At 41.9% G+C, this 57218-nt stretch overlaps 4 protein-coding genes across 4 annotated transcripts; 2 read left to right on the top strand and 2 right to left on the bottom strand.

Moving 5' to 3' along the window:
- Nucleotides 1–987: 987 nt before the first annotated feature.
- Nucleotides 988–14723, bottom strand: nid1a (nidogen 1a). The gene is made up of 20 exons (XM_035172584.2): nt 14412–14723; nt 12141–12431; nt 11836–12062; nt 11409–11713; nt 11148–11288; nt 10114–10365; nt 9641–9841; nt 9250–9483; nt 8940–9077; nt 8270–8398; nt 7781–7924; nt 6360–6479; nt 5670–5897; nt 5383–5555; nt 4199–4325; nt 3914–4085; nt 3258–3415; nt 3056–3179; nt 2197–2309; nt 988–1571 (listed from the first exon to the last, which is right to left on the bottom strand). The coding sequence occupies exons 1-20, from the start codon at nt 14613–14615 to the stop codon at nt 1444–1446; spliced, it is 3609 nt and encodes a 1202-aa protein (XP_035028475.1). The 5' UTR covers nt 14616–14723; the 3' UTR covers nt 988–1443.
- A 6197-nt stretch (nt 14724–20920) lies between these two features.
- Nucleotides 20921–26376, top strand: gpr137ba (G protein-coupled receptor 137Ba). Its single transcript, XM_035172179.2, has 7 exons — nt 20921–21584; nt 23361–23410; nt 23594–23816; nt 24674–24820; nt 25180–25308; nt 25665–25786; nt 25877–26376. Exons 1-7 carry the CDS (start codon nt 21207–21209, stop codon nt 25989–25991), a joined length of 1164 nt encoding a protein of 387 aa, XP_035028070.1. The 5' UTR covers nt 20921–21206; the 3' UTR covers nt 25992–26376.
- A 1079-nt stretch (nt 26377–27455) lies between these two features.
- egln1a (egl-9 family hypoxia-inducible factor 1a) lies at nt 27456–47402 on the bottom strand. The gene is made up of 5 exons (XM_035172180.2): nt 46330–47402; nt 34119–34238; nt 28278–28414; nt 28120–28187; nt 27456–28021 (listed from the first exon to the last, which is right to left on the bottom strand). Exons 1-5 carry the CDS (start codon nt 47092–47094, stop codon nt 27966–27968), a joined length of 1146 nt encoding a protein of 381 aa, XP_035028071.1. The 5' UTR covers nt 47095–47402; the 3' UTR covers nt 27456–27965.
- Nucleotides 47403–49262: 1860 nt separating this feature from the next.
- On the top strand, nt 49263–56280 carry tsnax (translin-associated factor X). The gene is made up of 6 exons (XM_035173245.2): nt 49263–49589; nt 50670–50759; nt 50878–50992; nt 51529–51659; nt 55127–55236; nt 55879–56280. Exons 1-6 carry the CDS (start codon nt 49574–49576, stop codon nt 56254–56256), a joined length of 840 nt encoding a protein of 279 aa, XP_035029136.1. The 5' UTR covers nt 49263–49573; the 3' UTR covers nt 56257–56280.
- The last annotated feature ends 938 nt before the right edge of the window (nt 56281–57218 follow it).

The raw sequence follows: 57218 nt of genomic DNA, 5'->3' as shown, positions 1-57218 counted from the left end.
TCCAACAGGCGCGCTGAGCCGGTGACCCGCCCACTTACCCACACTCAGCCTCCCATTGGATAACACGCAGATTACTCACCTGTCAATCAAAACCTGTGGCTCAGGGGACTGGTGGTGCATTTGAGGTCATTCTGTAAGTCCACCCACCAGTACGCCCAAGCCAATTGAATTGGCAGTTGGCCTTTTAAAACCATCAGAGTTGACCCAAGTTTTGTGCAGTAAAGGCATTAAGAGTAGCACAAAATATGATAGTTGCAATAATTTAAAAGGTCATATTAAATCAAATACAAGTTAAGATACAATAAATTAACTGAATCTATCTATCCATCCATCCATCCATCCAGGTTTTAACATTTCATCCATAAACCACCACAGACTAGATACATGGAAATCCACAAATCACTGTGTGAGTCCTGACCTCATCTTCTTTAAATAGCAAATGTTGACTCCTTGTCATTAAGCTGTAAATTTAAATTGCGAAACTCCAAATGTTAACTAATACATTTACTTCATACTTTAGTTTGGAGAAGGAATTTCAGTGGTTTGTATGTAAAGATCCTTTATATTTGTAAAAGAAATTTTTTGAGTAATCAATTAGTTGATGGTTTGATGAATTGTTTTTACAGTTGATTATTTGTTTGGGTAATTTTCCTTAAGTTCAAGTCTTTAGATTTTGGATTGTCAGAAAAAAAGTAATTTAATAACATTATTAGTGGCAGTGAAAAGCAATTTTTTGGGACGGTTTGTTTACTTTTTAAAAAAGGTTTTGTCATTAAGGTTAACAAATCTAACCTTATAAATATATAGACATTCTATATTTTTACACACAAATCTACTTCGGATTGGTTTTATAATCAACTAGTATGTACCACAAAATAATCCCTTTCACAACTTCTGCTGCACGGCACATATGAATTTGTAATACACCCTACTGAACACAAGGTGCCGCTACTGTCACACTAAAACCACAGACACAGCAGACCCACATGTTAGAAAAATGTTTATTCTTTTGTTGCCCAGCATGTAAACACATCCCACCAGTTTGTAACAGACTCTTACAGTCATATTCCACATGAATACGTCCATGAGACAACCTATGGGATCAGCCAAACATGAGATGATGTCATGCATTGCTGTTAGATGTATTTCACATTAAATTATGTATCCCTTGAGCTTTATTCTCAGTTTATGTGCACTCAAAGAAATAAGTCAACATAATAATGTTTATATTTACAATTCTGAAAGGCAAAATGTGATTTTATAAAGGCATATGGGAAATGTAAAAAACTGTAGATAAGCATAACACTGAGAAATAAAAAGGCACAGTAATTTCACCTCTGGTTTTCAGTGGCATTTTCAGCAGCTATAGTTTAGTAATGCTGAGTGGCTCCTATTTTGCTGTCAAACATCCAAACAATGTCATCTCTGGGCCACCTCACGTCATTACTCGCTGTCGCTCTCCGCGCAGTTCACGCCCACTGCGTTGCTGGGACACTTGCAGGAGCGGCCGTTGGGGGTCGCTAAACAGAGGTGAGTGCAGCCCCCGTTGTTCACAGCACAGTAGTTTTGTCCTGGCGGAAGGAGAGAATACACAAACACTTATCAACGTCAGTGCGTTTGTATAAATCATAAGCCACCGCAGCGAGGAACAGCAGGAAAGCCTCTTCACTATTTGCAGATACATGCATACTCCGAAGAGACACATAGCAAACTCCAGATGTTGGAGGCCCCGCTCCCTCGGCTCCACATTCTCTGGCTTTATACATGCAGCCTTATCGAGAGGGGAGGATGAGGCCTGGTGCTGCACAGCAACATCACTCATCCTTCCAGTAAATAATGAATACTATAGCTGCAGAATTCCTCCTGCTACATCCTCGTCGAGAATCGGAACCTGGGATTTCTCTGGTTTTTAAAACCAAACTCAAAATACTTCATGGAGGGCACAGGGGTCATGACACCGGGCTGCTGGGCCGTGAAGAGCAAATGGACTGGATTATAAATGTGACTCAAAGGTACCCCCCCCTATGTGAGCACAGGTCATCTATTTCTAAGAATGGCTCTGTACTTGGTGTCAGATGTAATACAAAGACTACTACAGACATGAAAACATGTTTTTGAACATGAATGAAACATTTCAAAACATTAACACACAGCACACGAGGTCTTTATGGTGAACATATGCAACTGGTTTACTACCTGAAGGACACTGGGCATAGGCTGTGGTGATCCCATATAACTTGGTCCGTTTCTGAGGCTGGAACTCGTCTGATTCCGTGCCTGTATAGCGATCTACCGCAACCACGGCATCCCTGTTGTAAACACAATCATCACAAGAGTTTAGAAATCTGGGACAAACCCAGCTTGAGAAAAGTCAGCAGCCTGCCTTCCTGTGTTTTGTATAAAGTCTGTCAAGAATGAGTAAGGGTTAGGGTGGGTTTCTCGGCCATAGCTGGCATAGTTTGCCGTTTGCTGTTGCAGTGTGTCCCTCCCCCACCACCATCACCTCTCAACCTCCTCAAACAAGGCTACAGCCCTGGCGAGATCACAGGGAGGCCCCGGGTAGGTCACCAAAAGACGCTGAGGCTGAGAAATTGCAAGCAGCTGCCACTTTTTAAGATGCCTCCTCGCTCCACGTACACACACACACAAACAGATGCCCCAACCCACCCCCCCGCCGTCTTGTAGTGGCTAACATACAGAATCATGGGAAGAAAGCGCCACAGTTTCAGGGTGGGAGTGTCCGAGTCTGGGAGAACATCAAGGCCCCATGCTTGAAGTGTGGGGAGCTTTTCGACCTCTGACCCACCCTCTCCTTCCTCTACCTTGACAGATTTGGACTCTTACATTGCACAGTGAATCATGGATTAAGGCTGAATTAACTCCTTGATGCTACATTATCTTTGGCTCGCATTTATAAACATCAAACTCCTGCGTGTAGTAATATAAATGTTGTTTAGAGTAACGTAGTAACATTAGATATGTGTCTGAATCCTGACATTTGTGTGTAAAAACCTGCTCTTAATAAACTAGTTTATGATAATATAATAAGTCAAACCTCCTCCAGTCAGTGTAGTAGATGTTCTTCCCATAAGAAGTAATTCCGAAGGGGTACTGAATCCCCTCCATAACCTTTCTGCGGTCACCCCGGCCAGGATGCATGCACTCCATTTTATGTGTGCCTGCAGGCGAGAGATTACACTTAGTGCAGATCACAAGCAGACATCATTTCACACGTGAGTCATCTGTCTGAAGTCTACCTGCGTCTGCCCAACAAAGCTGAGAGCTCTGAGAGTCATACGTCAGGCCGTTCGGCAGGCCCAGGTCGTCTTTAACCAGCACCCTCCTGTTGGATCCGTCCATGTAAGAGGTCTCGATCTTGGGAGCGTCGCGGTTCCAGTCGGACCAGTACAGATTACTGATGCAAGAACACATGTGGAATCAGTTCACCGTCAAACTGAACAATAAACAACTATGAGACAGAAATATAAATATCTGACAGTTTTTTGCTAAACGTGAATATAATCATAAAAGTAATTCTTGTGCTATTATATGTTACTCTTGAACAGGAGCCAATCAAACTTGTCATTAATGTAATTTGATCCTGAATGGATGAGAGAGAATGGATGCACAGACATTAACTGGAAAGTCCCTGCAAACAAAAAAATCTTGGAAGCAGCCACAAAAGGCTAAAAGTAAAAATAGTAATAAATAAATAAAAAATAATAAATCTGTTGAGACCATTGTCTAATTTTGTGTTATGGGTTTGGGATTATTTTTTTGTTATTGTCTGGGCTTCACAGAATTTTGCAAAGTGTCCTTTTTGGGATACTTTGCTTTTATCAGTACAACTAAACTTTAAAAAGTTTCTATGATTTATAAAAAGAAGTTGATAAAGTGTAAAAGTTCTACAGACCCATTGGGAGGGTCAGTGATAATAGCTCGGGGGTTGACGAGATCAGAATCTATAATGACTCGACGCTGGGTCCCGTCCAGAGAGGCGACCTCAATGCGATCCTTCACCGAATCTGTCCAGAACATGGTTCGTCCCAAGTGATCGATGGCGATACCCTCTGGACTGTGTAAATCTGTCGAGAGGTTACATGCTGTTCATGGTATTCTTTACGTAAACAGTCCCAGGTTGTAAATGGCAGAAAATGAAAAGAGCCAGTAGATTGAAGGAACAGTGAACAGACGCTACCTGATCTAATGACAGCGACGGGGTCTCCCCCCTGGATGTTGGCCTTGCTGATTGAGGGAGATGTGATTTCTGTCCAGTAGACCATTTTCTCCACACAGTCATAGGCCACTCCGATGATTACCTTCTCCTGTGGAGGGGTCAACAAGCAATCTTTGAAGTGGACTTTGTTCAAACAAGAGTTGTTTTTTAGAGACATGGAGCAGATGTGTTTTCTGACATGAACATCCAGACATAAATCCAAACAAACAGAGCCACATACCAGCTGGTTTGGAAATCAGCGTAACAAGAAATGCAGCTCGCAATTCCAAAGATGTCGGACTGATGTTAGTAATTAGTGTGAATGTCACCATGTGCCTCCAATAAAGTTCAAGCCTTGAATGCATGGAGCAGATGGGGGGGAAATCGCATAGCTAGACTACAAATGTTAGTACCAGACAGGGACAGATAAACACACAACAGACTGCTACTTTTTGGATTGTTTTCGCCAATGTTATCTGAATGACACAGTCTTTTTACACCTGGCAGCTGATTGTGTGGACATGCTAGGATCTTACAAGCATTTGAATGTCATGAACCATCATTAATACAGCAAAGTATGTCATGGCACATACTTTAACCAAGGACCTTTTCATAAACACAAAAGATGATTAAACTCTGTCAGGAAGATGTTTTTAGTGAGAGGAAATATGAATTGCCGACCAGTTAAACAATTTACAAATTCTGGCAAATGGCTCAAACCATCAAAAATCTTCAAATAAAATGAATCACACAAAACCACTCAAACTGCTTGTAGAGTATCTTCTCTAAAAGAGATTAATATTAAAATAATAGAGCTCATACTTCCGCTGAGGCCCAACAGTCTCCTTATGAAACCACATTTATATTCACTAGACCCAGATTTTTATTTGGATCTTCACCAAATTGCACACACTCATAAACATCAGTCCCCTAAACATGTCTGACGTTTTTCATCAAGATTCATGAATTATTCTCTGGGAAATTAATGGAAATGTTAAAGAAAGTATAAACAATTTCTGTATCAACTCCCTGATCTGGATCTGCCAAAAAAAATTCTTCCTGGCCCTATACAGCATCCTCCCACCAAGTTTCGTGGTAATCTGTCAAGTAGGTTTTGTTTAAGTCTGCTTTCTAACATAAACACCTTGGCATAGTTGAAAACTTACAGGGAGATGGAGGACAGCCTTAGCACCATCCTTTTTCATGTCATAACCTTCCAGGGGGACGTACTCTATCCTGCCGCTCTGGGCAAACAGCAGGTGGGTTCCTGAGGGCAGGGGGTGGACGTCGGGTCGAGTGGTGGGTCCGATAGGTGGTGGCCCACCATCATGGTCGATACCTACAAGAAACAAACAGGAATGTATGTTAAATCATCTGTCATGCTCTTTGTCTCCTCTCTCCTGCCGTGGTCTCTCGTTGTGAAGTGTTAGATACATGTGTGTGATTTACTCACACATTGGTCTGCTGCCAGGTCCAGACCGAGACCCAGGGATCTCTTGTCCATTCCGGTCCACGCACCAGCAGTATCCTGTGCTGCCGTGGCACTGCATTGGTTCGTAGGCACCGTTCTCGTCACATGTGGGGATGTACTGTCCGGGCGCAGGACGGGGCCCCCGTGGACCTAACTCTGTCACACTTAGGAGATTGTCTCTGTGGCTCTCGCACCGTGTTTTTGTCCTCCCTGAGGAGATCAAATCCAAAAAAGAAAAGCTCTAAGCTGATCATAATACTCTGAGTGGATAGCACTAACCCATTCATAAGCTCATTTATGTTTCCCTTTGTCTTTGGCTTTAAATTCAGCGACATATAAATCCCCCATGTCTTATACCTTTAGGTGCAACAAATTCCTTTTACTATGCAGAAGAAAATGAAAAACAGGTTCCAGCTGGCACTGTGGCTGAGGAGCTCATTTCCAAGTGAAATAGCACTGCAGTGAACAATGCTGTGAATGAAAATGATCAGTTTTCCATTTTGTATTATTATGTATGCAACTACATTATGGAGAACTATTACTACTACCTGTCTGAACTCCCACGACAGATACTCTAAATTCAGCTCAGACTGAACGTTACAAAAACTCAATGTGAAACAATGTAGGATGTCAGGTTTACTTGTCAGAGAGCGTCTGCACAATGACACTTACCTGGAAAGCAGGACAAGCCGTCGCCATAGTAACCCGGCCTGCACTGGCAGGTAAATGATCCCTGGGTGTTTTGACACACCGCCTCCTGGTGGCACCTGCCTGGCTGGCACTCGTCTATGTCTTCAGGCAGGAGAAAAGAGGGTGAGTGAGGACAGAGAAGACTCACGACAGGCTAAAACAATTTCTGAATGTCCAATCTGCTGTGTCCTTTTATAGTCAGGGTTCTACAGTGTGGTCCGAGCCCTCGGAGTGCAGAACACCGAGCCAAGAATGGAAACTATGAATGAGTGCTACTGAGGCTACACACTCCCTCCACATAAGAAATGCTCATCTGCTTCTTATGGTTCACTGTTCAACCACTGCAGATGTGTTATGCAACCGATCTCACCTCCTCCCCCAGTCCCGAGCAGATGTTTTAATCATTTTAGCCTCAAACTCCACATGTTGGATTTGACTACTTGTGTTCAAGGACTACACAACTCACTTTCCATTTTACACACTTGACCAGCAATAGTTCATGTTACCACCAACCACGTGAATTTGGATCAAAGGCACCCACTGGTTTCAGCAGATTTTTTGTTTTTGTTGAACATTTCATCGTCACATGATGAGGCCGTTGCAAGGAGAGTCTGATTTTAAAACTTCTCCTTGTAAGTGAAACAAAGGATGCTCTGTCACCCGAGATCTGAGGATGAATTTACAACAGCATTCTGTCTGACTGCCCACAGCTACAAAAATCACATCATTTGCACAACCTCCTTGTCAGATCATGTTTTCTCTATGATGATTAATCTGAAAACACGAATGCTGAGCTTTTTTGGCTGCCATCTCTCAAATCTCGAATTTCACATTCTCTTTGCACACACCAACATGAAGCCTGGAGTGTGCCACTGGAATATTTATATATTTTACAACGTTCAACGTTCAAAGTTCAACGTTCGTGAAGTAATATACATTTGTATTAAGTCATAGGGGACCTCTATTAAAATTCAGTCATTAAAGTATCGCGGGAAAACTGTTTCTAATTACTTTTTAAATGAATTGGTGTATTAACTGGTTGTAAGTAGCAATGTAAAAGTCTATCATTGCTCCAGATGAAGAGTGAAGAAATGTTGTGATGTGATGTACTATCTAAGGTTTTAAGTGAGAAAAAAGTTTAACTTTATGCCGCTATGAAGATAGTAGATCTAAAAGTTATTAATAACAGATGGACTATAATAGGCAAAACCACTGATATAGTCCTTTAAATCAATGATGATGAACACCACGGCTATGTTTATGAATTCATTATGATATACCACAAGTTCTGTATTGTAATTTGATGCAATCATGGATATTATTGTTGTTACCTTCTCATGAGGCCCCCTATTCCCCTATTTGTCACTTAAAGACTGAGAGTAGCATGTGTCTCTGTGCAGTACCTTGGCAGATTCTACCGTCTCCTATGAACCCCGGCAGACAGGAGCAGATGTAGGACGAGCCTCCGGTGTAGCTGCACTGAGCGCGCTCAGGAATGTCACAGGTATGGGTTCCTTCTTCGCAGGCATCAACGGGTCGCCTAACCTCTGAGGGGGAGGAGGGGAAGTGAGAAAATTGCTTATCTTGTAACTTTTTGTGTCACTTTTTCCAAGATGCTCTGTGCTGTCCTGATGTGGTCTGACATTTAAATTTTTTAAAACCTAATGACACTTTCTACAAGGTAATCTGTTAAATGATGTTACTGCACCACAGCTAGTTCAAAGATGTGTATGTGTAATTAGTAAGTATATATAAATGAGGTTTGTCTTGCTCACCCTGGTCTTCCTTATGTTTTAATACCTTTAATTACAGTTTGTGTCTGTGCACCTCAAACACCAGGAGAGATTTCTGAAATATGCACTTGTACTCTGCAGCACACAAACACCACTTACCAACACAGGTCTGCCCATCGCTGCCGAACTGATATCCGTCTTCACATTCACAGCGGAAGGTCCCGGGCTGGTTGTTGCAGATGGCGTGGAAGCCACAGATCTGAGGGTCCTCTCTGCACTCATCAATATCTGATAAAGAGAAAAGAGCCAATTATCATGTGCTAATAACGTCCACATTAGGCCCATGTTTGAGTTGGGAGCTCTGAAGTCTGGACTTGTCAGATCAGTGTCCTTCACTATCAGATGTAGGCAGATCAGAGAGCTGAATCAGATTTCCTAATTACGAGTGTTTCAAGATTGCATCTGTCTGAAATACATCCTTCCTTGTCCTGCTATATGTGCCGCGGAGCTTCCTGTCTGGTCTTGAACGCAATAGCTCTTTGCTCCTATAGAACACGGGCTGAGGGCCACACTGGATATGTGAACCTAGTCTGGGAATATGGGACACTTTGATTTCCATGTGGGAGTCCCTCTGCTCATTGGCAAGATTGTGCAGTTCCCCAGGAAGGAAGGCTTTACACAGTCTGGGTTAATTAAACCATGTCTCTGAACAGATGTGGAAACAGTATGATTTACTTGAAAGCAGAGAATACATTAGTGGAGAGATTCAAGAGGCTTGTACATCCACTTAATTGCCCAAAATATGTATTTTGTCATATGTCATCCTTACCATAACATGTGCGTCCATCACCATTGAATCCAGCCGCACACTGGCAGGTGACCTGATTTCCGTCTCCAGGTCGGCAAACAGCGTTGGTGTCACAGCCGTGTCGCCCTGTGAAACACGGATTCTCTTCTGGCTGCCCTCCTGAGAATTGAAGAAGTAGGACAGTGTTGTTACGACGCAATTAACAATTTATAAACAACACCCCCAACTTTTAGTAAAACTGTCTTTTGGTCAGGATGTTATATGTTTTACTCCAGGAAGGAAGGGAGCTCAGACCAAAACAGGAAGACAAAAAAAATCTCCATGACCTCACCATTGACATCCCCGACCTTGTTGCTCATGGCGAACCGGATGAGCTCGTTATTAGCGTCGTACATGACAAAGACCTGGTCCACGCTCAGCATCTGGGTCGGTTTCATGTCTCTGGCAGACTCGTCGTGCTGGCAGCTCTGGAAGGTGATGGTCTGACGCCACTGGTACGTCCTGGTTTCAGTGGATCCATCTGGCAAGCTCACTACATAGTCCCGAGTGGAGGATGAGGTGATCACTGGAGGGTAAGATTGACAGGTAAAAGATCAAGGAGTTATCACCTAACAAGAGTTCTACTTTCAAAAGCTGAAAATGCTTGGACGCTGAAATATTGAGGTTCAACAGCTACAGAGATTTACATTGAGTGAACGTTTTCTGTTTGAGCTGTAACTCACAGTTGTTGCTGTACTGGTAGATCTCTGAGTAGCGCTCCATCTGCACACTGGCTCCGAGAGGCACCTCAGGGACCCGGCCCTCCAGGGTGGTGCTCACCGCCAGGTGGTCATGCTCATCGATGCCTCTGAACTCCTGCTTGATGGTCAGCTTCTCATTCCCTGGCAGAAAGGTCACCTCAGCCTGCCGTGTGAACTCCCCCCCTTCAGAGGACAGAGAAGAGGTTAACTTTAAGACCCCGGCCCGGGATGAACTTTGGCTTGCCGCCATCTGTCTGAGCTGATGTAATGTGAGGGGAATTCAGCTGGAATTCAGTTGAAACTGCAGCTGTACAGCAAACTGCGCTTGTAACAGCTCTGTGGGAAGAGATTTATTCTTCCTGAATCTTCATTCTTGTTTTTTAAGCCGGTGAAACCCGAGAAAATCATTACATTATAACTGTCTGCTTGTGCAGTGGTAGAACTTTTCCCCTCACCGATAATACTGAAGCCGTTCTTGAAGCCAGGCTGCTCCAGAGCAAAGGCCCATCCAATCACACCACCAAGGGCCGACAAGGGTTGCAGCGAGGGCCCAAGAGTCTGTGGGATGTCACTGATGGCGACGTAGGATCGACCATCGTTTACAACAACGTACGAGTGGAGATCGTTGCCGCTGAACTCCAGTGGAGAAGGAGAGTTGCCCACGTACACTCTTCCGTTCACTTTACCGTTCATCCTCTGGGGCTTTCCTACAAAAACAAACCAAAACCAACAATGTTAGTCACAGAGAAAAGCAACCAAAAACCTCATGGCTGCACTCAAGAGATTTGACCCATCTGCTCAGATTAAATTCATGAGTTGTGAGGACACTTGAGCAACAGGAAGTGACTAAGACAAACAGCAGGACAGATGCTAAAAGACTTCTCCAACATCTGTCAGCTATTAAGAATTAATAAATTAAACTGTCTCTGGATAATGAAGTCTTTAAACTGTTTTGTTTTTTTAAAGCTAACCCGGACAGAAGTATTTTAACACTGGTGTACTGTGTTCAACAAGTAGGCTCCTAGTTCATGATATTAAAATGTTACATTTTAGAAACCAATTTAACAAAGATAATTTCCTACACCACAGTGTTTCAAAGAATCGCCACAAGTGAATTTTTTTTAAAGTCAGCTAGCAAGGAAGGCTAAACTTCTAATACTGTGACATTTTTGCTACGTTGCAATGTTTTATATTTCTTCAATTTATTTCACCTTTAAATTAGCACAGGGTGATAACCACTTTCACTAATGGATATAACATTGCATTAATGGGCTTAGATACTAATGCTGCCTAATGTTCTAAAATCTAAGTCTGTCCTTTTTATAAATAAAATATATAGATTAGATATTATGTATCATTAAGCTGTGTTAAGTCTGTCATATACACACATTTCAAGCATTTTAACTAAACACATTACTCTCCGGATAAAGAATGACGAAGACAGTTAAAAAAATTTAAAATTAAGTGATTCGATAAAACATAGACGTACCCTCTGCCACACACTGTATCCCGTTGCCATAGAAGCCAGGCCTGCAGTGGCAGCAGTATCCATTAGAGTAGTCCTTGCAGTCAGCAAACTGGGAACACTTATTCCTGTTGTTCGCACATTTCCCAAGGTTATATGAGAACACTGAAAAAAGAAGCGAAAAGCCAGAACATATGATTAACTATAGATTTTGAACTAATAGTGTTCAGAGGAGCATTTTTTAAATTCTGTGTCAATATATAGAGAGCAAAAATAAAGCCTCACCATCTACATTTATATCTGTGTCGTCCACCACCACCACTTCTGGGTTCTGAGGCTGATGTGGCTGATACTGAACAGGGTGGATTTCGACCTGTCCTCCCTCCGGTTCATAGGGAGGGTACTCTACTTGCTGTCCATTGGTATACACAGTCCTCCTTGCATCAGTGTCCTGCTCATGGCGATTGGGGGCCGCATGGGCTGGGGCCTCAGTGGGCAGGCCAGTGACCTCACCTGGAGCCACATTGGTAAAATAGGGTGACGTACCGATCTCGTACACCCACACACCCCGCAGGCCAGAGTTGGTTTTCCTGAAAGAGTGAAAATTGTGGGTTGAAAACGCTCTTACATTCACTGTTCCTGAAACATTACCAAGCCTGTACAACTGGCAGGCAACCTGCGTTCCTGTGCTGACGGACACTAGTTGACTTACTCTGGTAAAGCCCTTACAGATGCCTCGTCATCAGTGGTGGTGCGGTAGTATGGTCCCTGGCTGTTGAACAGGAAACCCCGGACCAAACCCTTGCTAAAACCGGTATGCATGATCACACTGCTGTCTCCTGCAGGCGTGGAGGTAGACTGTATCCCATCCCGTGTATACAGGAAAATAGCATACGAGGCGGTCTCCAGGGAGGCTATAACCAGCTGGAAGGTGTTTCTCTGTGAAATAAAACATGAAGAGAGGTTATAAATAACCAGTTTCTCCTTGGATCACTTCAATAATCATGTGATGCTCACTTTCTTGTCTCTGCTTTGAGGTTCCTGGGTGGCGACATCGACCCAAGTGATCACCACGGCTTTGGTGGGATTGACTTCATCGTCCTCAGGGAAGGCTCTGTTGATGTGCTCGGCTGCCCGACGCAGGGCGTCAGGAGTGGAGTCTTGGCGGAAGAAAACTTTCCCCACACCGTCACTCGTGTCCAGGTCCCCTTGCAGAGCCGCAATCATGCCAAACTTTGGGGGCATTTTGCCAAGATATGTCGACTCACTTGTCGGTTGTGCTGTGGCAACAAAACCATTGGTGTTGATCTGGAATTAAGAGCTCAGGTTGGTAACGGGGACAGGAGAGGCTGATTCTAACACTGTATGACCCAACAGAGCCAGTCCAGTCTGACCCACTTTGATCTTTATTTCAAACTCATTAGAGTAATGACCCAAGTCCGCTGCCATGTCCCACAAAAGTGCTAATGAACAAACAAGATGCCATTTAACGCAGATTGTTCACACTTAAGGTTTAATGTGAACACATGCAAGGCTTGTAAAAAAAGAAAGCTGCGTTCTGGTCAAAAACACATACACACACACACATGCGCACACACGCTGCACTTGGGTCTCCTCCACTTCCTGGCCAGGGGAAAACAAGAGCACTATTCCTGGCCCGTATTCCAGCGTTTCCTGTCCTTGCCCCTGACGAGCAGCCCCAGAGAACCCAGAGATTGAACACTAATGTTCATTACAGAAGCTTCCTGCCAAAATGGCAGAAAGAGCTGGGAAAATGATCAGCGATTCTGATCTCACTGACAGAGAGATCATTAATGTTGGTGAAAGTGCCAGGGCCCAGTGGAATATGAATCACACTCAGGAGGAGACAGTAAAACCTCCTGATGATGAGAAAGAAAAAATGTCTGGTGTGAAAAGCATTGCTGTTCCCCCACAGGGCACAGACAGCTCCGGGTACTGTCATGTGAGAGAAGCCAAAATCTTTAGGCTATCTTGACTCTTGTAGAGAAAAATGTTGTGGTGGCTCATAACTTGGAGGCAGCAGTGGGAAAACCCCTGTAGACTCATTATTATTACAAGGAATTAAATATTTACTCTCAACCTCAGACTCATGTTAAATCATGACTTCTTGCGTCTGTAATTCTCCACGAGTAGATCAACTCCTTGGATGAAACTGCGTATGATGGTGCTCAGTGAATGACAAATTATAACTCACTGATTAAAATAAATTTAAATTGTCTTTTGACAGACTTTTCATTACATTTCATTAGACGGATCACATCTTGAGAAATTAAAGCTCTCGTCCTTTCCTAAAGATTACTGCTTCCTTCAGCTATTAGATTAGATATAGATAGAACTTTATTGATCCACACATCGGAAATTCAGCAGCAGGCAGGTCAGAATCAGGTAGACAAAAGAATAAGGAATATGAAAAGGACAATAGAATAAAAATAAGAATTTTAAGTAAACAATGGGTATGTACATTCTGTACACACAGGATTATTATTATTATAGACTATCTTACTTTATGAAAGTACTCATAAGACATGCAAGAATTCGGTAACTGTTGATTTCCTGCCTTTCAAGAAAAAAGCCCTTTGTACATAATTACTCTCAGATAGCATGTTATCCAAATGCAGCACAATTAAAACACAGTTGCAGCACTTTTCTTTGAGAGAATCACGGAGAATAAAGGGCTGTTTGTCTGTCCAACACAATGGTGCAGCTTTCAGCAACTTTTCCCAAGTTACTTACAAGCTCCACGTGGTAACAGGAAACAACAAATAATACACATAAGATGGACTTATTATGTTCCAGGTCAACGTTTGTATAGTTACAGTATTTTACGCAAATGCTGCAGGATGTGCACATTGTATTTGAGTCAAATGCGCATCTTTCACACTGTTATGTGACACAGACTTGTTGCTATACGTTTTGGAATGGTTTGCAAACTAAGATGCCTGCAGTACTTTGGTCTCTGTGTCAACAGTAAAACGATAACCTCAGGGGAAGCTGCAAGAATGCGCACACTACACACCACATTCATCCAGATAGAGCAGCGTCTACGATAAGTAAATCAATATTTACGAATATTCCAGATCAACAGAGACAATCATCGCCTGCCCCAGATACATTTTGCAATTTTCAGGTATTGTTTAACGTCGTAACAGCTTCCACGGAATGCGCAATTACGCAAGACGGATGGACTGACCGCCCTGACCAGCAAATCCCATGCGTGAGTTTGTATTGATATACTATGATAGTTTCACAAGTAACTGGTTAACTTACAAAGATGCTGTCGAAAGAGCCATCATAAAATAACACTGGCGTTTGCAGTTCAACTCTGTGCGTCTGGTCAGTCCCCGGCTCCAGTAGCTGGTCCCTTGCGCTCGGACCGTAGGGGAACAGCTCTCCCCTGGTTATGCTCTGCGCCGAGGCCACGAATCCCAGAAAACTCGCACAGACGAGCCATCCTCGCTCCTGCCAACCCATTGTTCCGTGTTTTCAGCGTCGGGCGAGCGGTCCTGCTGCTTGTCCGGCCCAGGATACAGGAGAGTGACGCACTGGATCCAGCGAGGAAAGTTCAGTCAGAGTTTGAGAGATGTGGGGCGGAGTTGAGAGGGGGCGCTGAGAAATGCTTTCGTAAAACCACCAGAGGAGAGAGAAATGAGAGGTGGGCTTCACTTAGCTTTTCTCCTCGTGTTTGCCCTAAAACAGTTCCCTGAAGTGATGTGGTTTTGACTGGAGGCTGACGTACCTGGGGTCAACTTGACACAAGACATCTGAAGTGAATGCGTTTGGCCCACTTTGCCAAACAAAAACACCGCCTGCCAGGAGTTATCAGGGATAGCCGAGGACAAAAGTATCCACTGAGAAGCACAGAAGTTGATTTCACATCATATCCCTTGATTTTAATTCTTCAAGCTCATTGTTGCCAATACAGTAGAAAGCAGCCAGTTTTGTTTGGACGATAATACAGGGGCCAAGGGGTGGGAGGTCCGAGGGCCTTTAGGGGGACAACACTGGAGCTGTATTGGCTGGTTTGGATACAGGCCAAGGGGCCATCAGAGCACAGACATCACAGCATGGACCAGTTACCGGCAACAGAGCCCCATGGCCGGTTTGATCGAAACATTAAAAGGACAATATCACAGAGCACTGTACCATACACTAATCATTTGAGGCATGCCGCTGTGGCTATCAGACTCCACTCCAGCTGGGATAATGAGGGGCATGCTGGTAATATGCTTCAACTCGGAGCTGTTTGTGCCCTGCTAACGGATGGTCAGTCACCCGTCCAACATTTTGGTTCAGTTATCAACTGTTGGCCACTTTTCCATGACATTTTAATATGGGTGTTCATGGTCCCCATTAAACATAATGATTTATGTTGACTTCTGGCCCTTTGGGTAATGCTCTCAGCCTAAAATGTCTTCTTGACCAATACTTGGGTCCATAATAGTGTTTTTCGAAAATTTAAATAATAATAATATCTTTAGCACTTATCTAAACAAGATTACAAAGTGCTTCACAACGACAGATAAAAGGTAAGAAACTTTATAGAATATAGTTGCGATAAAAAGTGTTTAACATTGGTGAGTATGAGAGGAAGCGAATCAGCGACAGGGAACACGACGATACCGTACTTAATAATACCGGAACAGTTGACCAGATACAGAGCTATCTAAAAATCCACAAATGAGATGACGACAAAATCAATCAAAGAGAATTGGCAAAGGTCAGCGCGCTCAACCCTGACCAGCACAACATTGTAACATTCATTGAGAACTTCCAGTTCAATGAAATCTCTTGTCTTGCTTTGGAAAGGCTGGACAGGAGCCTTTTGGGACCTGATGACAGAGAATGATATGATGCCACTGAGTCTCTGTGAAATCCGCCTCGTGACCCAGCAATTATTGATGGCGTTGGAAGCGCTGAAGAACATTGGCATCATTCACACGGACTTGAAACCGGACAACGTAATGCTGGTCTACCAAAGGGATCAGCCGTTCAGGATCAAGCTCATTGACTTTGGACTGGCTTGTCCAGTGAGCAATGTGAGGGCTGGAATGACCATACAGCCTCCTGAAAAGGAACTGAGTGAAAGTTGCAGCGAGAAACAATCCACTTGTGGTGGCAATGAAGCTCGTGAAGAGGCAGTGACCTCTGACTGCTACTACTACGCAGATGTGGAGGATTCAGGAGATGAAGTTTACAACATTGGAGCTGAGATTTAAAGCCAAGTGTTTACATGTGTTTACATGTTGATGAAGATTTCTCGTTTTTTTCAAACAACGATGCTACAGCCACCATCAGACCTGTTGATGGTGAGGATCTCAAGACTGGCCATGATGACACTCGCCGAAAGAAATTTTTTCAGTTTGATACACATCATCAGCCATCATGTGTATCTAGAATCAGTTTGTAAAAACCAATCAAAGAGTTGAGCTCAGCCACAGACAAATATTCATTTTCCCAAGATAAAACTTTTTATGCAGCTTCACCTGAACTGAGCTCCAACAATCAGTCAGTGACCTCCACACACAGTCACACAATCGAGCCAGTTTATAATTCAAGACCTAAAAAATAAATATTTTTTACCAGACCGCACACGTGTGCAAATTTGACATGTTTAGTCCTTCAAAAATACATCAAAAGACATAACATTTAAGGGAACAATTGTGTCCTCGCACTACCGGTGCTCCGACCAAAACAATATAGGAAAGAAATTTGGGGTTGTGACTTGTGATGAAGGGTCAAAAGCAGATATATTCATTTTAAACTTATCTTCAAACAAATAGGTTGAGAACCACTGCCCTGAAGCATGAACCTTTTCTATAGTCGACACACAAAGAGCAAAGCTATGGCACCCCCTTTAGGTCAAATCTTAGTTTTTTTCATATGAGACTGGGATTTACAGGACACATTTATGCTTCCAAGTGGACAAGTCTTTTTCATTGTAATGATTCTATGTCTTTTTCTTCAGCATCATCCACGGGGCAAACTTTCCATTTTCAGCCCATTGACTGGTACAAGTCTCAGATGAGTTTTTCTCCAACAGTGGTGTGACGTAATGAACATTTCAGCATCCACTGGGCCTTGAATTTGCTGCTACATGTTCTGATAAAACTCACAAGATAAACAGCCACAATACATTTCTTATCTATCTGTTATAAACAGGAATGTTGGACACTGTCAAAGTCCACATTTCTCAGTCTGCTGTTAACTGCTAATGTTCTAAAGGGTTTCATGTCAGGACAGAGAATACTTCACATTCTATATCAGTCACCGCATCATCTTCTTCATGGTAGATTTTGAACCACACTAGTGTTAAACTAATAATATTAGACTCATACTGGAACAATCAAACTTATTTGTAAAGGAGGTTGGTTTTATACAGGTTAGTGCAGTTTAAACAGCTACACAAAATGTCTATTCAGACAAAACTCATTAAAATATAAAAGCAAAAAAAGAAAGTAATTAGAAAATGAAATATAAGAAGAAAAAGTGCATGAAAACATATAGTAAAAGTTTCACAGTAGAAGTAATAGTAACACAGTGAAACAGAATCAAATTCACAATGAGGATGTCTATATAAACAAAATTTAATCAAAAGCCAAGCTAAACAAATAGGTTTTAAACTCTCCGGCTGCTCTCAGTTCCTCAGGCAGAATATTTCAGCGGTTCAGAGCATAGAAGCTAAAAGCTGCCTCACCAACGGTTTTAGTCCTGAAGTTTTTAGTCAGAACAGACGAACTACTAGTAAAACCAGTAAAAATATCTTAAATTCAATATGAAAACTGACAGGAAACCAGATGCAGGGACTTGAGAAGAGAAGTAATGTGGTCTCTTTGGGCCTATTTGCTCCTGGTCAGCACTCTGACTGCAGAGATGTGAATCAGCTGTAACTGTCACTGACATCTCAGTGTTGTTCCTCACCCTGCAAGGCCACAGTTTATCATCCTCTAATGGCTGCTTCCACTGTGCCTCTACACACTGACATGGATCTACAGTGCCACCTTCTGGTCATTGTGCACATTGTGCTTTCTGAAAATAGCCTCCACAAAATAAGGCTTTCAGAGATAAACATTTAGTTGAAAGACACATATGTACATTTATACCATAGATGCATATGTATTTTTCTATTTTATCATTTGACAAAATATGCCATATTAATCGCACAGAAAACACATTTCTCAACTACAGAGCTTTTCAACAGGTCTCCTGTGTATTAACCTAGAATTTGTTGTCTTTGTATGTATACGCTATGTATACATATGTACTTTACACTGTATTTAATACTGTATTGATACATCGTGGAACTATGGAGATGTGGAGATGTGGAGATCTGAGGCATGCAAACTCACAATCTCTTAAGACTCACTTTTATTGTATGGTATTGGATTCTTATTTGCTGGTGTGGTCAAAACTAAGAGTAGTATTATATCTTGTTTCATTTTATATTTAGGATTTTATTACAAGCTATGATTTGAAAAGTGCCATATAAATAGTTATCATTATTATTATTATTATTATTATTATTATTATTAGTAGTAGTAGTAGTAGTGGCAGTATTTTTAGATATTGATATACAGATACATAGTGGGTGATGGGATATTTACTGTGGGGTGCACTCGCTATGACGTGTGTTTTGCTGGAGTGTGTGTTGAGTCTATTTTCTCTGACTGCGTTGCCTGGGAACCGGCAGGCTGTGATCTGACGTGTGTATGGAAGGAAACAAAAGCCTGATGACCAGGCTGAAGTGCTTCGTATTTCATCATCACTCTATTATTCTATTTAATTCACTAACAAAACCATAGACTTAAGGGGATTTAAAGGGATGAGGGAACTCGGGGAACATTGACAGTTTTACACATTTTGTGTCACAATAATTAATTTATTCTAAATCTAAAGCTTCTAAACTTGTAAAACGTGTTGAGTTTGTTGCCTTTTGGTCCAGTCTTCAGTTTTATTATGCTTTTAGTATGCATGCTTGTGCTTGAATTCAGCATCTGAGGTGCATTCAAGTTTTGAGGTCAAAACTAGGTTTGGGGAATTAAAATTGTGTATATGGAACCTTTAAATACAAAATGAGAAAGATAGGCACATTGAAAAGACTCTTATCTCTATGATATTGTGGATATGGAAACTGATCTAACAGCAGAGAGGGAAGTAGTGTAGCTTCCTGTTTGGTGCGGTGCCTGTGTGACAGCTTCGCTGTGTGAGAAAAGATTAACGCATGACATTGGTCAGAGGTGAAGCTTCAGTGACCTCCATGCTTGGCCTTCCTCGTGTTCACATGCCCCAGTCCTGTGAAACAAAAACCCACCAACCATAACAAACTGCATAGAGGTTTTTGTGTGTGTGTGTGTGTGGGTTTGTTATGTTTTGGATCATATAGAAGAAACTCTGCTCTGAACAGTAGTGATTTTACTCATGTTAACTAGTCACAGGAGGTGCTACTCAATGAAAACAACTGTATAATGTGCTCTATGGCTTTGGAGGAGATTTTTTAATTCTGAGAAAATGACCCTGAAATGTTATCACAATCTTTTTTACTTAGTCATGCGACTTTTCAATGGAAAGCCAGCATAGCAAAATTGGGCTCTGACTGAAAGTTGAAAGACGTGGGTGTTTCCCCAGCTCATAAATGTGACCCATAAACTCAAGGCACGTCAGCCTCTGTTACATCAGTTTAACCTTTTTAAAACCTGTCCCTTGCAAAAGCCATGTTAACCAAGCCTCTGGGTTCTACACCCTCAGGGGCCCATAAGACCCCAGGGTCACTTTGTGGTAATTACACAGAGTTCATTTGATCATATGATAAACTGAAATAGTTGGATCCTTAAGATGGTTTCTGCATTTACACCAGATTCTGAGGCCCTGTCTTCAGAGGGGTTCTGTGTCAAAAGCAAAATTTAGCACAACAGTATCTAATTTTAATACAATATTAAAATCAATAAGAATGAAGCTACAACTGCAAATATTTGTGTTTTACATTTTCTTTTTTTGGAAGACATCTTTAGAGGAATTTGCTTTTATTTGAAACAAGGACATTGTGATTACAGATAAAACAACTACTGCTTACACATATTTAATATTAAAAAAGACACAATCACAGAACTTCTATCTTCATGCTGAAAAGTATAATGTAAACTAGCCTAATGTTGCATATAGTATTTCTATTTTTATCTGATTTATTCTAGATTCTGTTTCTATTTTTATTTTCTTGAAACATTTTACCTTCCACTGCTACACCTTTGTGCTGCTGAGTCAATTTTAAATCAGGATAAAGGAGGATAGATAAAGAAATTGTATCTTATCTTATCTCATCTCGTCTTATCTCATCTCACCTCACCTCTTGTTATCTTATCTTATCTCACCTCTTCTTATCTTATCTCAGCTTAACTATAACATGGTTGTCTTAAAACAACCAAGCTACTTCCAACTATATTACTACCACCATCTTTTGTTGTGTAGTGCAGGATGTGCAAAATTACTTTTATCTTAATATTTCATAGTAACTATTGACTGTCCCTTTTTTATGAAGAATAGTTTATTGAACTGTCTCCATGCAGTGGCTTTGGCTGTGTGCCACCTATATGTACAGATTGCTTATATGAACCTGCCAGTGTTGAATGAAGAAGATGATGATGAAGATGAATCTGCGTGTGATGCGTTTAATGCACCTCAGTAAAGTGAAAGTAAACACACGTGTCTCTGGGGACCGGGGCTGCGGTGGGAAGCCCCATGACGGGGTCAAAGGTACGGGAGCGTGCGTCAGCTGATGCGTAGCGTCACGTAGTGGGAGCTGGTGGGGCCGGAGGAGGAGGGGGGAGCGGGAGGAGGCTGGTCCTCTCTCTGAGCTCCAGGCTGCAGCTTCCTGCATCTTCCTGCCCGCTGCTGCTGCTGCTGCTGCGGACAAACTGCTCGTTCTCATCACCGATCATGCGCCTCGCTCTCCGTCTGGCTCGGGCAGCAGGAAGTTAGCCTCCTTTCCCCCTGACAGCCCCGTCCCCGAGGCGGGCTCTGTGAAGCCCACACCGGCAGAGGAGGCCCCTCCGCGCCGCTGCGCTCCTGTACATGGAGGCCCGGGTGGTGGAGGAGCAGGAGCCGATGGACGAGCCCCTGCCTCTGCCCACCCTGAGCCCCGCCGTGCCTCCCTTCGTCACCCTGGGCCTGACGGTGGTCTACACGATCTTCTACTCGCTCCTCTTCATCTTCGTGTACGTGCAGCTGTGGCTGGTGCTGCGCTACCGACACAAGCGCCTCAGCTACCAGACGGTGTTCCTGTTCCTGTGCCTGCTGTGGTCGGCGCTGCGCACCGTGCTCTTCTCCTTCTACTTCAGGAACTTTGTCACGGCCAACACGCTGGGACCCTTCCCCTTCTGGCTGCTCTACTGCTTCCCCGTGTGCCTGCAGTTCTTCACTCTCAGCCTCATGAACCTTTACTTTGCTCAGGTGAGTTGTCAGACACTGCTGCCATGTAGTGGAGCTGCAGCTGCTCCTGGGTAACGTGAGGAAAGAGTTCAGACCAGGGAGATCTTTATTTCAAGTTTCTCCTCCTCGTGTGGGAGTTTGACCTTCACTGTGCAGAAGGATCCACTGTAAAGTCACAGTGAAACGATATTTATTTAAAATCGTTTCCTCATTCTTCCCTAATATTGTGTGGAGGTTTAAAACAAACAAATCATACTTTCATATTACAGAAGAATTATATAAGAACGATCAATCATCTGCCCTATAGTTAAATACTGCACACACAATGTATGAAGAATATCATTGGGACTCGGGGGAATAGGTAAGTTAAATAAAATAAAAACAAGGGTAAGGATTAATATAAATAATAGATGTGTATCTGTCAAAGTAGTAAATATGATGAAGAACTAAAAACATGTTTTTTTTTGCTTGTTTTGTTTCTGTTGTTTTTCCTGAATAACCTAAGCTTCAGACCCCATAGGGTTGCCAGTTCAATTCAAACACAAATACAAGACATGTCAGGAGCGAACCTTTAAACACACACACAGCCCTCACGTGAACGAGGGGCTGGAACTTATAGGCACGTGTGCATCAGTGGACAAAATGTAAACTAGATTGTTTTGAGAAAGAGGAAATGAAACTATAGCTTTACGGTTCACTTTCCACGAAACTAGCACTGGGTCTATATTTGAATATATTATGGCAAAGTAAGTTTTTATTATTTTCATTACAAATTAAATCTTTGGATATGTTTATTTATTTATTTTTTTTACCAATTTAGCGATTCATGGGTTCACCAATAATTAGGGAAAAATGTCCATCACAAGTTTTTCTTTAGAGAGTTTTAGTCACACACACACACACACACACACACACACACACACACACACACACACACCAACACAGCAGAATGTCCTCACATGATCATTTCACAACATTTCAGCTCTAAATAAAAATATTCATCCTGAAAATTAAAATGTGTGAAATTTGATTACCAATGCCCCCCCCCCCTGAATAATCCTACCATCACACTGAATGAAAAATATCGACTCTCGTAAAGTTTCAATTAAAATTGCAGCACGGACAAAGAATAACATTTTTCATCCCGATTTTACTCTAGCTACTTTGGCTAATCACTAGCTGGTATTATGTAGCAAGTATGTTGTATAAATAGTGATTAATTCCAAGCTTTATCAAACGATTATTCACTGGTAAATAATCTAGCAATTATCCAGAGTGTTTGAAGATGCTGTTTGACCTCAACTCCTCCAACGTTCAACCCAAAGTTACGCCCCCCCGTTCACTCCACTTTACACCTAATGTGAACATCATCTGATGATAAGGGCTCTCGAAGTTCTGTCTGGTAAATAGTTCCTGTTGTTATCAGTGGAACAGACTCTCATACAGATCGGCTGCACAGTGTGGCGCAGTGAATCAGCCCCTCATCTGCTTACATAATCCAAATATCACATAATTGTTTCTCTGGCCTCTACCTACAGCTTATTTTTAGCTTGATCCTCTGGTGCTGATTTGTGTCGCCGCTGATCGTCGGAACAAAGTGTGTAACAGGTGGCTGTGTGCTGTACAACTGTTGTGTAGCTATAGAGTTCAAACTGCTGTTTCCTACTGCGAGGTTCCTGTTTTAAAAGAATTTCTTTATTTCCTGTTGAGCGAGAATAAAGAAGTGAAAATGAGCTCCAGGAAAAGCATGATTCATTTACATGATGTAGGTTTTTTTCTTTTTGTTTTGTTTCACAGGTTGTTTTCAAGGCAAAGTCGAAATATTCACCAGAGCTTTTAAGATACAGGTAAGAACAGGAGAGGTGGATCATGTACTAGTTTTCATTTTCCATCCAACACAATTCAATTCTATTTTTTTGCACAAAAAAAAAACATGTACTGCCATGGCTGAAGTAATAAAAACTATAGTAAATTCAGTATACAGAAGTTTTTCATGTAAATAATATTTTTCTGTCTTTCCTGACCTGCAGGCTGCCGCTGTACCTGGTCTTCCTGTCCATCAGCCTGGTGTTTCTAGTGGTGAATCTAGTGTGTGCCCTGCTGGTGAGGATGTCCTCCACAGAGGCCCACACCATCGTGCTCGTGAGGGTCACAATCAACGACACGCTCTTCGTCCTGTGCGCCATCTCGCTCTCCCTGTGTCTTTACAAAATCGCCAAGATGTCGCTGGCCAACATTTACCTAGAATCCAAGGTGAGAGGCCCTGACACAGACGTTATGAACATGGAGTTGAAACAGAAGATTGGCTTTGATGCTCATTTTCTTACTGGCATCAAAAGGCTTTATGTGCTGCATGTTGCACCCTCCAGTGAAGATGCACTTCTCCCCATGATTTATGCTTTGTACATAGTGATTGTTCCCTAGCAACAGTGTTGTCTGTGTGCATGACTGGGTTCCCCAAGCTTACAGTACAGTTCACCATCTCTAATTAAGGTTATTGTGCACAGTGCAGTAAAGCGACAGGTACTGAGGTAACAAGTCTTGTCTTGCATGAAACTCAAAGATACATTTTGCAAATGTTTCATTCAGAGTTTGTTCATTTTCATGTCTTCACAGCGATGACAACCAGTGGCCAGAGGCATGATGTTTTATGTGGTCCGTCGCATCCTTGTAAACACAACATCTCAAAAAACCCTTGAGGGAGATTCTTTAAATTTGGTACAAATGTTCAGTTGCCTTGTGAACACAATATCTTAGGATCAACTCCAGGGAATCCTTAGAAACGTTCACTTAGACTCAAGGATTAAATGATTATGTTTGGGTGGTTCAAGGTCAAAGTCAGGGTCAAAGTGGCCACCCAAAACATCTCAGGTCTGTCTTTACGGAATTTCTTCAATTTTGACCAGTTGTCACTTGGACTCTAAGATCAACTGATTAGATTCAGTGGTCAAAGGTCAAAGTGACCTCATATTATTGTGAATGCAACATGTCAGGAACACCTGGACGGTCTGAACCTGCACTGGATGGCGAAAGCATTAAAGCCCAGGGTAGCGATTCCAGTTTTATTCTTGGACATTCAGTTGATTAATGAAACTCCTGTAACTGTACAGGGGACGTCGGTGTGCCAGGTGACGGTCATTGGAGCCATCGTCATCCTCCTGTACTCGTCCAGGGCCTGCTACAACCTGGTCGTCCTGGGACTCTCCAACAAGAGCATCACCTCCTTTGACTACGACTGGTACAACGTTTCAGACCAGGTAAACCAGCGAAGAGGTCTGATGCCTTAGAGGAACAGTTTCATACCTGTAAATATGAAACTACAGCTGCATATGCTGGCTGTAGCTTAGTGGAAATGGCGCCATTATCTATTTTGTTGATAATTATAAGAAGTGATAATTGAGAGCAGTGGTCGACGGGTCAGACCAGCTGACTCTACCCACTAACACTTTGCTCGCATTTTAGGAAGACACAAACTGAGTTGTATTTTTTGTATTTTTATGAAATTATTTGTCTTGTAATTATTGCCGTTAAAATTAGAGTTTTACATGCTTGGTTAAAATAGTGATCTTTTGAAATGCTGTACAGTTTAGTAATCTGGCATGTGATTTTCTTTCAGGCAGATTTACAGTCGACTCTGGGCGACACCGGCTACATCGTCTTTGGAGTGATCTTGTTTGTGTGGGAGCTGCTGCCCACCTCTCTCGTCGTTTTCTTCTTCAGAGTTCGACATCCTAACCTAGACAGGGTGAGCCAGCGATTACACTGAGCCTGCGGTTCCCAGCCTGGGGCTCACAAGATAAATCTAAGGGGTGGTGTAAAGACTGGTAGAAGATAAGACACACGGTAGTTCAGCTTCACCACCGTGAAATAATGGACAGTTTTGTCATTTCAAGAGAAATCCGTCTCTGGTGGTTACAGAAATATGTAAAATGTGACAAGGACTTGTTTTTATTTTAAGGCAAACCGGTTGGGAACCACGACCCTAAGCCATAAGGAAATGCTGATGAAATACTTTTCTATAATGCAAACAGTTAGCGTTATATAACCGTCTCTATGATGTCTGATGTTTCAAGTTGTGTTTGTGTCTGGCTTGTCCTGCAGAGCGGCTCTGGGCTTCCTGGTCACGTCTTCTCCTCCAGGGCTTATTTCTTCGATAACCCTCGACGTTACGACAGCGATGATGATCTGGCGTGGAGCGTCATGCCTCAGAACATCCAAGCCAGGTAAATAAATCCCCCCCGTCTGCTCCCTAAAACACTCGATATGAAAATATATATATGAATAATTTTCATGGATGTTTTTTTATTGTTCAGTCTGGCTGCGGACAGTTACGAGTGGGGGAGCCAAAGCAGCAGCATCAGCGCCTACATCGCAGGAGAGGACAGTTACCACCTCCCTGCTCCTCCAGAGGAGCTCAGCCATTACTGACTGGAGTTCACACCGACTCCTGACCTTTCTCTCTCTTTGTATATTTTTGCACAATCTCTCTTAATGACCGAGGCACATGGGGCTGGACGCTGCCCTCGACTTCATACATTCTATTTTGTCTAGAGAAGAAGAACTAACAGACTTATATGAAGGTCCACTGACAAGCGTTAATTTTGCACACTCCTTATACAAAGTCTGATCTAATTCTGACTGCTCTTAAACATTTTACAATGTATAGTTTGTATTGAATACTGCTTAATATATTTCCTGGCCTTTGTAATATGAACTGTATTACGATTTTATGTCACGTTTCTTTTTTCATACAGATTGTTTATATAGAGAAGATATTCATGTAATTCATATTAAAAACATTTAAATGTGAAAATGTACTTTACTGTTAACATTTCACCCGGACTAATGATACAAAAGTTGTTAATGTTTAACAATGAATCGACATATTTTCATCTTCATATATATATACACATACATACTTACTCATTAACGCACATATATACATATTGTGTCTACATGTACATACACATGGAAATGGAAATATGGAAATGCATAGAAACATGTATGACGTTATGTATATATAATAACTAAAAGCATTAATCGTAACGATAGCTTTAACTGTGGTTCAGAGTTGGACATAAGAAGCTCAAACCTCCTTCTGATAAAGGAACATTTAATATAAGAAAAAGACGACAGGGTGAATTCATTTCTCAGGTCTCACCATTTTATTGATGAGTTTTCATTCTAAGAGCACTAATCACATGTGCCATGGACATTCACAGCAGATAATCCTTTAGAGTTTAGCAAGGAGACGGTTGTTTGGTTACAAAACAGGAACATCCTCACTGTGTGTTTGAGTTTAGTGATTGTCTAGGAAAAGATCTGTATACGTTTAAAAAAAACTGATAAGAAATTTTAAATGAATTTAGAAATTGAATCAAAGACTGAAAACGAAAACTCTGGTAAATTACTTAAAACTGTTTATACAATAACCTTATGGTCATAGTGTCATTTAGCATCTGATCTGACTACTATTAAAATGTCATTTATCATTAATCATTATTGAATAGTCCAGCTAATTAATTGTAAGTATGATGATCACAAATGTGTGTTGATAAGATAATACTAGTTGGGGAAATTTCTTTGATTACGCTTACATATGTTTTTCTGAATGTAAAGTATCTCATTTTCACCATTATTTACCCATAGAGCCACAAAATTACAGACAACAGGTGCACGACAGTAGGTTTCCTGCAGATGGCAGCATAGAGCTGTGTAAAGTGCAAACAGAGGGCAGGTGAGGCCGTAGGCAACAGAGTCCTTTACCCCCAAGTCAGACAGATCAATGTGTGATTATTGACAAATGTGGATAAGAAGGAACAGTCGGACGACAAATGACACGGTTTGCATCAACTGTGCGGCAAATGAATGAACTCAAACTAAGACAAATGATGTTCTGTCAATAAAAGGGTGTTTTTAATTCAGATCATTCCTCGTATTATTGCAAACTCAAGCATATTTTGCCATACAGTATCTTGCAACAGCTGATTCCATGTGAAAAGCATAACACGTTAAGCATATGCAGAACACTGTACCTTTAAGGAATTAACTGCAAAAACGTATATGCAAAAAAGGATGTAGATCCTCTCTGAGCTCCAGTTTGAAGTGATGCTCTGAAAATGTCAGCTATATGACGTAAGCGTTCTCCACCGCACAGGTGAAAAAGACAAAAAGATCCCTTTCAGTACAATGTCATGACATTCAAGGTCTACTGGGTTGCCCAAGTTTACTGAAAATGAACAGAAATCACTGTGTGTTGGTTTTGACGTCTCCACGACCACAGATCTTCCATCCACTCAAGCAAAAAGTCTGCAGTCTTTGTAAAACACACACACATGCTCTCTACAGGCCACTTTCTTAGGATAGAGCACTTAATGGTTTGTGGGGAACGCAAGGATCCCATTAGCTGGGATCTGATGATTTGTCGAGTTCAACCTTTACTCCTTTTTCACCTGCACCTGCACACAAACAAAGCACAAACACAAGGGATGAAGTAAAAGCTGAAAGGGCTGCAACATCAGAAACGGGATCATGTAGTTTGTGGATCAAACTTCACCTGTTAAGTACTTTTCTTTAGCTCTGGCGCGCTCGTCCGCATCAAAATACCACACTGTGATGGCATACCTGCGGAGACAGAAACGGAGAAGTGGTGAGCTGGTGCAAAACATTCTGTATCGTCTGAGCGTGTGCAGTGGACAGACTTTGGACGCTGACCTGGTGGCGAAGGCTGGCTGAACCTCGTGAGGGTTCCGTCTGTCGGACCAGAACAGCAGCAGACGGTCGAATTTGGGCTCTATGTCGGCAAATTGGGCCTTTCCTTCTGGGAAGATTCGAAGAAGGCCTCCGTGTTCCTGGAAGAGCAGAACAAGAAGAAGGAGCGACCCCATTATGTACACAAGTCAGGACAAAGCAATCGCAGGAAGGTAAAGAGAGCGAGGAAGTGAAGCCTCCGCAGTGATCATGTTTGTGGATTTGATTCCTGATCATGTTCATCCACATTCAGAAAACACACACGAAAAGGAGATAAAATACCCTGAAATCTGCATACATCATTGATATAATACCAATATGTGAGGCTTGTTAAATGATCAACGTAGGACGACAATGTCAAAGGAAAAGGGTTGTCCAACTTCAGGGGCTAAGAGGAAAGCTCAGGATAGGAAGCAGCAGTGGGGGACGGCCTTCCTGTGGAGGGATAGGAAGAATAACCCACAGGAAAACTGCTCCGACTGGATAAAGGACCTGGAGAGTGAAAAAGCAGATTGCTGCAAGCGTGCCACTTTAACTTTCACACAGCTGATATGATAGGCCCCTCTCTTCACACGCAAACCAGCCGAGCAGAGAGGTTCACACCCTTCGTTGGAAAAGTAAGGCTATAAGCATTTATACTACTCTGAATGAGGGGGAATGCCGGTTGTGTGACAAAGCTAAATAAAGCACAATAGGGTCAAAGAAGACAGGGGAACTTTTTTTCTCCCCCAACACGTAAGCAGCTCAAGGACCACAGACGTTAACAATTGTTAAACTGCACGTAAAGCCAGAATTCAGCCGCCAGGCCGGAAAGCTATGTTGCATGGATTAGAGTGACCACACGTTGACTCTCGCCTGCAAGACATGACCTTCTGACCCACATCACGCTGAAGTGGACTGATGATGAACACCTACAACCCAAAGATATAATCTATGTAAAAACTCTGAATGGGTAACAAGCGGCCAAATAATGCTATAAACTAAAATAGACACTGACCTTGGACATTTGAATGTTTATTTTTTTACTTTTGAAAAAAAAAGAAAATCTATGTTAAGTCACTAGAATTACACTCTATTGCAGTTTTTTTGGTAGCTGTTAAATATTTATGTTATACAATGGATCAGATGATTTTAGTGTGAAAGCTGCTGTTTGGGATCGGAGCACAAACCGTTATCATCCCACTCTGCAGCTTTACTCAGCTTGTATTAGTGTCTTTTAGCTCATTGTTTTGATCGTCTGGCCTGCTCACCTTCACATGGCCAAAAAGGTTGATATTACAGGTTAATGTAATTTCAAGCAAAAATTCTAAACCCTTTTAAATTCCCATCCTCCACTTTGGGTCCAGATGTAAAAATATATTTTTTTCTGTACTTCTAAATTTAATATCTTTGGGTTTTCTGCCCTTGGTAAGACAAAACAATACAATGCTTTGACCAAAATGTTAGACTAGATCAGTAGAGAGCATACCTCTGCCAAGCACCAACAGTCGCCTTAAATTTATTCAAGCTGCACCAAGTTGATATCAGTTCCTTGGATTATATATAAACACCTTATCTTGCAATGTTAAAGAAAGTGATAAAGATTTCCTGGATCCCCCCCTCCGATCCAGATCCGCACCAAACCAATCCTTCAAGATTTGTGGTAATCGTGCAGTAGTATCTTAGTAATTTTGCTTACTAACAAACTAATAAACAAACAGACAGGGTTGAAAAACATTTCAATTTGTTCCAACTTGTTTGTGATTAGCTAGTTAACCCAGTGCCGGAACACCAATGCAGAACGCTCTCATGTGGACTCTGAATAACAGGCAGACAGAGAGGGCCAGTTAAGAGATCAACAGGGCTGGTTAAAATGTTATTAGATTCTTATGATGGTCGCACCAACCCTCAAATGTTTCCAATGGTCAGTACACCCCTGTTAAAACACAATTATTATTTTTTGGAAAAGTAGGATGCTATGACACATGGACAGAGCGCCTGCTTTTTCTTCCAACCATGCATTTCTAATGGGTTTTAATGTAAAAATGGTGGCTGCAGCAGAGAAAAGCATGTGCAGCCATATTCCCTCAGCATACATGAAGATTTGCATTTGAGCCCTTAACTGCCTGTTTACCTGTCAAACAGCCATTATTCTACATCTCTCAGGCTCATCCAGCAGCTGAGCTCGCTCACATGTACATGACCTCTGGAATCTGATTGACAGGAATCTGTCATAGTGACGGAGAACTCTGATCCCTCTGATCAATCACGACAATGTTTGCAGTAAATCAGGCTCCACACTGGTGCAGAGTTATATATGGGTTAACTGTTACACGTGTCGAAGTCAGACAGTTTAAGAAGACATGTCTGGAATAGTGACAATTACTAATCATGAATGAAACAAATAGTGGGGTGTATACGTGTGTTTGTCTCAGTACAGTATGTACTGTACAGCATTTGATAAACTGGGAACCTCTTGCCCCTCACTCATTGCATGCTGGGATACAACCCCCTTCACGGCAACCCAGAACAAGATATGCAGTTTGGAAAATAGAAGTATGGCTATTACACAGTAAAAAGGTTAATGCACTGCACTTTTGCCTCTTAACATTCAGTAGTTTATAAAAAGCAGAAGTTACAGCGTACCCCTCTTATCATAGACATTTCATCACTGAATAGCATTTCTTTATTTTGACGTGTACATTCAACTCTTCAACATGTGTTGCACAGAATCTGCACTTATAACATAGAGCATAGGATTTCCAGTGGCTGATTAATTTCCTTCCACTGCTTTCTGCTTGCCTGTATATTTATCCTCCCACTAGTGCAGCTAGTTTCACGTGCGTGCATGGTGAACACTTCAAGATAACCAAAATACATGGTATACCACGCTAGGACACTTGAGGATATCATAAAACTTCAGTATCTCACATTTTTACATTTTAAATATTTAAAATGTTAAATACAGTAAACTATATCTACCTACTTTGTAATCTGAGCTCAAATATTTATTATACAATTTTGAGTTACAATATACATAAAGCTGACGTTACACCTACACGCTGATGATTTTGTACAGAAGTGAAGCCGCTGACGACACATGTTAAAAATCGGGGATAAATGATTGAAACAACTGAACCTGAACATTCCAAAGCAATGTCATTCTCTCATGAAACCCCGGTATCTAGGCAACCGCATTCTATAACGAACCGCTCATCACAACCCTAACAATTCAGCCAATCAGAGACCTGATTATAATTATTCACATGTCCAACGGGATTCCAGAACATGGCTCATTTGAATAATTGAAGCTTGTGCGTGAACATAACAATAGGAATCAAGCAGCAGCTTCGATGATTAACACAGGGGCAGCCACCTGATGTGGAAATATTTTTATATACACATAAACGAGCAAAAGCTATGACTGTGCTGAGTGAGTGCTAGTGTCACACAGGACACAGCCATTATGATATAAAACACTGCTATGTAGGTGTGTCACTGGTTATCAGAGGGTGTGGTGTGGTAACAACACTTAGATTAGTATGTTTTCATAGCAACACAAGACAACCAATATTCCTTGTAATAGGCCAAGTCATTTGTTCCCAAGTTGCAGGTACAAAAAAAGAAACCAAGTGTTTACTGGTTATATAAAAGATAGAGGGAAACTGTCTTGAAACCATGGCAACTGCCTCAACAGAGAGGAGCAACAGTCACAGTCTGAAACAAACCAGGGACATAATGGAAGTGTAAGTACATCATTTAGCAAAGGTGTTGCAGTTAGTTCACACTTTAAGTGCTTTTAAATAAAAGGTATTAACAACCCAAGACAGGTCCCCAATCCCTGTATATTCAGTTTGCCTTGTCACCTGCTTTAAGACAGCTAAAAATAGTGATCCTCTCTTTATTAGTGGCTAAAGCCAGAGGACAGACTCCAGTAAAAACTAGGATCCAGAGCCCGAAAAAAAGTTTCCTTTATTTACATAAACTCCATATAGCGTACAGGTCTGGAGTGAAAGTTTAGAAGATAGTCGCTTGTCCACAAGAAGCATGAATGCTGTACGCTTTTTCCACTGTTGTGAGCAGTGTTACGTTACTTCCTGGTGTCCACCATCCTGTTCACCCCTCTCAATTAAAAGGTGAGTTTCTGACATTAACTGCTAAATACTGTAAGCACATGTGCTGTAGACTGTATATAAAGATGGAGGACGCATCTCCAACTCCTCCCATTTTACAGAAATGAAACCTTAATATCTTGGATAAGGAGGCTGCCATCTTGCGCATTTGGAGCCAGACTCTGCACAGTAGCGATCAGGGGATGGCGCCGAGGTAGCGAGGTCCTGTCGATACAGATGCTCGACCAATCGTGAGTCAGTCTCATCTGTCAATCATGATGTTTCAATACCCATTTCTATAGGACCAAATAACTAATTAAAACTAAAATTACTGTCCACTTTAACACATGTGTGATAAGAACTACAGTAAATAACAGAAACCATCCAAATTTATTTGATCCCATCCACTAACATGGTGGAGGTAGGATTTATGACCTATACCAGCACCAGCCACCAGGCTACGACCGAGACGTTTTGGTTTCACCTTTGGGGAGCTGTCATGTCGTCCACGTTTATATACAGTCTATGGTCTGTGCATGTTGTAACAAAGATGTGGAGGGACAGGTGGAAAAACTAATTATGGAAGTAGATTTGAGCTCTCGAAGTTACGTCAACTTACTGTGGGCATACAAACTGAATTTATAGGTTGATATAGCAACAATGGCCAATCAGGAAGGAGCACCCAGGGTTTAAGCGGCAGGGCAGCAGCTGTGTTTTAGTAATTAGGTGCCTACATATACTGAACACTTCATATACACATTGTAAGATGATTGCGTTCACCAGCACATTCCCTCATGCATTCCTCTTACATACAGCTGTGATGTTACATGAGATGTTGTGGCAGCAACACTGCCCATCTCTGGCTGCTCTCATTAACTGCACATGCATGTGTAGCAGGGACACAGAGCAACATGAGCATCCAAAAATAAACAATCAAAGTTGTCACGTTATGGATAATATAATTTAATGAGATGCTTTGGTTTAATACATTCCTGTTTTGAATCTTGGTGGAGACATGGTTATACTTAGTATTTTACCAGTTAAACAGAAGTTGTGATTATACTCTGATGTCCTTTAAACATATATTACTGACAGTGAAGGAAAAGCACAGAGACCTTTTCAAAGGGAAGATATTTGATGTTTATGAATATTCCTGCAGTAAAACACAACCTAAAGAAGGTTTAGATCCGAACAGTAATTATTCATCACAGCTGCTTCGTAATAAAGTACCAGAGCAGTTCCATAAATTGAATTCTCTGTCTTCTGTCTGCCTGTAAAATCTGCTTCTTGCAGGAGGAACAATGGATTTGTGGAAGGCAGCAGGGGGGCACTCTTCACCCTGATTGGGTGTGGCTAGATTAGCAGGATCTCTGCGTTTAAATGGGATTATGAATGGAGAGAGTGGACAGCACATACTGACACGTAACCTCTACTCCTGACTGCGCGGGTGTGGAGTAGAGCAGGATGGAGGGAGAGACGAATCTGCCACAGTGACAACAACCAGACTGATCGGTCGTATAATTGTGACAGGAAGTCCAACTGATATAAAGATCAGTTATGTAGCTTTTCGCAAATAATAATCTTCTGATATTTCAGAGATAATTTCCCATCATAGTTGATTCAGTGTTTGAGACAAAAAAAGAAATAAAAGCATAACCCACTGGAGTTTAAATCTTTCACTTCATATTATTTCCCGCAGACATCAGTTACATACCTTGGCACTCCAGTCTTTATTAAGGTAATATATGCACGTGACGCATCGTCCATCGCCATTAGGGTTATCCACATGCCGCACGTATCCTGTCCCATTTCCAGGATAACACGCCACCATTGCCTGAAGACAGAAGATGAGAAAGCGTGATTAGTAAAAACAGACATGTGGTGACGAAACATATGCATCCTATGCCAAGATCTCATATGTGTCTGTGAACAACAGAGAACAAAAAGAGGAAAGTTGAGATGACATTAAAAGAAGCAGGAGAAGAAGCTCAACTAGCTTGTTGCTGGCCTTTGATGAGGATAGAGTGGGCTTGGCACAGCCACGTTGTATTGTCTCTCCTTCACCTGCAACCAGACAGAAGCCCTGGCTGCTCACAACCCAGCTGCGTCATTATAAACTTTAAACCAGCGAGAAAATAAACCGGAGATATCGTGCTGCCTGTCAACTTCCCTTTGCCTTTTCCTGCTCTATTAAAACTCGCATGATCTGTCTGGGTGTTGGCGGTGAACCCCTATGAGCTTTTGTAAACGTCTTGGTGTAAACAGCGTGCAGATGCTCTCATACAACTCAGAAAGTCCCACAGGAATAAGTGGTGACTCCCACACTGTTGGGAGGACTGTGACAGAAACACTTGTCTTCTCATCATAAATGAGACTTCCCTGGAAAACAGAGGAAATTAAAGTAAATGCATGTCTCTATGTTACATTGCCTGCCATGTCAGTGTGCATATAGTGTAACAGATATCAGACCATAAGCACTGGAACTTATAAACAGCACTTGTACGACACCAGGCGACTGCGTGTGCTTTCTGACTTGAAAGAGGAGCTGAGGTGAGTGGGTAACGTGCACAAACAGAGGGCAGATTGAGCCCTCATGCACCGTGTCGAAGCAGTGATATGACAAAAGGCAAGTTCCTCCACATTCTTTCATGCAACATAAACCATAGCAACATTATTCTAAAAACTCACAGCAGACCAAACTCCCTCACTTTGTCATGTGCAGAGCAAATTAACGCCTCTTTCAGCATCTTGAATTGTGAAAAGCGATCGTTTGTGCAGACAAATGATAGACTACGTTAGATTTCAAATATTTGGATTTCATGGATTTGAATTGCGGCTGCTTGCGTTAGTCCACATTGATCTGACATCTTTTGAGTGATGCAGGCTATCACTGGAATGCACAGTATCAGGGCCTTCAAAGCTGAAAAACAACAAAACTCAATGAAACATGAAGATGAAGGGTAAGGAGGTCTTGCTCTGGCTGCACAAGCTGAAAAACTACTTTTTTTTATATAAAAAAACAAGGGTGGGTCTCAGAAGAAGCGGCTGCTGGGAATCAAAGCGGGTGAGAGGCATGCAAATTGACAAAGGACTTCCTGTTAGTAAGGTGCAATACACTACGCTGTGTGTGTGTGTGCGCATGTAAAAAGAGAGAGAAGGAGAGAAAGAGAGGGGCATAGACAGAGAAAGCACAAGGGTGGGGCTAGAGCAGCAGAGAAGAGTGAACTGCTGTAAACTTTGACTCCTGGCCTCCCTCCAGAGGGAGCAGTATTTTAATGGTTGTGCTACGTGCAGAGCGTGAGGAAGGTTGGCTGATCCTCGGCTATGTCACCCCTCCCACCCTCGACTGCACGGCTCATGCTGCAAAGGCTGGAGATGGGTAAACAGTCACTGCTAGGGAAAAGTGTGTTGGTGTGGATTCAGATGTGTGCGGGTGGTTTGTGTGTGTGTGCGTGTGCGGGGGCTCACTGAAGGTGTGAGGGCCTCAGCACTCGGCAAAAACCCAGACACAGCAGTTTTGCCTTTCACTTCCTTCAAAAGGGACAGCTGTAGAAACTCTATCAGGGTTCATGTACTGCAGGAAAGGTCAATTATGCACCTTTGAGCGTGCCAGGTTAAAAGTTTAATATATGAATATTACACTTGAAAAGTATGAAATTTGCAGTAAAATCCAAACTGACAGCATCCACAAGAAATCGATAGAAAAACATAAAACTTGGATGAAGAGCAGCTTTGACATACTGTTTAAGTCATGTCTCCCTTTCACGAGATCTGGTCATGAGAACCCAGCAAGCTTGAGCAAGGCAGGGGAGACGCAGCTTTCCATTAAATAGTCAGAACCGCAGACGGCTGGAAGCTAAAACCTTGATGCAAATGCAGCAGTGGTGCAGACATTACCAGAATATGGCAGAATACACTGGCACAATGTGGAGGAAAATCACAGATTCTCCACATTTAAAGATATTTATTACTACTTTGTATGCTCATGTATGCAAATCCTCAATACTCGCCTTTTTCTAAGTGCAACAGTCATATAGTTCTGACAGAACTAAACGTTAAATATAACCTGGTCTAAACTGTCTACCAGTATCGGTAACTCTTGATTATTTCTCCATGCCCACATGACTCCTCTTCACCGCAGGAGGATTTTCTTTCCTTGACATCTTCACCTCTGACCTTTATCCCCATTTGAGCTTGCTTTCTTCTCAGCCACTTATTTTCCCGCGTTCCTCCGTGGCCCTCATTAGGAGGTTGACCTCGCTCGCTGTGTCGTCTGTTTACATTCCACAGGCGCGGCGTCAGAGGCTGACGGGCATTTACAGACGGAGAGCGAACAAGAGACCGAGTAGAGGTCATAGAAGCAGCTCGCAGAGGCCGTCAGTAAGGCCACATTAGAGGCTAATAGTCTCACATAAGTGGAGCATGAAAATATGAAAATAATTCACGTTATAAACACTGCAACAAACACAGTCTGCAGCCACTGGCAACCCTCTGTGTCAATAACCAAAAGCTAAATATAATTATACAATTATTCAGTAAATGAAACATGTAAACAATCACGTATAATTTCATTGAAACCACTATGACATGATCTCTAATTAACTAGTTGTGTTTTCACTGTACTTCCAGTCACTTAAGTGGTGTGTCTCTATGCCAACACACACTAGTGCTCCAATTCAGGACATGTTTTAAAAGGTTCCTCAACTTCCTCAATCCACTTTCTCAGCATGTGCCAGTCCAACACAACTATTTTCATGAATGTCAGTGCTGTGTTTGTACTGTTTTCATTTGTTTCCTCATTGCACACACAGGTCAATGCAGGTGACAATTACTTCACAATGTCCCTGTCTCGGATGGGCCTACTGTGACATTCATTCAAATGACCCATGGTCTCTGTGATAGTCTTAAACATGATTATTGTTCTCCATCTACAATAATTCAGAGTCAACATTTGACTTAATCCCTTTATATCTGAGGTGGAGATTACAGACAGAGGATCCCTGTGTGTGTGCGTGGGACGGAACAATCTGTTTCACACAAGTGATACAGTTTTCTTTTCTTCCTTATAATGTCTCAGACATCAGCAAATCAAGCCTGAAACGAGAACGTCACTCAGTGTAGAGGATATAATAAATCAAACTTGAACTGACTGGGGTGTGACCAGCACAGTCAAGATTAGCATTATTTATGTCAGCTAGATTTGCTGGTTTACTGTAAACTAAAAGACACACCTTTGCTCTGATAAAATCTGTATTTGGGTTTTGTATTTGGACTTCAGTTCAAAGATGTGACTGTTCAAGTATTTCCACAGAAGTGAAACCAAATGTAAACCAAAAGCTTAAATTTGATTCAGTCTGATAAAAGTTGCTTGGGAGGGTATTCATACAGCAGAGATATGACAGTGATTTCTACATAAACCTTGTTGTACCATGGTACGTGCAAAGAGGTTCAGCTGCTGGCAGTGAACATACTAATTTCAGCTAAATCAGAAATGCCATGGGTTTGCCATTTTATGGCTTTATTTTAATAACCTAGTGTGTAAGAATAAAAAAGTATTCAGTAAAAGATATATTCATATGTTAGAACAAAACATGTTACAATGGGAAAATCAATTATGATATCGAAAGGATTTATAAAACTGAGACGATGAGTATAGAAGTGAAGAAACAGCTCTATGCAGCTCTAAAGAAATCAAGAAATTATTCATCAATATAAAAGGTCCTTAATAATGCTGCACTGTGAGGGATGCCACTAAATCGCTTGTTGGTGTGACCAGTTGAGAAAAGTGGTTTGCACCAGTGCAACCCTGACAGCTCTGTTGCTGCTCATGAACACCTTCTTAATATTCATATTTGAATCAAATTTGATTTTATAATATCATCTTTATTCTGTAGAGTGTTCTGTTCAATTACAGAGGAAAAGTTGAATGATGAGAAGTCACTACACTCACACCTCCCACTTTTCTAAAGTAGACGATTCTCAGGAGAGGTGGATATTTTAAACCAGACAGCTTCCATAACGTCTGATGGAAAGTCATGGCTGATAAGAAATCTTCCCCGTACAGTACTTAATATGGTACTCCATTAGTTAAGCTGTAAATGGTAAATGGACTGAATATATATGCAGCTTTTAACCTGAAATGTTAAAAAACGGTCAGAAGTTCCAAACATATTTTCAAATCGATTGTTTTGTTCAACCGCCTGTACGATTTAAAACTAGATGCATCCCAGCACAGCTTCAGAGAACTTTCACTCTGCTGATCGCTTGAAAGGAAACTCCGTTCACTGTGATGCTATCAGGTCACCTCATGGTTCACGCACTGATGTGAGCCATGAATCGGGGTGGAGCGAGAATGAAAGGCTGCGAGGGGTCTTCTCACTTCACAGAAGTGATGCTTATCCAAACACCAGCACAAACAGTTGGGATGGAGACCTTGTAGCACAGGGGAGTGTGGGAACCAAGAGAGTTTGGGCCCCGGCCCGGGATTGCTCACTGTTTTATCTGTCAGACAGTGGTTCTGCTCAAGATGAAATCCCTGTTTAAAGTAATGACCTAGTTTACTCTTTTCTTCTTTACTGTAGGCCGTGAACAATAGAGGGACGTATGCAGCAGCTGTTCTACCCCTCACCCTCAACATGTTACCGCAAAAAATGCAGCAACACTTTCTGCTCTGATTATGCAAACACTGACAGCGGATTGGGCTCAGTCACCAGCCTTGTAGATTTCAGCACACTCTGCTGGTGTCTCTCAATGACAAACACAAGATAGACACACAGGCTGAACTCTGTGAGCTGCTTAGAGATTCATCTGGAATAAACTCAAATGCTGAGACCCCCTCACATAACAGGCCTGCAGCTTCTACTGACTGAAGTCATACAATCACATGGAATAACTCAACAGAATCTGAGCATCAGTTCATCTTGAAAACTGTCCTGCTAGGACGTGTTTTACCCATCGATACCTCGAGCTAGGAATTGATATCTACAGTGCTGTGTGAATTTTGTGCAGTAACTTCTTAGTGACTGCCCAGTCTGACTGAATGGCTCCATCGGTGGCTGTGTGAGAGCCAAGTGAGCTCATTCTGTAATTGGATCAGTCACTGATACTTTCTCCATGCCAGTGGAAGTAGACTGAGCACAGCACGAAATATGAGACAAAAAGTGAATATATAAAGAGCATTTTTCAGACAAAGGGTTGGGTGCGAAAGATATTAGGCACTGCTTTGAACACCCTAAAGACAGAGGGTCAAAGCTCTATAAACAATTATCAGCTCATGTTCTGTACAGAGGTTTGGAGTATGGTACTGGAAGACAGTCCTTATTAGTGAGGTTAGTTATAGAAAATATTTTTGAGTTTCTTTCAAAAACATTTTGCATTGAACTCACAATAAAAATTATCCTAATTACTATTTACTTAATAAAAATAGTTGTTTGCAGTTAGTTAGACTAGTGCCGTTCTAAACCTGCCTGTTTAGAATGGACTGTTTGGCCTGTGGTGATGCTGGTTGCAGCTTTCTTTCCGAAACTGTTAAAGGGACCTGCAGTAATTGAGGTGGAAGTAAGTAAAGACCGAGTGCAGAATCCTGAAGCTGCACCGCCGCTGCTGCACTTAGAGCTATTCACCTGTTTATTCAAACTGGGATGACACCACGCGAGCAGTATGGAGGAATTTTAAGATTTTTTTTCTGTTGTTTTTTGACATTTGAAAAATTGATCACCAGTTACTTCAACTGTATTAGATTTGGCTGCAACATTGTTTACCCTTGAAACTCCAAAAGTGTTTTGTGGACTCAAACACTCAACCCACCCCTTCATCGGCATAGTGGTGAGTATATAATGAGTGAATTTTCATTTTGTACCATCCCTTTAATGATTCTTTGCCATTAGGTGTGCCGCAGGCAAATGCTTCTTGCAACATCTGAGTTTGGGGTTGAGAACAGAACTTTAGTGGTTGTTAACTGTAGACTCTCTCTGTACTGTTTGACATGATTCTTGTGTAGATCCTAAAACAGGTTGGTGGTGTTTTAATCTGTTGTGGAGAACGGTCGTAGCATAATTTTCAAATTTTGATTGGTCCATGTCAGACTTTTTATACCCAAACCACATGTATGTGACAGAAGTAGGTCATCTTTTAGGTACGAGCTCCACATTTGGTCTTCTCCTGTTCAGAATGACCTTATTCTGTATCCTGCTCACGCTCCTTCCTTGGTAGTTTGTGGTGCCGGTTTTAATTTTCCTGCGTCAATGTTGAGCGAAAGAGCAAATATATAAAGGGTTGTACAAATGATGAAAAATATTGCCATGATGGAAAAAAAAATTGTGATAACAAAATAAACGAAAGAGAACAAAATAAGAATATGGCAAACTATCTTTCCTTTCCATGTTATATAGTCACATCACACAGCCCTAATTCAGAATGTCCCATCCAATTTTTGGTCTCCATTTATCCCTCTGGTATGTCACAACTATCTCATACGCTACCACGAATGCCGGGTGAGCTTGTGCTCGGACTAAATCCACAACTATTACATTTATTGTTGACTGTATTAAGGTAAAACAATAAGCAGGAAAAAGGAGGTATGCAAGCTGCTGCCATCTCTGGCATGCGGGTACTGTAGACGGAAGGAACGAGCAGCTCATGCAACCTATAGCATAATGCACAGCCGGCTCCAACGCTCAGAGGGCCACCACCACATGACTTCCTCCAGCCTGCTTACTCTATTGAGCTTTAAGATTTAGGTCAAGGGTCAGCTTCCTTATGAAAGCACACATTTGCAGTTAGTCTGTGAGATTACAAATGATGCAACAAATAACTCAACATTCAACGATAAACAAATTCAGCTGCTCAGTATTGACCTCAACACTGGCAAAGAGAAGGGGATGGATTTTGTCCAGATTCTTTCTAGTTGAGTTCAAACTGCTTCTTAGCGTCTGTCAACAGTTTTCATTGAAAATGAGCAGCTTGGCTATAGTTGAATGACAGGTCAATATACTTGTATACTTACAGACAATAGGGATTTTGTGATAACAGTAGGAAACCAGTGCAGGATAGTTGGGTGGTAATAAAGGATTTCCAGTGTGTGATGAAGACGTTTGGTGTACACGAAACAAAATACAAGTTGATTTTCATTATTGCCATATATATTTATATAAATATCTGGTACGCGATAAAAGCTGATGGCTTAATAAGAGCCATTGAGTATTTGTGTGATTCATAATCCGATAAGTCGATTAATCGTTTCAATAATCGATAGATTAATCGACTATCAGAATAGTCGTTAGTTGCAGCCCTACCGCATACGTATATCTATCGTTGAGCAAAAATGAGCTTTCACTTGTGTTAAAATAAACCATACTTAAAATACGGAAAATGCCACAAAACACATACTGTATCATTGTGTTTTCTAAATTGACATTTATCCTTGCATGAATGTGCATTTGTTTTTTTACCCTGGACAGACATGCAGTTGTTATCTAAATGTGTGTAGTGCCTTGTTGTGTACAGTTTGTCTTGTTAGACAAACTGTAATAGTCCAGTCCCTGTGGGACCAAACAATACTGTATTTAAATCTAGTTTTTAAATTCCATACTGAGCAACAAAGTGGCATGCTACACAGAGTCATGCTTTTTCATGTATGTACACATGCTAGCTTTGTATACAAGCAGTTGTAATGTAGCCTTGGCTCAGTGTCAACATGCTGGACATACTAACATTCAGAGGGGAAGAGTGGGTGAATGACAGGACAATCATGTTGCTGCTACAAACATCTTTACATGTTCCATGCTAATGTTATAATGGCATCAACCTTGAACAGCTACTTTTCCTTCCAGGGAAAGGCTCTCCCACGCACAACCTTACTATCACAATTGACAAGTCTGTGGTAGCCCCCACCCAGACCGCAAGGAACCTGGGTGTGACACTCGACAGTCAACTCTCCCTTACCGCCAACATTGCTGCAACAACCTGCTCGTGTATATACATGCTGCACAACATCAGGAGAATATGTCCCCTTCTTACCTAGAAGGCAGCACAAGTTCTGGTCCAGGCTCTTGCCATCTCACGCCTAGACTACTGCAACTCTCTCCTGGCAGGTCTACCTGCTAGTGCCATCCGACCTCTGCAGCTTATCAGGAATGCAGCAGCTCGACTGGTCTTCATCCTACATACATTCTCTCACACTACACCGCTCCCTTCACTGGTTACCAGTGGCTGCCCTTATCCGCTTCAAGACACTAGTACTTGCTTACCGTGCTACAAACGGATCTGGCCCAGTCTGCACTCAGGACATGGTTAAACCTTACACTACAACCCGTCCACTCCGGTCTGCATCTGCCAATCGTCTTGCTGCTCCCTCACTGCGAGCTAAACACTCAACAAAATCCCGACTGTTTGCTGTCCTGGCTCCTGAATGGTGGAACAAGCTCACCATTGACATCCGGACAGCAGAAAGTCTACACATCTTCCGCTGCAGGCTAAAGACACACCTCTTCCGACTACACCTTGGTTAGAAGATGATGTCTAATAAACCAGTCAACTCTGGTGTTTATATATAAACACCAGAGTTGACTGGTTTATTGGTTAGAAGATGATGTCTAATAAACCAGTCAACTCTGGTGTTTATATATAAAAAGGTTTTTAAAAAGTTAGTTGTACTTATATATTGCACCTACATATAGCACTTGTAGTTTGGCTTTTTTTAAGCTAATTGTACTTGCTGAGTACAATGACTATTGCTGTTCTAGGTTTGTACCCTCATGGTTGAATGCACTTATTGTAAGTTGCTTTTGATAAAAGCGTCAGCAAAATGATATGAAATGTAATGCATCAGAGAGCATTCACCATGCTGGAGCTGCACAGAAACAAACACGACCTGCTGCCTGCAACTTCCCATAATGTTATCAAGTCGAACGGGGGAAATGGAAACAATGAGATTAAATAACTATTTGGGCAAAATCTTCTTCCTCTATCTTTCCTGAGGCTTACATTGTGTTTAGTCCCTTTGAGCCAATGATACTGGCGGCCTTCCATATGCCGATTCTCGCTGGTCACAGACCAGCCGCGTGTTTGCCAAGGCAACTAGGGCAGTGGGTGAGGAAGTCAAGCCCTCCACAGCGTTTGACTCAGTGGCCAGCTGCGAGGATCAACAGCCCAACCTGAAATAGTGTGCTTTCAACAGAATGTTACACATCTACCAGGAACCAGCAAATGGGGGAAAAAGTAATGACAGGAGTGGGCTAAAAGAAAACAGCATAGAGCAGTCAGAGCTCTGTGCCTGCACAGAAAACCAATCATCTGAAGGCCACGGGCTTCAATCCAGTGTGTGCTCTTTCACTGCTAAATCCTTTAAATGTCAAGCACCATGATAGCAGAACATGATAAGGTACAGTGACAAATATAAAGCAGTGACTAACCAAGTGTTCAGGACCATGTTAATCCAGTTCTGGTACTGTTTGATTCAAATGTCACAAGGTCAAAACCATGTCCATCTACGAAAACTGCATATCCCTCCAGTTTTGAACATCTTTACAGGCCAAAGTGATAAACCGAATAAAATTAATGTGAAAACAAAAACTGCAAGCATGCTTATAAAAAAGTGCACAGACACACTAATAAGAAACATTCCTATAAAACTACAAACTTTAGATATCAGATTATAAACATTAACAGTCCTGCAATAAATACGACTATCACACCTTTAAAATGGTTTAAATATTAGAAGCAGATCAACATATCTCTATAACAGCCCAAACAGTAACTGAACATTAGTCTACATTCATTGATTTCTACAAGTTGGACAAAACATTGCAACCAAACACGTCTCCAATGACCAAGAAGTAGATTTAACACTTCTCTTCTTTTTAAACTGATCTTTAGTCTATGGGAAGATAGGATTTATGTTTAATTTATTAGGCTGTTATATTAGAGTGCAAATGACTGTTATATTAAACTGGTCTGCATTTTACAAAGACCACAGGAAGAGGTGTTGAGTCAAACTTCTTTTCACTGAAACAGTGGCGCTCTACGTCAGAGTATTTCCACCAGAAGAGGAGGACAAGAGAGAGAGAGAGGGGAGACTGAGGGCAGCTCATGCACTCCTGGGTCAGTCTCGTGCCACACGGTCATATTGACCAGATCTAGTTAAGAAGAGTCGCAGGTCACACGCAACCCTGGCTGCTTTGTGTTTTTAATGCCACGCAGCAGCAAAACAATAACTGTCCGAAATAACTGACGAGGTGACCGGGTGACTTTTGTACATTTGTCACTCATTGTCTGAGTAACCTGCCTGAAAACAAGACACATCTAAGAACTTAGGAAACACGTCTCAGTGAAACAGAAACGACGGACAGTTTCCTCTCCCACACTTTCAACTTCGACACATTCTGGTCCTCCTCTCAACATAAGAAAGATCAGTCTAAGCAATCGTGCATCTGTTTAAAAGGGCTTTTCTCTGCAGAGGGGCAGGAGACGCAGTCAGCTACGCGTCAGCATCCCTGCAGATGATTCAGCAGCACCGACGGAGGTAATGATGCCCGGTCTGCTCTCCTTTATCCCACTATTTACCATTTAGTTACAGTTCTGTCACACACATTCACAGTATAATCAATGAATGTGTCCTGTAATATACCCGTGTTTAAATACATGCACTTTTTTGTCCACACATTTAATTGCTTAAAACCTTTTGGTGACAGATTTTTATCTTGTCTTAACAAAAGTCGTTTTTAAATCAAATCAAATTATTTCGTGAGCACATTTATAAACAACCAGAGTTGACCAAAGTGCTGTACTATAAAATCACATAGAATAAGAGCAGCTAAAAACAATATCAAAGTATAGTGAGAGCCACTAAGCTCAAGATGAGTCCACAAATCAAACCCTCTGGCAAACAATAGGCTCCACAGGCTAAAAACTAATAAAGGCTTAGTCAAAACTCAACGTCGACATACATGCATGTCCTGAAGCATACGTTCTTTTATGTTATCTTTATTATTTTATGTCTTGTTTCGTTCAGTGTTGTTTTATCTCCATGTGTATTGAAAAGCACGTTGTAACCTTGTTTTGATAAGAGCTACGAAATAAAGTTGTGTTCTTCTTAATATTTATAAAATCTACCTAGTTGGAGTTTCTCAGTTGTGGGGATTTTGTTCTAAAAAAATAAACTGACTCTTGTAGCCCAACAGCACTTGCTGTTTGAACTGTGGAACATCTCACCTATTGAGACCAGACAGGCAACATGCCAAGTGTTGAAAAGGTTTCTGAGGTGCTGACTCATCTTTTTGAGCTATGACTCATGTAGGCCAGGACGGATGACAATTACTATAAAACCTCCATCTTTGCTTTACAGCTTCATACCTTGCTCTCACCGGGTTTCTGACACATGGACGTGTGCAGAAGAGAGTTGGTGCTGGTAGCTTCATCGGTTTCTCCTGCGGTCGGTGTCATTTGAGTTTGTTGTGCTGATGCATTGACCAGAACATTAAAACGTGTGTAGCTCTGGTGTATATGTGCACAGAAAATATTACGTGTTGAGGAAATAATCCACTTTTCTGACTCGGGGGCATTAGCCACGCTTTAACCTGGAGTTAGAGAGGACTTACTGGCCTCTAACAACCTGGAGTCAGGTCTATTGGCTAGATAATTGAAAGTAATGGTGCCATGGTGACACGCGAGTGTGATCAGACTGATGGTGACATTTCTGCAAAACTTAAAGACAAATAAAACCTAATAAAAAAACCGTGAGACTCACCCTGGGTTTAGATGTCTGACTGCTGGTTGTGTGTGTGTTTTAAAGAACTAAATACTGAGGCAGGTATAAAGCAGCCGGCTCCACGGAGACAATCAAAGTCGACCACTTGACTGCCAAGCATGAGAAACACTCTGGGGTTTGACTGCTGGTTTGTGTGATTTCCACCTGCTGCCATACTTACTTTCGTCCTTCCATTTATTGTGTAGTTTCCCAGTTTGCCGTTACAATGTCTGATCAGGTCGTCCATGCGACTCATGAGAAAGCGGATCTTCTCACAGCCGGCTTCCCTCCCCTCTATCCACGTGATTTTGTCCCCCCGGATGTCTTTGGTCGAGTCGCTTTTTTGACTCACCAACTGTCCGTCTGTGAACCTGCCCGTTTTGTGCAGAGCCTTGACATTGTCCAAAATGCCCAGACCGGTCTCTGCGCCTAAAAAGTTGTCCACCACGCAGATGCCGTGCTTGTTCATACACGGGACTATGTACTCCAAGGCGAGTTTCTGCGGGGATGAGCTGGTTTGTCCGTTAGGTGTGGCGGTGTTGTTTGAAACGTCTTCCGCCGGCTTGTCTCCGACCCCGGGCGCCCCTGTGTTCGCGCTCTCTGGTAAAGACGCGCTGTCCGCCGGCTCGGGGCTTTTCTCCTCTGGGGGTTTCTCCGGTGCCTCGTTGTCCACCACCGGCGGCGGCGGTGGCGGTGGCGGAGGCGGAGGCGGAGGCGGCAGCGGCGGCGGCGGCTGAGGCGCCTGCTGCTCGGGCTTCTGACTGGGAAGCTGCGCCTTCTCCGTCTCCTTGCAAATGAGCTTGTGCTTCTTCCAGTGCTGTTTCTGGTGCTCCTTGCTGCAGTAGAAGGAGCTCCGGCAGCGGGCACACTTCAGGAGGTTCTCCATTTTCCCACAAAGTTCACAGTACTGCCGGTCCCGCTCCAGGTCGCTCTGCTGCTTCTCCATGTTTGCAGCCACGAACGGGTGCGCGGCGCCTTTAAGTCCGATCCTTCACACGCGCCCTGCTAACCGACAACTTTGGAATCGACCCGCTGCCTCTGCCACGCTACGCCGAGCGAAACAGGAAAAGTAGCACTCATAGCCTCGCCATTTTACCACCAGTAACCCCTCTGTCATCTTGGATCAGTGAAGCGACACAACAGCGGGAGCCCCGGGCCGAACATTGGGGGCTTGGTCGCGGTCTTCGGGAGGCATCTCTGCTGGCTAGCGGTCACTGTGAGCGCGGAGCATGGCGCCGCTCCGTGTGCGAGCAGCCTATCCGTGGGCCTGCCCGCCCTGACGTCACAAGCCAAGCGCCGCCCCCGCCCCGCGCTGCCTTCGCCGAACGTGGAACAAACGAGCTTCCGTGAAATGTCACCAAAACACGTGGAGGGTGGTAATCAATGTCATGTCAGGGCAACGGGGGAGCGTTTATCTTTATTGGATTTTATATATTTTATATCTCTAGTCTTGTTTTTTAAGTTTTACTCTTGCACTGTTTTTTTAAATACACTAACATCTGCTGTACCATCATTTTTACGGGCTATGTTAGTCTAATACACAACTTTGTATAGCTTCAGTTATTTATCTTTTATATCTAATCGGCTTCAATACTCTGCCTCGGTCACTTGTGTCTTTCAATCTTCTTATACTTACAATATTTGTATTGTCAATATCTCCATTAGCACACTTCTTTACAGTCACAGCTTTGTTGTAGTTCTGGTAGCGAGACGTTCCTCTCATTGCAGTGAACTTATTCTTGACTCATTTTGACCATTTATTATTCTTATGCTCTTGGGTTTGACTGTTTTGTGTGCTACTGGATGCCTAAATGTCCCTCTGGATCAACAAAGTATCTATCTATCTATCTATCTATCTATCTATCTATCTATCTAACTAACTAAATACTGCACTTGTATGACATGTTTTTATTAATACTTATGAAGAAAAGGATGTGAATACTTGGTTAACCCCTGCATTTGGGAAAGCAGAAGTTGAATAACTGATTCAGTAAAGCTACATGTGACAACACGTACCGCCACATTAATAAGTTTATATATTGACCTCCAAATACTTTACCAAGATGGTTGTGCACAATGACAAAACACTGTGTCGCCACAGTTTTGGTTTAGAGCATCTCTGTCATGGATGGTGCCTATTCTTTCCCTGCACCTTGAATACAACTGCATTATTTTAACAACATTAGGTTACCATTATTATTCTCGAGACACAGCTAGTGGAAGCTACAATGTAGGAGCTCGAAGGGAGCACTTGAAGGCATCATCAGTTAACGTCAACGTGTTTTGTCCTCATTCCAGACTCGCATATGTGAAATTCCTTCCACACAACAAAAGAATATTAGGCAATAAACACTTTGTTGTTATTGATGCGGACTGATTTGTTTGTCAGTGATCATTTTGTGACGCGTGTGGCGGCACTTGACTTGAAACAAGAATAACAGTGACTTGTTTTGGTTGGGTTTTTTGTGCATCATAAACTTGCTCAGATGAACATGTCATCATGTGCTGCTGGAGCCCGTCACCGACCACAGCATTGGGTGAGGTGTAGATGTCACACAGGCTGCTGTGCAGAGGCAAAACACAAGCTCAAGTTGGCACCAGTCGTGTGGCACGTACACAGTCTGCAGGAGTCCCTGGAGGAGGGGCTACTGGAGAGAAGCGAGTAATCTGATCGAGAAAGGTTGGATGAAACATACTTTAATAGCAACAAATGACACGGGACAGTGGCGGCAGGCTGCAGATGACTGCTTTGCTCTATCCGGGTTATTTTTTTTAAAACTGGAAACAGAAAGAAGTGTTTTAGCCGCAAAGCGTGGGACACTCCCCCACACTGCATGAACTCAGGAGCATGTTTATAATTAACATTTGCAAACATCAGCCATGCTTGGCACTGGATGTTTAGTGGAAAAACATCATCTACAAACACATAATATAATTTGTTATATTTCAAACAACGTAATAAACTGTGGTCTGAATTACTTGTGTCTGATTTTGTTTAAATAATTTTCAGACATTTAAAAAAAAAAAAATAGCACGTGTGATTTTAGTAAGCTGGGGGGGTTGGTGTGATAAAAACAAACAACACGTTCTGCTGTGATACTGCATCCCCCAGCATGCACCGCATGCTCAACTTCCTGTTACGCGTGTAAACAGCGCCGCTGCTACTGAGGTCCACATGAGTGTCTGCTTGTAAAACACGTTTTTGTTCTCATCTAAGGACATTTTTTTATAGCGTTTATTATTTCTCAGGGATGTTAAGTTTTCCAAGAAATCGGAACTGTCTATTTCTGTGACCTGAATAATCTCTGACAAGTGCGAGGAGCTCTATCCTGCTAACACACGTCAGTGGCTATTAAAACAGACACAAGCTAACCGAGCTTTACGAAGTGAATTTGACCGAGAGGATAAACTGCAGCACCGACGACATGAATAAACGAGAAGGTGAGTCCAGCTTTCTATTCTGAGCTAAACATACAAGGTTCATTGTTGTCACCACCAGCGTTGGGATAACTCACTAGCTTAGCTAACAGGTAGTTAGCTAACAACAACACAGATGATACAACTAGCGTGCTGTGTGCTAGCTACTGTGGTTGTACTGTAGTGAGACATGATCTGTACACCGATGTTTAAACTGTCACACAGGTGTTTGCCAAAGTCATTTTGTAATTTTTATTCATGTTTTAGTGTTGGAAGTGGTGGTTCTTTCCCCCTCAGCTATACTCAAAGCTCAAACTTAGCGATGAGCTCCCTGACGAGTCCACAACCCAAATGTAGGCAACTTGCAATCATACTAAAAAACATCAATTTAGAAATCCATAAATAAAATACTGATTTTAGGAGCTGGTACCATTCAATCTATGGCCCAAAACTGCTTAGATAGATAGATAGATAGATAGATTCACTGATTCATTTGATCATTTTTTCAGTTTCTGTCTTCAATACCCCCCTCTTTAGCTACAGCACTGCAGCTGGGGTCCACCATCGCTTTACACTTGACAGCACTCCATTAACACTTACTGTACATCGTAACACATTACATTAGACTAGAAGACATATGCACTCCTACGCACACACAACAAGCTCCTGACAATATACAAAACAATCAAGTATATGAAAAAAAACAGGACTTCACTTCTGGAGAGCATCTAACTCTGTCGGCCAAGATTTGTGTATGTTTTCATTACTATAACTGATTATTTAGCAATAAACAACACAGTGTGTTGAACTACACTGACTCTCTGTGGCATTACCTTGATTTAAAACATAGAAATTAATTAACAAAATATTTTTGTTTTAGTTTGTATGTAAGTTGACTACATTTTCAGCCTCAGGTGGTTCCTCAAAAGGCTTTCCAGTGATTTAGTAGCAGCGGACTTGGACAGTGTTTGGGGTATCCTGAGTTTTAGTCCCTAAGATAGATGGGTAAAGTTCTCTAATCCCTCCCTCCAGTCAGTATAAGTGTGGCAGTAACTTATAAAGTGCAAACTGCAGCATCTCCTGACCTTCTGTGTCTTGTGTCAGGTGAAGCTTGTCCACGGAAAAATGCTGATTCAGCGTCAGACCGCGACGCGAATGCCAATCCATCCTCACCTGTCATTGCTGCTTTCAAAGGTAAATGGATCCTCAGCACTTGGCTTTGTTTTTCACCCACATTTCTCACATGGCTGCTGTAGTTTAGTAGCGTTTTCATTGTAGATTCTTGCAGCTAAACCTTCATTCTGTTTTTAAGTTTTCCAGCAGGAGCTTGACACCAAACATGACAAATATGAGCGCCTTGTTAAGATCTCTCGGGATGTTACCATTGACAGCAAGAGGAGCATTTTTCTTCTGCATAGAGTGACCAGGTATGTACTGCTGTGTAAAATCAAGTGAATTGATTCAGTTTAGTTTTGATTCAAGCAAACAATGCTGCTCAGTTGGATAAGTTCCACGTTTAATTAGATTTTGATTTAATTGTTTAGTTTCTCTGGAAAAAGAAAGCTGTTGCTTTTAACAACAACTCCACTAACATGTGGATATAATCATTACCATTTTAAAATACTATTTAATAAAGTAATAGATTTTTTTTACACTTGGATTAATCAACATCAGACTTAAGATGGTATTTTGGTCTTTGTAGAATGGATGTTGCGTAATTTGAAAAATGAATGATCAATTCTGTGAGGAAAACATAAATTCCGAGATACTGAACCAGTTCTAAATATGTCACTGAATGTATCATCAATTGAAATCTTTATGCTCTGGTTTTCAATTTTTGGAGACAGTTATTTTTGTTATTATAAACTACATTTGAATAGCACACAGCAACCTCTGTTTCAGAGACGTTTTTAGCGTAATGTTTAATGTTTTACTCTGTGGGTGATCTTCCTCCATTTGCAAGTGTCCCAGATGCTGAGGAGGTTCTGAAAGAAGCAGAAGTAAAACTGGATGGAGTCAGACAGAAAATAGGTCAAATTGCTGAAGAGCTGAGGGGAGAGGACATCTATCAGTTTCACAGAGCCTTCACTCCAGGTGAGTTTTCATACAACTGTTTTAAAAAGCAAACAACCCACAAATAAACGTGTGTGGTTGTTTCATTACCGCTAATATATTGCAGAGTTGTGGTCTTACATAGGAATACATACAAAATGTTTAATGCTTAACTAGTGCACTTAAGCCTGATACTGATACTTCCTCGTCCTTCTACTCCCTAACCCTATCACTCAGACAAGTTTAATATATGAACATCTCCAGATTAGAGAATCGTTTTAGTAAAAAAGCATTTTTAAGTACAAACAAAGCTCATATGAAACTTTCATCAGTCTGAATTTTTCTTCCAGGCTGAGAAATAGAAAGAGGGAATATTGTGCAGTCTGTCTTAGGAGTATGACCACTTGATATGACTACTACTACTCACAATTACTCATAATGTCTTTGGCTGAACTTTGCAATGCATTTTTTGATTATTAGAAAAAAATAGAATAGCTCTCAGTAGACCTCATACCTCCAAGTTAAAACAATCAAAACCAAGGCAAACAGTCGCCTTAAATGAAATCAAACAGCACCATATTGCATATTCTGATAGATATCAGTCCCCTAAATATGGCAGATTTGTTTCCTTCAGTATCCATAAATTGTTTCTTGGGAATTGGTGAAAGTCACAAAACTGCCTCACAATGTTAAAGAAAGCGGTAAAAATATTTCTGCATCTGCCTTTTTTGCAGATAGGTTAATTCAGTATATTTTTACACACTTGTGTTGTGACAGGTGTATGTATTGGTGTGCCGACAAGTTAAAGTTAGTTACACAGGAGCTTTCAGGAAGAATTCTCTTTGCTCTTCTGTTATCAGCCACAATCTCTGTTTACGTGCTGTAGATTAATCATAGTCACTGATAGTGTGAGAGCGTGACCTTGATGCAGGCTCGGTTATGATAGACACACCCTCTGATAAAGTTTGTTTTCCCATTAGCATCAAAATCAGTTTTTGTTAGCGTAGCCAAAATGTCTGCAGGGTTTGGGAGCGAAAGATCGCTGGAAGTGAGGGTTAGCTGTTATCTAGCAGCTGGGGAAGTCATTTTTAGATTGTGGTCACTCAGGAATCACTGCTGCATCCTCCGCGACGTGACCAGTGGCAGTTCCCACCAATTAGACCTTTCCTTTTTTCCCCATTTTTATCGTCTTTATTCGATTGAGACTGGGCTCGCGACACGGGCTCTCCAGATACGGTTGGCTGGACGAGGAGTCTCCAGGCATGTGTAATGGGTCTGCCTTCTTTATATAAGGACTATTAAAGATATTGTGGGCTGAATCTGAGTTTAATTTCCATTGATAACAGGGCAGTGCGGTGCTTTGATAAGCTCTTGGGCTTGACCCTGGTGTACTGGTGCACTGCTGGGGCTTTTCACAGGGTTAACCTGCAACTCAGCGAACCAATCTGTGGTCAAACATTAAGCTCAGTTAATCTTCAGATCATCTGTCAACACTCATGCATTTGATTAAGACACTAAATTCAGCGTTCTCAAGAAATGAATACCTATATCTTAAGTTTGCCAACTCACACCCTCCAAATTTCCCAACTGCTGTGCCAGGAAAACCTCCCAGCTGGTTTTTCCCTGAGTCATTATTTAGACATTATCGGCAGCAACTTTTTTTTGTGAGTCTCATTGACCAAAGGTAGCCGCCGCTTCTGAGTAAATAACGCAAACAGCTCCTGGCAGTAAACTCAGGAACTGAACTCCTCCTGCTTGCCTCAAAGCCTGTGCAACCTTTTCATTTCATATCCTGTCCACTTCAGATTGTATTGTATTCTCTGGAAGCCAGTGTCACAGCTGCAGAGCCACTGTCAATGTTTAGATCTTTATGGCACTTTTTGTGTTGATAAAGGTTATGGAAAAAAACAATCTAAATCAGGGTGTAAAATACGTGACTTGTATTTAAATTCTTTGGTAAAGTAACTCTTTATTTTTTCTCTATCACTCTAAATAATCATTACTCAATTAAAAACAAAAAAAAGATAGACGATGCATCTCCACTTCCTCTTACTATCACAAAAAATATTTGGCTTTTTATTTTGGTCCCTGTCCCATCCACTAACATTGAAGAGGCAGGATTCATGACATATACTGCAGCCAGCCAATAGGGAGCGATCGAGACACTTAATGGTCAATGGTACTTAAACGTTGGCACAGTTGAGGAAAACAAGACGATTGTAACGTGGGAGATAAAACTGGGCATTTTAGAGGACTGTTATCATTCCAATCCAGTATCTTCAAAAACACGTTATACTTAATTTTATTAAAAGTATTAATTAACAATGATACTGAGAGATCTAATTGGTGCACAGAAGTACGTGCCGTCTAATGGGTCCAATCATCTTATTCCTCTGGTATCCCAACTGGAAAACTAGAACAAAGATATGATTATTTGGCCTCTGATGCAAACACAATGTTAGTCTAATTTTAGTTGTAGATTTACTCATTTATTACAGTATTAAAAAGCATTTACACACATCTGTACACTATTCTTTAAATTTTTTAAGACAGGACTCTGTCTTCTGTTCGGCAACTTTATTCTTCCCGGTGCTGTATAATTCTTTTGGTATTCTTTTCCACACAGCAGCTGGACTCAACACTGTTTCACATCAACACTGTAACGTAGACTGATGTTGCAGTGTCAACACCATTTTGTCTGTATAAGCAACAGTAGAAATAAAAAAGGGTCGACCAAGACAAGTAGTTGATGCATAAAAATGTAATTGAATTACATCCTCTGCTTGACAGCCTAACTTACTATTTTCTTAGCATAAGTTATTTAGTTCAAATATTCCCAGGTCACAGCACAAATGTAAAAGTCAGAGTCAGTTGAGAAATGAATTGGACAGAATGTAAACAAATCCAGGCAAGTGAGAAATATTTAATGGGAAACAAAGCCTTTAAAATAAGAGACAATGGATCGCAAGGTAAACAAAGTATCTGTGGCTTTGGCCTGTGCGCCAGTGCGAGTGGATTTAAAAACCTCCTCTGAGCGGTGAAAGTCACCCAGAGAGAAGCAGATCCTCCTCGCCGCTCTCTGTAGCTCACTGTGCTTCGCTGCAGGGAGATAGGAGCTCCTTTGAAGTTCAATTGCCGCTCCAAAAGTAAACTTCAGACACAAAGTCTTCCGTCCTGTGATTATTTGATTGTTGTTGACACAGGGCCAGACAACAAATGCGGGGGTCATCTCAGCCTACCACAAAAAAAAAAAGGCCACTGTTGTTCAGTCAAAAGACCTCCACAGGAAACATGTTTTATACGAGTCCTTTATCTGTGATCTAAACTGTGCAGATGCATGTAGTGTTTATACACACTCAACAGGCTAAGCTCACTTGATACATAGTGGTCGTTTCTAGTGAATCACTAGCACAAATAAATGGGGAAAAATAAGAGCACGCTCCATCCTGTTTAGATTCAGCAGCCAATGTCTTGTGGTCGATCCGTTCTAATGTCATCTCATGCATTAGGGATCCAGGAGTATGTGGAGGCCGTCTCTTTCCTGCACTACATCCGTCATCGCAGCCTCATCAGCCTGGAGGAGATCAACGCCAAACTGGTGTTCATGAAAGAAGAGAAGGTCAGTCCTCAAGTAAACCTGAAGAAGACTTTGTAGTTGAGCTGCTTGTGCATTGTTTTGTTTCTTTTTATTTAGTTTAGTTCCTAATAAGACAAATTTAATAAGGTTTAAAGGAATTGCACATATTTTTGAACCAACCACTGTCATGTCTGTTCGCAAAATATGAGGCAACAGCCAGCAGGCACGTATTATCTCAGCTGAGCATAAAGCCTGGCTTTGTTAAAACCTGTTATATTTGTAAACAGACAGAGTGGTGCAGATCTTTTCATCTTTTCATCAGTGTGAAAACAGTGAAGTTTATTCCCCAAACTGTCAAACTATTTCTCAATGAATATCATTGTAAATATTGTATAGTTCATTTTGCAATATTTCCTTTTAAAGCAGTGGGGATGGCACACAAAGGCAACACTGGATGGTGCTATGTGCTGCATTTATAATCATTATGTGTCATTATCTAATTTTAACATTGTGTGAAAGCACCGTCGTGCTTGGAAAAAAAATTGGATTTTGCTTATTTTTGGCTCTGGGCTTTTCTGTAGAAATACATCTGGACATTGTAACAGTCTCATCTTATAAACATTGTTGTCACCATCAGTCTTGTAGAACCTCCTATTATTAACATTACTCATGTGTTTTTGGCAGGGAGGAGCTGAAACTCAGCCGCTCGGAGCTCAGGTCCTGACCTTCCAAGTGACGCCCTCAGACTACCTGCTCGGAGTGGCCGACCTGACCGGAGAGCTGATGCGCATGTGCATCAGCAGCGTGGGCAACGGCGACATTGACACGCCCTTCCAGCTTAGCCAGTTCCTGCGGCAGATCCACGACGGCTTCTCCTACATCGGGAACACAGGCCCGTATGAGGTGTCCAAGAAGCTGCACACTCTGCGACAGAGCCTGGGTAAGGTGGAGGACGCTTGCTACGCCCTGCGAGTCCGCGGCTCAGAGATCCCCAAGCACATGTTGGCCGACGTGTTCTCCAGTAGGACCACACTCATGGACTCCGAGGAAGGAGTGGTTTAATCCTCTGTGGCCTCCACAGCGTTGTTTCTTGGCATTGGCTCCTTCAGCTTTGCTCCACTGTTATTGTTTGTACGTATTTTAATTGTATTTGTTACTGTTTGTTTTTGGTAGTTGTTCCCCACTCTTGCTGAGGGTTAAGGGCAGATCATGTCGCACTTTGTAAAGCCCTGCGAGACAAATGTTTGTGTAAATGGGCTTTACAAATAACACTCGATCAACGGATTGAGATGTTTGACATGTTTTGTGAAATGCCTGTTAACTTTGATTTTGTCATTACTGTAAAAACAGGTTTACAATAGACAATGGATCCTTCTTCTTTGATAAAGATCTGATGACTTCACTTGTTTTGCATCAATAAAAGTTCTGTGCCATGATCTCCTCACCTTGAAGCTGTTTTGATAAAGTGCATGTTTGTTCTTCTTTCTCTCCCTCTGCCCTCCTCTCTGTTACGCAGATAATCTAAGGTAGAACCATTGGTCGCCTGCTCTCACTGTGGAGGAGGAACATGTGACCTTTGCACATAGTGCATGTCTATTCACTGCCATGGGCTGCTGGCATATGCACAAACACAATCAACATGTTGCCTCCTCATTCTACTCTCTTTAAACACTCAATGACGCAAATTCAAAATAAGGTTTGGACGAATATTCCTGGCAAACAGCTGATATCCTCCTGCTGTTTCCTCATCTTTTTTTTTTACTGTCCAGATGGATGTTTACAACAGAGAAGCAGTTCTGTGGATGAGCAGAGTAATAGTCTATAACCAATAATTGCAGCTCTACTTCATGTTTGAGTGAAGAGGGTTTTATTGTCAGATTAAACCTCAGACAAATTGTTACTTTATGAGCCTGGTTATGCAAAACAACAACATAGGCTTTCCTGTTACTATCCTTTAGAGCAGCTGGAGTTTTATATTTACCAAACATAGGATTCTGTGCCATCTGCATGGTTTTCCCCCAATA

The sequence above is a fragment of the Hippoglossus stenolepis genome, chromosome 12, assembly GCF_022539355.2.
Source record: "Hippoglossus stenolepis isolate QCI-W04-F060 chromosome 12, HSTE1.2, whole genome shotgun sequence".
Classification (NCBI taxonomy): domain Eukaryota; kingdom Metazoa; phylum Chordata; class Actinopteri; order Pleuronectiformes; family Pleuronectidae; genus Hippoglossus; species Hippoglossus stenolepis.
This window is presented reverse-complemented; position numbering and strand designations above follow the sequence as displayed.

Coding starts and splice junctions, on each gene's coding strand:
- nid1a (XM_035172584.2), bottom strand. CDS start 14,615: ATGGGTTGGCAGGAGCGAGGATGGCTCGTCTGTGCGAGTTTTCTGGGA. Junction 10,366..11,147: donor GATACAGTGTGTGGCAGAGG/GTACGTCTATGT, acceptor TTGTTTTTGTAG/GAAAGCCCCAGAGGATGAAC. Junction 1,572..2,196: donor CTATGCCCAGTGTCCTTCAG/GTAGTAAACCAG, acceptor TCCTTCCGCCAG/GACAAAACTACTGTGCTGTG.
- gpr137ba (XM_035172179.2), top strand. CDS start 21,207: ATGGAGGCCCGGGTGGTGGAGGAGCAGGAGCCGATGGACGAGCCCCTG. Junction 21,585..23,360: donor TGAACCTTTACTTTGCTCAG/GTGAGTTGTCAG, acceptor TTTGTTTCACAG/GTTGTTTTCAAGGCAAAGTC. Junction 23,817..24,673: donor ACATTTACCTAGAATCCAAG/GTGAGAGGCCCT, acceptor GTAACTGTACAG/GGGACGTCGGTGTGCCAGGT.
- egln1a (XM_035172180.2), bottom strand. CDS start 47,094: ATGGAGAAGCAGCAGAGCGACCTGGAGCGGGACCGGCAGTACTGTGAA. Junction 28,415..34,118: donor ATAAAGACTGGAGTGCCAAG/GTATGTAACTGA, acceptor CTGCTCTTCCAG/GAACACGGAGGCCTTCTTCG. Junction 28,022..28,119: donor TAAAGAAAAGTACTTAACAG/GTGAAGTTTGAT, acceptor GTTTGTGTGCAG/GTGCAGGTGAAAAAGGAGTA.
- tsnax (XM_035173245.2), top strand. Junction 50,760..50,877: donor TGTCATTGCTGCTTTCAAAG/GTAAATGGATCC, acceptor TCTGTTTTTAAG/TTTTCCAGCAGGAGCTTGAC. Junction 55,237..55,878: donor TGTTCATGAAAGAAGAGAAG/GTCAGTCCTCAA, acceptor TGTTTTTGGCAG/GGAGGAGCTGAAACTCAGCC.